This window comes from Lotus japonicus, chromosome 5, assembly GCF_012489685.1.
Source record: "Lotus japonicus ecotype B-129 chromosome 5, LjGifu_v1.2".
Lineage (NCBI taxonomy): Eukaryota > Viridiplantae > Streptophyta > Magnoliopsida > Fabales > Fabaceae > Lotus > Lotus japonicus.
Genome location: NC_080045.1, coordinates 18574945 through 18647033, shown reverse-complemented (window position 1 = coordinate 18647033; position 72089 = coordinate 18574945). Strand labels below are relative to the sequence as shown.

The following is a 72089-nucleotide window of genomic DNA, read 5'->3' as shown; positions in this document are numbered from 1 at the left end:
AGAGAAAAGCATGCTTACATAGCATGGTAAATAACTAGCAACTTAACTCAAGTTAGATGACAACTCATCATATCAATCATGAAATCGAATCATATATTTAACAGAATCAAACGATATGGTTTTAAAACAGATATCAAAAACTTAATAACATAAAATAACTCAGGAATCAATAACTTAACAGGATAGATTAATTCAGATAACAATAACTTCAACAGTATAGATGTAGATCAAATTTCAACAAAACCAACAATACAAATCAACTCATATATCAACAAAACCCACAATATAAATCAAATCAGATATCGTCCAGCCAACAATATTAACCAACCCAGTTATCAATAGAACCAACAATAAAATCAACTCGGATATCAATAACCTCAACAATATCAATCAAACAATAACGTCTCGCAAGACGGGACAATCACGTGGGACAAACCCACCTCATCGCCACTTAGCCTCTCAAAAGACGGGACAATCACGCGGGACAAACCCACCTCATCGCCACTTTATAACGTCTCGACAGACGGGACAATCCCGTGGGACAAACCCACCTCATCGCCACTTTAACGTCTCAAAAGACGGGACAATCGCGTGGGACAAATCCACCTCATTGCCACTTTATAACGCCTCGACAGACGGGACAATCCCGTGGGACAAACCCACCTCATCGCCACTTTAGCGTCTCAAAAGACGGGACAATCATGCGGGACAAACCCACCTCATAGCCACTTTATAACGTCTCGGCAGACGGGATAATCCCGTGGGACAAACCCACCTCATCGCCACTTCAAGCAAACCAAAACATCTCATCCAACTCAGTGGTCACTCAAACAACAATCTCAAATTCAATAATCAAATCAACATAATCACATGTTATTCATATTATCAACAAACATATGTCTCATTAAAATGCATACTAACTCAGCTCACTATTTCAACATAACAACAATCAAGGTATCAACAATAACCATGTCTTATCCACTAGAAAGTAGTAATGACAGAAACCAGTAAACGGCCGAAGCCTCTCAGAAAACGGAGACACACGTCTCAATAAGTTTACTCGGCCGAAGCCTCCAGAAAACATTTGGCACAAGCCTCAGAAACCGTCAACATAAGCAAGCATACAATATTTCAATGAACGCCAATCCAATTAAACATCTTCATCTCAAGCGCATGCAGTGCGAATAAATCATGCAAGACTCAAGGACACTCTAAAACTGAGTTACCCTTACCTTCGTGAGTAGACGTTGTGCATGGAAGTTGCGAACGTAGAACAAGGAAACACAATCATCAACGCAAGCCCTACTAGAAGCAATCAATCTAATAACACTAATCGAAATCGTAAAGAAAGCTTTTAAAGCTTCAGAGTTCACATTTGGGCACGAATGGACAACGGAGACTTCGTTCGCTAAAACGAGCATAACTCGAGCTACAGAACTCGGAATGACACGAAACCAACGCCAAAATTTCGACAATTGAAAGAGCTACGCAATGGCTTAGATCATACAGACCCAAAAATTATTTTTGGACACAGTACCCTAACACACAAGTTTCGGCCACTCTCAAAAATAGGGTTTCCGAACTTTTTCTTCGATCTAATTTAATTCCTAGGTATTCTTAGGCGATATCTAGGCCAGGGAAACTCTCAGAAAAATTATCGGATCGAAAACTAGAACAGGGGTATTTTGGTCAAGATTTTTAGCTCGGAAACTCAAAGTCGGAATTTTGAAAAATAAATTGGATGAGGTCGATACCCACGATGTTTATGACAACTAATCCTACTGGCACTAAGCTCAGTAGAGAGTTTTCGAACCAAAAAGCAAGGCTTTCTCATAAAAATGGGTATTTCTACATAATTTGATCTCTGCGGAGATTCGGCGAGATTCAGCGGAAAACAACTGGATATTCATGTTCTTGGGCATGCAGGGAATAAGTTTAGACAGAGAAATCAAGTTATTTGGACAGTTTTACAAAAAACTCAAAACTTTGAGCACAGAAAGACATAGAGAAAAGCGACAGAATTTACGATCAGAGGTAAGGAAAAGCATCAGTACCTCAAGGCCTACGTATAGCAACTGTCAGTGCGACGATCAGTCAAGGTTTGCAAAAAAACTCTTCTCCCTCTTCTCCTCAAGCTCACCCACGGCCAAAGCATGGAAAAAGATGAAAATATTTCAAATTTTGGCTATTTATAGATTGGTCAAAAACGCGGCAAAACAAATACTTCCCGCTTCCGATTTTTCCTATGCAATACTCCGTGAATTCTGAGTGGGTTTCCGATGTCAAGTTTCCAGAACTTGAATCAAGGTTTTGGAATAAATGAAACGATCCAAAAAGCGGTATGAAATAATTCAACCCGGAAAACTACTTTTTGCAGCGAATGTCAGATGCAGAAACTTCCTTCTGAAGAAAGATTGGAAACATTGAAAGAAATGAGAGTACGCGTGTGGAATCTTCGTTTGAAGCTCCGAATAGAAAAAGTCTCCATCGACATTTTACTTTAAGGTTCTTGAGCTATCAGGGATTCAGTTTCGGCAAACTTCCGAGAATTGAAATTGGTCGTTCGTACAGTCCAGGGTTTCGTGTCGAAACACTTGTCAAGGAAAGGAATAAGAGAAATTCTTATATTCCTCTGAATATTTTTGAATATCGTTTCTACAGTGCTTTAAGAGCAGATTAGTCATTTACTAACGTTTTTGCCCCAAGGCGGAAGTGAATAAGACTCGTGCTATAACCTATAGAGACTATAGAACTATTCTTAGTCATTCCCTGAACTTTCTTTCTCATAATACTAATCCAAACATCAAACATAAGTCAAGTTCCTCTCACACTTATACAGAATCCTATGCGTGAGGTGGAAATTAATTAATTTATTTTAATTCTAAAATCCTGGGTCTTACACACCAAGTCTATACTAGGGCGAGGAAGGGTTTCCTGGATGACTGTTTGATAATTGCCCAATCGCCCCGTACTGGCCAATTTTGCTAGCACGTCCGCCCTTTCATTTTGACTTCTTGGAATATGTTCTATCCTGACCTTCTCTATTTCCATCATTAGCCTGTGCACCACTTCCAAGTATTTGGAAAGTTGTGGATCCTTTAACTGATACTCTCCGTTTACCTGTTTAACAACCAGCTGTGAGTCGCCTTTGATGAACAATTTCCGAACGCCTAATTCAATGGCGAGCCTTAAACCGGCGATTAGTGCCACGTATTCTGATTGGTTGTTGCTTGCCTTAAACTCGAATTTCAGAGATTGTTCGATGACCATCTTGTCCGGGCTTTCAATAGTTATTCCTGCCCCACTTCCTGTATCATTGGAGGATCCATCAACAGACATGACCCACTCTCCCTGAGTTTTCTCGCCTTCCGTGGGTGTTAATTCCGCCACGAAGTCAATCAAGCTTTGGATTGTAACTTGCCCCCTTGGCTCATACTGTATATCATATTCGGACAACTCGACTGACCAGCTGACCAGTCGCCCTGACAGATCAGGTTTCTGGAGCACTTGTCGTAAGGGAACGTCAGTTTTAACTTTGATTTGGAAACTTTGGAAGTATGGCCTAAGACGTCTCGCCGTTTTTAGAATTTCCAAAGCCGCCTTCTCGATTTTTTGGTATTGCAATTCAGCACCTTGCAGAGTATGACTTACAAAATAGATAACCTTCTGCTTTTTCCCCTCTTCTTGAAGCAATACCGTACTGACCGCCCTATCTGTAACTGCCAAGTAGAGCGTCAAGGGAACGCCTGGCGTGGGTTTGGATAGCACTGGTAATGTTGCTAATGATTCTTTCAATTTAGTAAAAGCTTGATCACACGCCTCAGTCCATTGAAACGTCGAATTCTTTTTCAAACAAGTGAAGAACGGAGCTGCTTTAACGTCTGTCATTGGCAAGAAGCGTGCTAAGGTTAGGCATGGCATCGGGTAGGGTCGTGTGCGGGTTTCACCCTGCCCAAACCCGAACCCGAAATGACAAACCCGAACCCAAACAAGTTTCGGGTACACGCTCACACCCACACCCGCACCCGATGGGTTTCGGGTTTCCACACCCGAACCCAAAACCCGTTGAGAACATGTACAGTTTATTTTTTTAACCAACATGTACAACTCAATAAACTACATTTTGGAAAAGAAAAAAAGCTAATAAGTAATTGTTCTCATTTCCCACCCTTGGTTCATAAATGGGCATGCAACAAAGTTAACAATGACTAATATAGGACTTGGATAATTGGGTATGAGTAAGATAGCAATGACCCAAAACCGACAAGTGATGGTTCACAACAAAGTTTATGAACTTTTACAATTAAAAGTAGATACCTAAGGTTCAATACCAAATAGCAACGCAATTCATGGTTCACAAACATCTCAATTACATTAAAAACCCACAAGTCAAATGGAAAGGGAATTAAACTCAATAATCAACAATTCAAAGTCTTCAACAACAAGCACAAATTCAACATAAAAATACCCAAAGAACATCTCTCAATGGCTTAATCCAACTATCCAAGGTTAAAACAACAATCTTCAACAACATCCTCTTCCAAATTAAAACAGCAGCAAGTCAGCAAATCACAAACATAGACACCTGTTGTATTCACGTTAAGCTCATTAGTAATTGTTTAAAAAAATATTAAAATAAATTTTTTTAATTAAAGTTAACCACAATACTAACCATATTTTGCATCAAAGCATAGATGCAACAACTATTCATCTTGAGTATAGCCTTCCATTAGTTCAGCTGTAATAAGAAATGAAGCATTAAATAAAACATTAAAGCTTAAAATATTTAAAGCAAATGAAGTATTAAATACCTTCGTCATCGGAATTCATTTCATTTAATACAGTAGCATATTCTTGTGCAGCACTAGAAGTCAAATTACCTATAAATATCTCACATAGAATACCGAAGAATGATTAGTTGACAATATATAAACATTATTCTATATTAAATATGATATTGAATTAATAGCTTGAAACTTTACCATCATTCTCAATAGACCATAGCCAACTCCTAGCACACATCAAGGCCTCTACAGTTGTCCAATTAAGTCGACTACGATGAGGGCTCAATATTCGACCACTAGTGCTGAATGCTGATTCAGAAGCTACTGAAGTGATAGGAATAGCTAACACATCTCTTGCAATTTTTTCAAGTGTTGGATACATGTTTCCATTTACCTTCCGCCAATTTAGAATGTCAAAATCTGGATAAGTTTTAATAACTTTCTCACCCAAATAATGATCCAACTCAGTTTTGGGAGTTGAATAATCACTTTCTTCCGTCTCAATATACTGTTCATATTCTTCATCACCATGGCTAACATTACCATCATTTCTACTAATCAATGGAGATCTTTCACTAGAATTTCCAAGATGCTGATAATCATGAAGCAGATCATAACACAATTTTCGGATTCTTTCAACTTGTGCATTTGAGTCTTGTGCATACAACTTTCCAAATTGGAACTTAAGCAATGACATCTTGTACCTAGGATCCAGAACTGTAGCAACTCCCATAATATCATGAATCACACTCCAATAAATGTCAAATTTTACCATCATATTTGTTGCCATTTGCTTAATCAATTGATTGGAGGACTTCTTCCATGCAGTAATTCCCAACTTAATCTTACAAATCTTAGTAAAATAAATATTGGCAGTTGGATATTGCGTACCTGAAATCATGTCAGTTATTTCATTAAAAAGCTCTAAGCACCCACAAATCTTAGAAAAATAAATGTTGGCAATTGGATATTGCGTACCTGAAATCATGTCAGTTATTTCATTAAACAACTCTAGGCACCCACAAACATCTTTTGCAAATTTCCATTGTGAATCACTTGGCAAACAATCGTATAGAGAATCACGTTGACTTAGTCGAATAAATACATCCTTGTATGGAATAGCAATCTCAAGCATCTTAAAAGTTGAGTTCCACCTGGTTGGACAATCTAAAGCTAAACTTTTAGTGCAAGTAATTCTCAATTGTCTAGCTGTTTCTTCAAATCTTTCCTTCCTTTTTGGTGTACCACTCCAATACACTACACTATCCCGAATATTTTCCACCCCCTCTTTCACCACTTGTAGCCCGTCCTTAACAATTAAGTTTAGGATGTGCGCACAACAACGCATATGAAGCAAAGACTCATCCCTTATCAAAGAGTCCAACCGCAACTTATCCTTAACAAGGCTAATCATTTTATCATTTGTGTTGCAGTTATCCAAAGTAATGGTAGACAATTTTGAGTCAATATTCCAGTCCATCAAGCAATCAACAAGTACTTTACAAAGTCTCTCAGCAGTGTGAGGGGCTGGAACATAAATGAACCTACAATAACAATATTAACAATTTATCAACTTATCATAAAAAACAAAAAATAGAATAAAGTTAAAATCTAAACCTCAAAATTCGACTTTGTAAAGTCCAAGTGCCATCAATGTAGTGAGTTGTGACCGCCATATACCCCCTTTTTTGGTTGCTTGCAGTCCACATATCTGTGGTAATGGCAACTCTTCCCGTATGACTGTCTAACATCTTCATAGCACATGTTCTCTCAATATCATAGACTTTCAAAACCTCCTTCTTGATAGTGTTTCGAGAAGGAACTTGAAATAATGGTTGGAGAGAACCCAATACTTTCCTAAAACCAATATGATCCACTATTGATAGTGGATAATCAAGCATGATTATTGCATTTGCAATCAACTTCTTTGTATTTTCAGGATCATAATTTCCAAATCCTATCTCTTGCAGTCTTGCTTACCTTGTACAGTTTTAGGCATGATGAATGTTTGCCCTTTGTTATGGCTTCTCGTCTTAACCGCTCTTTCAACACACTTATTCAAATGGGTGTGCAAGTGATTTGTTCCATTCTTTGAATTGCCACTAAGCTTTTTATTACAATACATGCATTTCGCCTTGACTTCCCCGTTCTTCTCAATAATCCTTTCAAATTCATCCCACACCTTGCTTCTGTGCCTCTTTGGTGGAGGTTCTAGTGCTATATCCGTATTACCATCTTCAGTTGTAGGATTAGAGGATCCTTCCAAAATTGGTTGACATGCACTTTCACTAGTAGGATTAGAGGACCCTTCCATATTTGTGTTCACTTCCTCCATTTTTTCCTATAACATAAATGCCAGAATCAGCAAAGATTAATTAAGATTGGCAAAATCTACACAATATAAAATAAGTTCCAAAAAATGCTCATGTTGCATGCCCATTAGTTTTGACCATAATGAGAATGCTATAAATGCATATGAAGCAAGTGATAATTCAATTTTGTCTCCTCTCAAAAAGTGGGGAATTAGAGGCCAAACATTTCATTGCCACTGTGATACCTAGATTTGCAGCTACACAGAACTAGATACACAAAAAACAACAGCTAGCTAAAAGATAATTGAGTTAGTGATTCATTTAGATAATATATATATAAAATCATACATTAAAATCATATTAATAACAAAAGATGGAAGGTACTTGGGGGATGGATGCCAAAACCAGTTTCACTGTAAAGTTAGCTATGCATTCAACCAGCTACGCCTTTCATACTTGTCCAAAAAGATTGTTAGTTAGTATTGATGTGTGACAAGAAGCAGTAATTTCATCAAACACCTGGCATGCATGCGCTGGCGCAAACGCAAACACACATAGACTCACTTGTTTTACACGATTTCCTCAACAATCAAGCGAAGCGATGCATAGAAATGAAAGCAAACACAGCGAGTGAGAGATTAAGCATGAAATTAAGGTTAAGAAGGTTTGTTTTGGTTTGATTTTACCTGCTTCAGTGGGCAACAAACGATGCCACGTTCGGTTCTCCCACACAATCAACTCAATTCCAGTCTCTTCTTCCTCCTTGTCGTTCTTCGATTCTGCTTTGTCACACAATGGAAAACTCAAAATTCAAAATCGGAATACTCATATACAGAGATGAGTGAGAAAGAGAACCAGTACGAGAGTGAGGCGAGGGTTGTGGTGTTCCACGAAAAACCCACAAATATTCATCTCATCCCACTTCAATTTGCAGCTACCATACACGAAAAACCCAAGGAAAAGAAACAAAAAAATAAACAGGGGAAGCAAAAACTCAATACCTTCGTCGATGTGAGGTGCAGCCGGAGAAGAAATGAGCAGCAAGAGAAGAAAGGAAGAACGAAGGAGCAACCGGAGAAGAAAGGATGAAGGAAGGAGTAGCCGGAGAAGAAAGGAACCTTGGAGCTTGAATTGGAAACACAACGGGATTGAATCTTGGAGCCTTGGACTGAAAACCTAATTCATTTCCTAACTAATATATATATAAGGCTATTTATGTAAATTGAGGCATATAATCGGGTTTCGGGTGGGGTTCGGGTGCGGGTTTAACCAAACCCAAACCCGAACCCGAACATAGGTATTTTAATCGGGTAAAACCCGAACCCGAACCCAAACCCAGTCAACTCGGGTTTCACCCGTCAAACCGGGTCGGGTCGGATCGGGTACCCGCGGGTTCGGGCCCCACTGCCATGCCTAGCTAAGGCAGCCATGCGTCCTGTTAACCGTTGTACCTCCTTGACACTTATTGGACTTTTCATCTCCAAGATTGCCTTGCCTTTATCTGGATTTACCTCTATCCCTCTTGATGTTATCATGAATCCCATAAATTTTCCTCGTCTGATTAGTCATGAACGTCGTACTTTCCTCGTCTGAAGGATGCATCATGATTTGATTATACCTAGAATATGCATCCATGAGACTTAAAAGTTCATTTCCAGGAGTCCCATCCACCAATTTATCAACATTGGGAAGAGGGTACGAATCTTTAGGACACACTTTGTTCAGGCTTGTGTAATCCGTACACATTCTCCACTTCCCATTAGCTTTCTTGACCATCACTACGTTGGCGAGCCAGGTTGGGTGCTGTACTTCGCGAATGAATTGGGCCTTGATTAACTTTTCAGTTTCTACTTGCGCCGCCTTGTGTTTTTTCATCACTCATCCTTCGCCTTGGCTGGATGACTGGTTTCGCTCCTGACCGTATAGCCAGTTTATGAGTGATCACATTGGGGTCAATCCCTGGTACGTCATTAATTGTCCAAGCAAAGAGATCTAGATTATCGCCCAAAATGGTGACCAACCTATCTTCCTGTTCTTTTGTCAAACTGCTGCCAATTTTTAAAACCTTATCCTTGACTTGCGCTGATTTAGTTTCTTCCAAAGGTTGTGGGCGGAAATCATCAGCGTCATCCCTTGGGTCCAAAGTAAACCCTTCCTGTGGAAACATTTCTGTGATACGGTGGCTTTCTTTGGCGACCTTTCGCCCGTAGAGCGCCATACTTCTTAGGTAACATTCTCTTGCTGCATTCTGATCCACGCGGAGGATGCCAATCTTCCCGTTGCAGGCTGGGTACTTAATAGTTAAATGAGCGGTTGAAATCACAGTGCATAGCTTGTTAAGAGTGTCCCACCCCAAAAGTACATTGTAATTAGCTCTACACGCCAATACTAGGTATTTGACCTGAAATTTCTTAACAAATTCCCCTTCACCAAAGGCTGTTGGTATTTCCACGTATCCTCGTACATTGACACGATCTCCTGCGAATCCCACCAGGGTTCATTTATATGGTTTCAAATCTGACTCCTTTAGCCCCAGGCGATCAAAGACATCACCATAAATGATGTCTGCCGAAGATCCCTGATCTAAGAACACTTTCTTCGTCATGTAATTGTTAACTCTGATTGTTACAACAATCGGGTCATTGTCATGATGAATCACTTGTGCAAAATCTTGAGGGGTGAATGTGATTGGAGAGTGATTCAACCAACATTCGCCTTCGTATGCTTCGTGCACGGAGTGTACTGCCGCCACATAACGCTTTTCTAGCCTTGCTAGAAATCGCGCCTCCTCCAAACTCTCATGCAATGGATGAGCATTCTCCTACAGGGTCGCCCAACTCTTCTACCACCTCCTTTCCTTTTCCTTTGTCCGCTTGAGTTACCTTGGCGGCCTCTGGCGTTGCTGCATCTTTAACAAAATTTGCCAGATGTCCAGCCTTAATTAGCCTGCCAATCTCCCGCCGCAAGTTCCAACAATTATCCGAGGTATGACCCAGCGTTTTGTGGTACTCACACCATCTGTTTGTGTCCACATTAGTTGGTGGTCGCCGAGGTGGCGGCGGATATTGCACAATATTTGTCTGTCCTACTGCCCTCAATATGGCACTTAGGGGGGCATTCAGTTTGGTAAGTGGTACCGTATTTGGCGATGCAACATGTTGACTAACCGGAGCTGTGGTGGTGCCTTGAGGATTTCTATGCCATGTATTCTGGAATCCAGGTTTGGAGTTTTGATATGGGCCAAGCCTTGGTGTGCGTGGAGTTTGAGCTAGCCTTGTATCCTTTCCAGCCTTGGGTTTGTCCTGCGCAACTCCGCCGGGCTGGACGTTTTTCCGTCCCTCCTCCCTTTCTTGCTTTTTCTGATCGTCTTGCTCAATTAAGAAGAATTTCTGAACTCGAGCGCGAAGATCCATCATGTCACGCGCTGGTCGTCTTGTTAAATCTCGATTCAAATCTCCCGCCCTAAGGCCATTTTTGAAAGACGCCAAACATAGATCCGGGTTATCCTCCTCCAGTTGAACAGCCATCTTGCTGAAGCGCGCCATGTAGGTCTTTAGCTTCTCTCCTGGCTGCTGATGTATGCTGATGAGATCAAACATAGTTGCTTTTGTAGTTTTGTTGGCGGAGAATTGAGTTAAGAACTTAGTGGACAAGTCCGTAAAATTGTCAATTGAGAAAGGCGGTTGTCTAATGAACCACTGCATCACCATTCCCTTGAATGTTGATGGCAACAGTCTGCACTTCACCTCGTCCGTCGCCCCACCAATAACCATTTTGGTGTTAAAGTACCTCAAATGCTCCATGGGATCAGAATCGCCCGAGAAGGCATCTAATGTCATTGTTTGCAAATGTTTTGGTATGTCCACCTTTGTGATGACGGGAACAAAAGGTTGAAATTCAACGACATCCTCAGCTTCGAGACGTTGTCCCTGCTTAAAATCTTGCCTTTGTGTTAAATATTCCACCTGGGCTTATAACTGTTCATTCTGGTTTTGTACCTTTTGCAAGGTGTCCAGCATTTGCTTCAAAGCCACGGGTGTGATACCTGTTATCACCTCCTGCGCTTTCCTCGGAGCACTGTTCTTAAGATCGTCTAAGTTTATGTACTCAGGCGGCGTTGATCGTCGCCTGACACCTGGATCTGATTTGGCTATTAGATCTGAGAGCTTGCCCGGAGCTAGTTTTACCAGCGACGTGGGTGACTGCGCCACCGAGTGAACACCATCCGATGAAGCCTCCTACTCTTGTTCTTGAAGTACTGTACGATTGTTGTCTCGACCGCCGCCGCGTCCGCCCTGACAACCACCACCTCTCCGGCGATGGTCACGGCGACCCACACCGCACGAACGAGTTTCCATGAATCGTAACTCTCACCTTCTACGTCACTTGTAAATCTAGGTTAGAGCCACAGACGGCGCCAATGTTGCGTTCTAAGGTAAGCTTAAGTAAGAAAGGTACAAAAAACAAACCCTAGCAGAGCACTAAAATAGCAAAGATGTAATAAAAGGGAATATTCTCATTAATTGTCAAAAAGTTCCTGGTACAAGGTGATGACCTTCCCTTTTATAGAGGGTATGATCATGACATGGACTTTTCCTACATTTGGGCCTGACAACCAGGGCCCAAATCCCTACGCACATAGGACAAGTCTAAGTGAATCTTCCAGCTGGCTTGCGGGTCCACTTAAAGGGGGCGAGAATCCTCGGTATTTCGCCAGTTCCCGCCATGTCTTCCTTCGTCCAACTGATTGCTTGTTTTGGGCGGGCATGGAGGTCTTTATGTGCCGCCCAGTCCAAATAATATATCTGAAATATTAAAAAATCTTGCAAATATTATTATAAATTCATAAAAAGTTATAAAAAATACTAAATATGTTATAATACTAAATAGCATGAAAATGACACAAAAAGTTATATCAAATAGCATTAAATAATATCGCATAAATGACATATAACCAAATATCATGAAAACATAAAACTTCATTACCAAATGACATGAAACAATCTAACATAAATTAAATAGTACCTAAAAAGTGAAAAACAACACTAAATGGCATGTCATGACACTTAGAACTTAGATGTCTCCAACATGCCAAATAATATATATATAGACATGTAACAAATAACTACAAACAAATACTCTAAGTTCAAATATGACAAATAACTATAAATACTTAAGTCTCAAAGTTTCAAAAAGTCATCACTCCAACACTAGCACTCCAAGTATGAGTAAAATTATAAAAAAATTATTATTATATGTATGGACTATGGGTTGAGTTGGATGGATTTGAACTGAATCCGAAATCCGATCCGAACTTGGTTGGGTTGTAGTAAAATCCATTAGATTAACCTGATTACCCGATCCAACCCGCATTTTCTATTGATCGAATTGGGTTGGACGAGTTCATTGGATCTATCCGATCCATGTTCACCCTTATCATTTACACAAGATCGGGCCATTTCACTCTTTTCTCCAATTTAGGCGGAAAGTTTTTCTTGGTGGGACCCACTAAATAACATTCTTTCCCTCACCTTTCTTTCCAAACCATGTAGGGAAGATGCATTAGTTATTGTGTTTTCTTTCCACTCCTTTCCCTCCCCCTCAAACCAAACTCACCGTAAATCGGAAAAGACCAAAAAGAAAAGAAAAAAAATAGGATTTTTGTCATTATAAAAATCCCTATCAGAGAAAGGGGGCAGGGTTATATATGGGAATTGGGTTTAACACCCCAGCCCTTAGGCTTCCCGCCCCACTTAAAGTGGGGAAATTACCGGAAACCCTCAGGATTAATATCGGTAAATGATTTTCCGATACGTATCGGTTTATCATTTACCGATTCGTATTGATATAACAGCATCAGATAGGTTTTGAAACATAATTTTCAAAACCCATTTCCCTCCCCAAATCACTCCCTCTTCAAATCTCTCCCAAACTTGCGTTCGGTCCCATCATCATCAAAGCTTCCTCAAAGCTCCGGAACTCCCATTCCATTACATTCAAAAGGTAAGTTCCATTTTTATTGATTCTCTCACATTGATTGATGATTAGAGGTAGTTGATGGATTATTAGGTGAATGTTGAACACTAGGGTAGTTGATTATTGATTAGAGGTAGGTTTTATTGACTGAAATGGCATGAAACGGTCATAGGCACGAGTGGGTCGTTTCCAGTTCTGGTTTCTGGGTTACTGTAAAATCGGAAAAACATTTTCCGATTCTGTAATGGAAAATGTTTTTCCGATTCTGTAATGGGAAAACATTTCCCGATTCTAAACCAGTTTAAGGCAGTTTAAGGCAGTTTTTTTAAGCCAGTTTTTTTTAGTTTTCCTCCATCTATTGGGCTGAATATTTTGTACAAATTTTCAAATATTTTAGTGTCATGACACTGGGAAAGGGTGTTGATGGTATCGGCTTATTAGAACTAGGGAACTTCCTTAATGTTGCATTTTAGTTATCTAGATTGACAAATTAGAAAGGGTGTTGATGCTATATGAGAGATGTTTGTTTCTATATGAGAGATGTTTGTTGCTATATGAGAGATGTTTGTACAAGTTGTAACTGTTAAAGTTGTTCAAGTTGTAATTTGATGTTAAATTTGTTTGCTTTTCATAGGAGAATGAAGGGCGGGAGGAAGAGGTCTCGATCTTCTACAGTCGATGATGCAGAGGATCGCCACGAGCGCTTGCATGCTTCTACGCGGCGCGGCGACCATCGAGCAGCTAGTCAGGCGGTTGAGGCTTCGGCCCCGTCTCCGTCTCCGTCTGCTACTCCGGCCGGGGCTCCGTCTCCGTGTCCGTCTGCTACACCTCCGTCAGGTGGTCCATCTACTACAGCTCCGTCAGGTACTCCGGCTGAGCCTCAGCCTCATCCTACTCCGGTCTCTCCGATGGTTGAGTTACCTCTTGAGGAGACATCTGGCGAGCAGTCTTCTTCGGAGCCCAATGGCGAGGAGTCTGCTTCTGAGACTGCTTCTGAGACTGCTTCTGAGGCCAGTGGTGAGGAGGAGGAGCCTCTTATTCTCCAGGAGGAGATTGATGCTGCTGATGTTGTGCCAGATGTGGTGGCAGAGGGCGGCGCGGATGACGACCTCATCCAGAGGGTGGCACCGTTTCCCGGGGGGCCTGAGGATCTGTCGCTTCTTGCGCATTATCCTGACCACAAGGCTCCTTGGACGTGGCAGGCACTTCTTCGCACAGACCCGCGGTACGTGGACCGTCGGACATTGAGGGTGGCCACTGTTGGGGGGAAGGTATGGAACCTCCCCTGTGATGGCGATTCAGAGGCCCACACAGCTGTGCGACAGCTGCTGCAGCAGACGGGTTTGTATCACCTGCCTTGGTGCGGGTTACCGGAGACAGACCCAGCTGTCGTACTGGCCCTTGTTGAGAGATGGCATGAGGAGACGAGTAGCTTCCACATGCCGTTCGGGGAGATGACTATCACCCTGGACGATGTGTCAGCTATTCTCCATCTTCCCACAGGGTCGAGGTTCTACACTCCGGGCAGAGGGGAGCGAGACGAGGTTGCAGCGCTCTGCGCCCAGCTCCTGGGAGGATCTGTTGCTGCTTATCTGGCTGAGTTTGAGGCGGCGGGTGGCCAGAACATTCGGTTCATTACTTTGAAGACCATGTACACGTCTGCTATGGATGGTATGTCTTAATAATTACTTTATTAAGTTGTATTTATTTTTAGAGTATTATTAATAACTGTTAACTTAATTCATTTCATTGTAGGGGGACGCTATGAGGATGCTGCTAGGATCTGGCTGGTGAACCAGCTTGGTGCCACCCTCTTTGCCAGCAAGAGTGGTGGTTACCACACTACTATCTACTGGATCGGGATGCTTGAGGACCTCGGTCGCGTGTCGGAGTACGCGTGGGGTGCGATTGCGCTGGCTTCGTTGTACGAACAGCTGAGTCGTGCTTCCCGCAGGAAGACAGCGCAGATCGGTGGGTTCACCTCCCTCGTGCTGTCATGGGCGTATGAGTACATATCCAGCAGCGTCATTATCAGGACGGAGGTCCCCGGCTACACACAGGACCAGCCTAGGGCGCAGCGGTGGTCCACGTCTCGGATCGCGCATTCCGGACTCGATGAGAGACGGGTCATGCTCGATGAGCTTACAGTGGATGATATCACATGGACCCCTTTTGAGGACCATCGAGATGTTCGACCGCGGGATCCCAGGGCCCTCTATTCCGGCTACATCCGGACACCTTACGGCCGGTCTGTGAGCCTACATCTACCAGAGCGGGTTATGCGCCAGTTTGGCTTCATACAGGACATCCCTCGACACCCCTCTGAGATCCAGACGACGGGGTCCCTTGCTGAGACCGCAGATGCTGCCTATGCTGAGTTTGAGCCGCACCTCCGCTCTCAGGGGATACCTGCTACATATCCGGGAGAGGCGGTGGAGGGTTACATGAGGTGGTATAGCAGAGTGTCACATGTGTTCATCATCCCTGAGGATAGGAGGGAGGAGCTTAGTGTCGTGGTAAGTTTGGATTCTAAACTTGTATATTATTTTTATTCATTCAATTGTGATTTTTGTTAATGAAATTATTTTTGTATATTATTTTTATGCAGTCTGCCATACGTAGGGGTGTGGAGTTGTTGGAGCAGTCCCTGGAGGTGCCAGGTGCTTATGCTCCAGGGACACAGCCCCGGATCCTCACGGAGAGGGCGCTCGATCTCTTTCGACGGAGTTCCTTCGTTGGTACCCAGGGAGTTGCCTTTTCTGCTATTCGAGGAGCCGCAGCTGCGGGAGGCAGAGCTCGTGGAGGCAGAGCTCGTGGAGGCAGACCCCGTGGAGGCGGAGCTCGTGGAGGCAGAGCTCGTGGAGAGGGTGATCCTGGAGAGGGTGTTCGTGGAGGTCGAGCTCGTGGACCCAGAGGTCGCAGGGGGCGGGGTCGGGGAGAGTGATTTTATTACACTTGTTATGTGGGATCCATTATTATGTATATGTTAGGACTTTTTATGTTATGTTATGACTCTTTCCTCGTTTTATTTGCATGTGTTATATTTTTAGTCTTAATATTATGACTCTTATAATGAAAAAAACAGAAACAACGACAACATATAAATAATTCAAAGCATGTAGTAATCCATGACAATAAGTTAAACGGTTACACAACCAAATTAAACATAAGCAACACCGAAAACAAAATTATTCCTCTGTGATATCGATGAAGTCATGGGGTCCGCAATCTTTTGGGAATACCTTCACTAGGTTGGGCAATGTTATATTAAGATAACAAACAGTTCCTCTAGGTGCAAACACAGCAACCTGCAAGTGAAATGTATACTTTAATTAAACCATGCTTAACTGTCCAAAAAATGAAGCAAGTTTCATGTTTAGGTTTCAGACCTTTTGGAGAACGAGAACAGATCCAACAGTTATGTCATTCGCAAATTCACTGTGAGTAAATGCCTTGCGGTGGATGCTAGCATCAACGGCACCCGTGGGGTCCTAAATTTTTGAAATCGTTTGAGAAGTAAATTAGAACGGTTAGTCAAGGGGGACAAAAAACAAGGCCTTACAAAACCCAAACTCAAGACATACCTTGAGGGTAACTAACTACTTAAACTAACAACTAACTACTTAAACTAACTATAAATAAAGTACCAAAGCTAACAACACTTACCAGAAGTTAAAAGCTTTCCCTTGGTGGTGGTGGTGTTGGTGGTGGTGGTGGTGGAAATGTGGAGATGGTGGTGGTGGTGGGAAGGTGAAATGTGAGGGAGGAGTGGAGTAATGGAGAATAAGGTAGTTTAGGCGAGTTATGGGGGGCTGGTGGGGGGTTGTTGGAGGGAGGAGTAATGGTGGAGGGGTTGGTGGAGGGAGGAGTAATGGTGAAAAGGTGATCAAACTTACAGATTACAAATCGGTAAATGATATACCGATACAATATTAGAATCGGTTAATTATTAACCGATATTGTTCTTCGTGTTCTGGGTAATGGGATGAAGGTGTTCATACTGAGGAACAATAACGGTAAATCATTTACCGATTGGTATTTTGACATCGGCAAATCATTTACCGATGGGTAGTTTTGGAATAAAAAAAAAATGCTGGGGCGCGTAGCCTAAAGGGTGGGGTGCCAAACCCAAATCCCGTTATATATTCACACACGCACATACCTTCCCTTCTATGCAAATACCAAAAAACAACAAATAGTACTAACTCCTTGTTCTCTCGCTCTCAAAACCTCTCTAATTCCTCTCACTCTTCCCTTGTTTGGCTTCATCCTTTTCGAAAACAACACCACATCACAGACAAATGGAAGATACTAAATCAAGGTTCAAGAGGATCTGCGTCTACTGTGGAAGCAGTTCTGGGAACAAAGCTAGTTACCAAGAAGCTGCTGTCGAACTAGGCAAGGAGATGGTAAAATTTACAGTTCTAACCCAAACTTTGCTTCCTCTTTAAAACACACACACACACACACTGGTTTTTATTTTTCTAACCATAATATCACTCTCATGAAGCCAGTTATCTCTTGAAGAGGGTTTTTTTAATCAACCAAAACACACACACACACACACACACTGGCTTTTATCAAATTCTTTGTAAAATTTCAGTCCAAAAACACGCCTTGAATCTCAATCGTTCTCTTATTTGCACTTCTTTGTACATTTTCTCTAGGAAGCATCTTTTTCACCTCCTTATAATTTTAGTCTTGATTTATATATATACCACTCAACAACAGTACAGACACCTCATTTTTTCTTGGTCTCTCACTTCTTTTTTGATCATATTTGATATTCATTACTCTTCTCTTTTCATCGTTTCTCTTTTCTCTTTGATACACCTAAGAGTGGTATGAATCATTTTATTTTGAACCCGGCCCCATTTTACCCATTTTCCCAGCTATTCATTTAACTTTATCACTCTGAAATTCCATCTTCCTTCATTTTTCTTAGTGTTCCCTCCTCATTCTTGTTATTGAAAATGGTTTTCTTCCTATTTCTTTTTTTGGGTTTTAATCCATTAAACAATGTCTTAAAACTCAACGGTAGGTTATGATTGTTGAGGAATGAGAAGATCGTTTTAAACAAATTTCATAGCTGGAACCTGGCTGTTGGTTGAGCAGGTTTCTTGCATGATCTAAGGGGAGAGATTAGTGTGCTTTATTTTTTAACAACATTCAAACAAATAATTTTCTATATTTTGGGGGAATTTAATTTGTAATAATAAAAAGAATATTCCAGCAACAAATGCTGTTTTCTAGGAAAACAAACTAGAACGTGCAATCTCCGTATCATTACACTATGAAGCGTGCTCCCTAGCCTTTAGCATTCCCCACAAGCTTCCATGATCATAGAGCTTCCATGATTTTTCCCTATGGCCGAGGGTTAATTTTAACCCCCAAAATTATAGTAATAGTTTTCAATATGGACCAATCTTTACCATTGACCAATCCACGGAATCAATCAATATTATAGCAATATGTTAAAGAATTAATTATCCGAAGTGCTTAAGCAGCATCAAACTCTAGATCACTTGATTATAAAACTCTAATATCACGTTAAATAACTAATTATCTCAAACCCGAACTAGTAAGAGTCATATTAATAGTTTTGCAACATTATCTCTAACATAATAAAATATAACAAATTAGTTTATTTAATGTTTTTGTAGTTTGTTGGTTTGGTTTTGCTTGCATGATTAGTTTATTGACATTTGTCAATTTGTTTTGGTTCTCGATGTGTTTTTTTGAAGGTGGAGAGAAGGATTGATTTGGTCTATGGAGGTGGTAGCGTGGGGCTGATGGGTCTTGTTTCTCAGGCAGTTCATGATGGTGGACGCCATGTTCTTGGGTTTGTTCTCTATCTCTCTCCAACCCATTCCCTGTCTATGTCTATGTCTGGAGATAGACCAAGTTAATCATTTTACTTGATTGCTAGAAGTGGGTTATATCCTTCATTTTTGTTTCCTTCTGACCCATGCTTGTTTCCCTGTTCCCCAATAAATGAGTTCACTATAGGGCATCATTGGGGATAACGATGTTGGAAATGTGGGACTTTTTTATTTTATTTTCAATTTATCAAAGCTTTCAAATGTAGAATGAATAAGTGGGAGTGAATGCTAAATTTTATGGTAACGTGGGGAAGTTAATTTCTAAAAGAAAGAAGTACTTCTCGTAGCTTCTGGTTGTATTAAATGTTGGTCAAGTTAAACCATAGTCACATTTAGGGAGTTGCAATGATATTCTCTTCCTCTAGTGACTAAATTGCCTGATGCCTATGCTTTTGAGACGAAATTGAGCATTCAGTTAAAAAGTGAAAAGTGAGAAGTCATCATTTTCTCAAGGTTCAGGATGAAATTTGAAACATAATCCGGCCAAGTTTAATCAAATTACCTAAATTGTGTGACTGTGTGAAGGTAGGGATTCCGTGGTGCATTTAGGATGTGATTAAAATATGAGTTTACTGTTTACCCTCGTTAATGTGACTTTCTGTCCCATTGCAGAGTTTAATAAGGAGAGAAGAAAAATTATTGTGTTTAACCTTTAGTGGTTGCTAGAAGCTTTTAAAGTAGCTCTTACTCAATAGGATAAAGGTAAATGCCTTTTGGTTGTGTTTTACAGAAAGGGACGGTAGAAAGTTTCAGCACCGGAATTGGAGCCACCGTTGTCTTTTCGTTTTCTTTTTTGTTCCCTTGTGTCCATTTTGAAGACATGCTTAATTTTTCTTTCATGGACTACCTTGTTCCCCATTATTCTGTAGTTGTTTTCTGGTCCCATGCATTTTGTAAATCATTGGGGAAGATCAGATTTGTCTGTGGTTTCATTTTGTTGTATTTTAAAATCATTTTTGGTCTTGTAACGTTTTACTAATGGTGTACAACATTGGCTTGTTTTTGCAGTGTTATCCCAAAAAGTCTCATGCCAAGAGAGGTAATTAAATCACCTTGTCACTTATTAATTTCTATCATTCTGTCTTGAATGTAGTATATCACATGATCAATTTTGTTACACTTCAAAGGTAATGTGTTAATTAAATGTGGTGGAAATTGAATGCAGATAACTGGTGATCCTATTGGTGAAGTGAGAGCTGTATCTGATATGCACCAAAGGAAAGCTGAGATGGCTCGTCAAGCTGATGCCTTCATTGCCCTTCCGGGTATGAAATGCATATGTGGAACTAGTACTAATTAATGTGCGCGATTCTATGGGGTCCACCTATGAACCATGTTTTTACTTACTAAACATTGTTTATAATATGTTTTTTATGTGCTAAACTTAATTAGCATTGAAATCTTTTTTAAATTTGAGAAACAAATTTTTCCTGATAGACTAAGTCAATTAATGTGTTATTTTTCATCATCAGGTGGATATGGAACTCTTGAAGAATTGCTGGAAATCATTACATGGGCTCAGCTTGGGATCCACAGCAAACCGGTAATTAAGAGCTAATCCTCATTTTTAAACTTTGATTAGACAAATTTTATGATGTTGGTTTATAGTTAAGGGTGATACTAATTAATGACGTTGGTTACAAACTATGTCGACCAAAATTGTTGTGATACAACCGTAGACAAAAGTAAGTAACCAAGTGAGATACCTCAAAGGTGGGAATGGAATAAAGTATTTTGATAAACCATAGCTTTATTATTGGAATTCAACAAACAAAAGCTTCACTTGGCTCTTACGGACTCTCTAGAATCAAGTTTCTTGCTACATAATTGTAAAGCATCAACTAATTAAGTCAAATTTCATTTCTTAATCTTTCCCTCTTTTAATTTAATATTCCGACAGCACTTGCCTTAAGCAACTTTGCTTCCACATGATGCATGATATACGTAATCATTTTGTTATAATACCGTTGTTCTCTACGTATCTTTGGTTGTCATGTTACTTAGATATACATATACTATTTTTTATTTGGGTTAACTAATTAGTTAAGCTAGTTAGATTAGATGTTTAATTAGTACTTAGATATGGTTTATCAGCATGGCGAGTATTTAATTAACTCCAGGAAGCTTCGTAATAGAATCGATACATGTGGAGTATTTAATTCTCACATATATATTCACATGATAAGAATAGTCTTGGGTTTTGCTTAGTTAATCGTTGTCACGTTACATTATTTGATGGTTCTCCGTTTGAATGGGAGAAAGATATGCCACTATCAACTAATATATAAAAAGTAATGAAGAACAACACAAAACAAATGCAGTTGTTGGTCAATGATAGACTTCTCGAATGGTATATATATATGTAGCCATTACTAACATTTTTATTATTAGTAGGGAATTTTTCTGGGCCACACATGAATAATGTTTTTATAGTTAACTTTTAGCATAATGGTATTTACACTCTGTGCTCCTTATGTGTTATAATTAATTTGTAAATAAATGTTTTTAATTTGTGAACTAAATTTTTCTTTGATTCATATTAAGACAGTGTTTGGTGGTGAATTTTTTATGATGCAGGTGGGCCTGTTGAATGTGGATGGATTTTACAATTCCCTGTTGTGTTTCATTGACAAGGCCGTTGATGAAGGCTTTATCTCACCAAAAGCACGTCGCATAATCGTGTCAGCACCCACAGCCAAACAATTGGTGAGGGAGCTAGAGGTGCGTGTTCATTTCTCCTCCCTCACTTTATTATGAAAATATAAGAAATGCATATATAGAACAAGGTTTTGTGGCTTAAACGATGTGCCATGAATCCCATGATATTATAATTAGAAGTTATTGAATGCAAGTTGCTTTATTAATCAAGTGGGTCATAACTCATAATGATGATCAAATTCTTTTCAGAGTTTAACAATTATTTTAATATTTTTTGGAAGCAGGAACATGTACCTGAGAAAGATGAAGTTGTATCCAAGTTGGTGTGGGAAGAGAGGCTAAGTTACGTGCCCGAATCAGAAGTTGCATTGTGATCTAAATATTCAATAGTGGAGGATCGATGATGGAGCATAGTTTTTTGGATCTTGATCTTTTTGTTCCATTTTAAATGTGTTTTGGGTACATAATAGTCATATATATGGGCGTAGGAATTGTAGGAAGTCTATAGACTCTTTTCTAATTTTCCACTAATGTTGATGATGCCCTAGTCTTATACTTTAAGGTAAATTATATGGAAAATCTTCAATGAAAGTTATCTTGACATTGCAGTTAAATGTGAATTATTCACGGCAACCCTTTTTGTTTCTTTTTTTTTTTCCCACTTGTTTATTTATTTAAACAGTCCTCAACATTATTCAAATGCTATGCTGGATAAAGCTTCAAAGACTCACTTAAACGAAAAGTGATACATTTATTCGACACAAAGCGGACCATCTAATACAAAATTATATGAGTCGTCATTCACCCGTCTAGGGATGTTCATGGTGAACTGACCCTGTCAAAATTGAGCCTATTATAGTAAAATGGGTCGGTCGAGTTGGAAAAAGATTAATGACGACGGCTCATGAAGTTGAATCCTATTTTAGTGAAATCCACTACCATAAGCCGTCGTCACCCCTCGTCCTCCGCCACTATCACCGTCAGGGGCGGACCCACAGCCAAGTCAGGGGGTTCAGATGAGCCCCCTGAAAAAAAATAAAATTCTACTTACCCCCTTGTATTGTTTTTTTTTAACCCCCTGAGATTTTATATTTGCACCCAGACCCCACTTACTCCTCTCTCTCTCTCTCACACTCACAGACTCACGCTCTCACCCTCTTACTCACGATTCACGCTCTCACCCTCTCACACTCTCACTAGGTCTGGCCGTCATCACGGCACGGCACACCACCACCATGCCACGCCACGCCACGCCACCATCGTCCACCAGTCCAGCCGCCCCTCTGCGGCTCTACCCTAGGTCTGGTTGATTTCCCGAAACTTAAATCTAAGTGTTTTTGTTCTCTCGCCCAACGTACCCATCGCGCCGTTCGCCGCGCCTCTCAGGACTCATCGCTGTGCCGCGCCTCCGAGGCTCCGCCGCGCCATGCCAGACTTCCAGGACCCATCGCTGTGCCTCGTCTTTCCGCGCCTCCTAACACCCACCGGCCACCGCCTTGTGTCGCGCCTCCTGACACCCACCGCCTTGTTGCGCCACTCTCCTCTTTTCACTCAGCTAACGCTCTTCTCTAGCTCACCCGTCCTCTGCTTTCCACGTTTGGCATTGAGAATTGTTTAGTATTCAATTTTCAAAACTCTCAGCTAGTAATCATGGAAGCCCCATTATGAACAAGTGGTTGCTGTTTCAAAATCCCTTACGATTTAAGTTTCGCAATTTATGATCCAATTTTTAATTGTTCTGTTCACAATTTCTGATTTGATTTTTACTTGTTTAATTATCATGCATCTCATACAGTTTTTGCTGCTTTTCAGGCATCATTTGGTGAAGAAACTTTAAGATTTGGTGAAGAGCCCTTTTCCTGTTATTGTAATGAACTTTGTTTCAATTTTGATGTTGTTATAAAAAATTTCTGAGTACTTTCAATATGACGAGTGAATTGTAAAATGGTTGTTGCTTAATTTTACAAGTTAATTTTAGTTTTGTGTACAGCCAATGAATTCTTCCAATGCCCTGCTTTGCTTATCTATTGAATTTTTTTGGAGACAGGATACTACAATTCTGCCAACACCTGTGATTAAACTTCGCTGTTGAACTCTTTGGTTAGCATTGAAATTTATTGATGTTGAATCTGAAACTATAATATTTGCTATATACAGTCCATCATTCAGGAACTATAAGTGACATTCTTGTGGAAGATGGAAAACCTCAGCCCCCATTTGTGATTGAACCATAGAGATTTGAAGTTGAGCTTCCACTTTGTAATCTGATTGAGTTGTATAATTTTTGTTTTTCTTACTCATATCCTTCAGTATTTTGAACTTTCGGTGTTTTACTTTCATGTAAAAGATCCCATAAAACTTGATCATTATATAGTTCCATTGATGCTTTGTATTCCACTATTCATCCCGAGAAAGAGTGTATGTTAGTTCCATTGATGCTTAGTGTTCCTCCTATGTAAAGTGTGTTTATTAGTTACTTACATTGAAAGTGATGTATTCAATAACATTGACTCTAAGCTTGTTGTTCAACGATTTCAGAATATGAAATCGCGTAGAGGACAACTATGATTTGTATAATTTATGATGTATAAACATATTACAGTTGTTTTTAATTATATTTTTATCGATGTGCTCCTTTGAAAAATTTGAACCCCCTGACCCGGGGTCCTGGATCCGCCACTGATCACCGTCCCTTTCGCACACAGACAGATCTAGGTTAGAAGGTATGAGGGCAAATGCCCTCACTTAATTTTGAAAAGAATCATTAAAAAAAAATTGTGTAGTAAAAGTGTGGTTTTAGATGACTTATTTGGTAAAAAAAAGTCCTGACTTGTGTCCCACATTGCTAAATGCCCTCACTTGAATATGAAAAGTTTATAATTTTTAATAACCCCCTTGGTAAAAAATACTCTCATTTGTGTCCTCTTTGATAAAAAATTCTCTCACTTCTAATAGTATATGTTGATTTTTTTACTACGCAATTACATGTATATATTGCCCTCACAACATCAAATTTTTGGATCTGTCACTGCTTTCGCATCTTGGCTGTCATGTTCTATCCCCGTCCGTCCTCCTTCACCACCCTTACCCTCTTCATTGGCCACTTGATCAGACTTTCTCAGCCTCTCCCTCTCCAGTCGCCTCACCTCGGCCGCTCCATTGCTACGTTGCTGCCTCACCTTACCGTCGTGTCTTATGCACTACATTGTACAGGATTTTATGGTGTCTACTATTATGATCTTATATATACTATCAATCATATTGGTGTGTTTAATTCGCTGACTTTTCTCAGTTGTATTTTTTTTAGGTTGCGTCTCTTTGTAGTAGACCTATTAGAATATGTTGGTTAGCCAATGTGAAACTCAAGTTCAAGGGCGATTTGGCCCATGTACGTTTGTAATTTTAAACTTATTTGTTTTGTGGATTATAAATTGCTTATGAATTTGTAATTAGATTGGGGGTTGTACATTAATTTATTTTCCGAGATTGTAAATTGATTTTGTCATATTATGAATACTAATTTGTTTGAGTTCAATTTTCTTAAGTTTCATATTGTGAGGTTGTGGCGGGATTATGAATCTGTATGTATGTAATTTCGAATTGTAATTTCCTTAAATAGTTAGCTTTTGAATTTAATAAGTAATTAATTTTTTAAAATGTTTTTTTCCATTCTAAAAATGGAAATTTTCTTAAATCAAAGAAATGATGCAAAACCATTATCTTTATTCATTGATTTTCCACACACGCAAATTATGTATTTTAAGAATATATGTCGCTCATGCTCTGAAATGATGGAAATTAATATAAAATGTTTGTAAGTATATAAAATTACACAACCTCAATATATATCTTGCATTTCAAAACAGAGACTCGTTCATTATAGGGAAAAATTGTAAATACAGGTAGAATGAAAGATTTGAATCAATCTAAAATAATAATATATAATCATAAACGAAGCAATTGTAAGTATAAATCGTAATTTATTAATAAACCTTGAAAACTAATATGCAAAACATAAATTCAAACACTTTCTGTTTCCTGGTATCGAAAACAAAAATAAATGCCAAAACTAATTTGAAATGTAAAAAGCAGTAGAAAAAGAGAGATGATTTATCATCAATCTTTATTCTTGTTCTACTTGGATAACAAATATGAGAACCATGAACGGAAAGCTTATTTCTCCTCCTTAACAAATATTTATTCTTGTTCTACTTGGATAACAAATTTATCATCACTTTCTATTCATCATATCTTCTCCTTCTTGATAACTTTCAAAAACTTATTTCTCCTCCTTAACAACTTTCAATACATTTTGTTGGCAATCATCAACTACAATTGAAAAAGACAACAACTCAGTATTAGTTAACGGAACCAAATCAGATGTAACAGGTCAATTGAATAGAAAATGCGAAAACATACCTTTTGATATGAGAAGGTTGAAACTTCATACTTGCAGAAAAAGGATGACAAAAACACATTTTGAGTAAGGTTGATTTATAAGAAATGATTTTGAAAATCACATTTAATGGGGGACAACTAAACCAAATTATAGGGAAATCAATGCAATTAATAAATTTGTGAGAATTGTTGTGGCTGTGACACTTGTCAGCCAATGAGAGGGGTGGGATGAGAGTGCATCTTGGAATACCACGTGTCTAATTCTTTTGGATAACATTGTTCTTTTATAAAGTATATAGATTTCTCAACTTAGAATCACTGAAACTATCACAAATTAGTTATACTAAATTTGGATTAACATACCATAATAAGAATTAGATTTTTTTAACTTAAAACTTAGTTATACTAAATTTGGATTAACATACCATAATAAGAATTAGATTTTTTTTAACTTAAAAAAGAATTAGAACTAGAATTAACATAACGTCGTCATGTACAAAATTAGTCACTTTTTTTGTCAAAGGTCAATTAACATATTTTCTGGGCCTAAGGGGCCCATTAAACACTCTAGGGGTCCAAGGGCCCAAAACAAAAGGGAAACGAAAAGAACAATCGAGAACGCTCAGGCCATGCCATGACAGGGTTCATCTCCGGCGACGGAAGAGACGGTGACTTGCACGGTGGCGGCGGGTGCAGAAAACAACGACGTGGCAGGGGAATGCGTGGCGCACGGTGGCCGGAATAACTCTCCCTCGGTGGAGAAACGTGCTACCTGCAGCAGCTACCTACAGTAGCAACAATAACAAAGCGATGAACTCTCATCTATTCAACTGCCAAATAACTAACTAACTAACGGCTAACTGATTAACGTAACTGACAAGCTTACTGAACTAACCGCCTAACTGATTCGATTTTTCTTTTTGGCAGAACAAATTGATGGTCACGCAATTGGTGTGTGCCACTGAATTCAAACTATAAATACGCGTTTTGCTTCCCGCTATTTTCACAAATCACAATCACCAACCGTCAACAATTCATCAGAGAAAGAAAGAATGCAAACACCAGAGCGTAGCAGGAAGAGGCCGAGAGAAGGAGGAGGATCATCTTCAATGGCTGCGGAAGATCAAGAAGGATCATCATCTTCAATGTCTGTGGACGAAGCATCATCATCTTCAATGCCTCCTGTGAGAGTTTTCATAGTGTATGGATTCAATTTTTTCGTTATTTCTTTCTGATTTGTTCATCTGCTGCTGCGTAATTCTCATGCTTACATTGTGTTTGATTATGATTATTAGGTCAGTTTTATTTGTTGCTGAAGTTCTCTCGATTGATGAGGAATTCAAGTTCAAATACTGATTAGGTCTTGATTATTTGTTTCTTTTAAAGATGAAAAAGGATCTAAAAAATTGAAATGATTTCTTGAATGTTCTAAGATGTTTAGTGAATATCTAATGCATCTAATAGTGATTATGGTTATTAGGTTTTCTGGAACATTGATTATTGCTCAAGACCTCTTGATTGATGAGGAATTCAAGTTCAAATACTGATTAGATCTTGACCTCTTGATTATTCGTTTCTGAGGAATAGTGAAAATTGGAAATAATTTCTTGAATGTTCTAAGATGTTTAGGGAATATCTAATGCACCTAATGCTGTAATGTGTCAATTTTTCATTCTATTGTGAGTTCTTGAGCTTGGTTCTGTGATCTTTATTTCACCGATGGAAATTTTTCGATTTCTTTGGCAGGTTTTATCCGATGGATGGTCAAGTGGAGATACTAGCAAGGAGAATACTCGACGGGGTTAATTCTGTACAAGGTGTTGAGGCAAAACTATGGACGGTATGCGTTTGTGTTTTACTTATCACAGTTCCTAGTCCTATGCATTTCTACATCTTTTGCACACAATGCCAAAATAGAAAATGTTGCCAAAATGGCCAGAGAGATTATATACATGTAAAGAAGTAGAAAATTAAATCACAAGTAGGAGCAATCCTTGTAGATCACATCTTGTTAATTAGTTCCCCTGCCAAATGTAGATCTCAATTCATAGAATAGTTCAGTTGTAGAATTTGAACCAGTCCTAAAAAACCAAGGCAACAATCCTTGTTCGTTTTGTAACATATTTGTTTATGCATTACCCATTCCTAGGGATTTCTGTGACAATTTGGACAAGATTTGGATGCTTTACATTTCTAACTATTTGTGTTTTCTTTAAGTTTCCTACAATTTAATTGAGTACTCCTTTTAGTTGCTAGCTCTGTCTTTCTTTTGGGAGAGTAGTATGGAAAGGAAAGGACAATTGCCTATGTATGGACATAGGCAACATATACTAGCCTCAGAACAAAAAACTAGAACAACATATCATCCAACTTAGTCAACCCACTATACTAGCCTCAGATTATAATTTCTCTGATATGATCCTATTATCAATCTTTTTAAAATTGTTAATGAGGCTTTAGTTTAATGGTTTATGGTCTGTTCAACTGATGCCTATACTCTGTTGTTTCAAATCCACCAATACTGGGTGTTTCCAATGCCTTTTCTCTTCTAATAGGTTCATGTGGTTTGTTTTGTTATACTTTGTAGTCTCTGTGGATAGTTACTTCCCAAATTCATCTTTCTTGCTAAATTTTAGTAAACAATTTTTTGACTTCACTGTGGCTATGAGCAGGTACCTGAGCCACTGCCAGCTGAGCTAAGAGCACCAACCAAGAGTGATGTATCAACCATCACTGCAAACGAATTCATAAAGGCTGATTGTGTAATCTTGGGCTTCCCAGCAAGGTTTGGAATGATGGCTTCTCAGTTCAAAGCCTTTCTAGAAACTACTGAATCTGATGCGCAAAAAGGCTTTTTTGCATCCAAGCCTGCTGGCATCTTCTACAGCAGCAATACCCCAGGCAGTGGACAAGAGACTGCAGCGTAAGAACACGGATCAAAATCCTCTCATGTAGAAACTTCACATGACAAGTTCATGTCCAAATTTTGTCTGTTGTTGCGATTCCTTCAATTCATTTAGTTTCTTATTTAAATGACATATTATTAGTACCATAATGTCAACATGACTATGACAGGCTCACTGCTGTAACTCAGCTGGCTCATCTTGGAATGATATTGGTTCCGATTGGATATCCATCGGATATTGACATGTTTCAGGGAGGATCACTCATGGAAATGAAAGGTGGAAGTCCATATGGGACAGGAACTTATACTGGTGTTGATGGCTTTAAACAGCCAACTCCGCGTGAATTGGATTCAGCATTTCGTCAAGGAAAACATACTGCCGAGATCGCAAAGCAGCTCAAGGATTATGGTTTTCAGAGAGTATGTTGAGTTATATTTTTCACTGCATACATGCTTTTACTTTTAGTTATTTTAGAAGCAAATACATGTCTTAACCTCTATTTTTGTGTTGCAGTGTATGGAAGATATCTGGTGATTGATATTTGCTTTACAAGTTTCTTGGTGTTTCTCTCTCATTTATTCGGCCAAGAAATACTTGTTACTGATCCCCTTTCACGAATGTAATGATAGCAGAATGAAAGATTAATCTGCAAGTATGTGTATGCAGTAAACTTCTAATTTCTTGTTACAATACTGTTAGTAGATTAGTTTGTTAGCGTATTGTTAGAAACTGTAGCATTTAGTTACTGAATTAGTTAGTTCAGTAAGTATGAACACTTGTGTGTAAAGAGATGCTATAGTTTGTTATCAGTTTCTTAATTCAACAAGACGAATTCATTTCAGTTCTTGATATCTTCTCTATCTTTAGATTCATAAACAGTTCTTGCATGGTAATGTTGCAGCTCTTAGCTAATGATTGGATCGGGATCATTATCAGCTACTATATTGGTCATATGTAGTAATTTGCAGTCAATTTGTTACTTGGAACAAGCAATGCTTGTTTAATATGGAAAGGGCAACACCTACTTTACTATGCAATATAAACCTTACTACATTTACATTGTTTTCAAATTAGGATTTCTGAAACAGTATAGCAATCACATTTGTAGCTGCATTTACTTGCAATCTGCTATAGTATTGGTAAACACAATTTTAACTGTAATTTGAAACCATTTTTCTTTTATTATACTTATTATATAGTTATTACGGCGAACGACACAAATTGAAAAGGGGAACGAGATGGAGAATTAGAAGTGGGTGGATTTTTTTTAGAATAAGTGAATATCAGGATTCAGTTTCAGAAGACATGAGAAGATGAGATGAGAAGATGAGAAGTTAAGTGGATGGGTTTTTCCAGATGGAGGGAAGCTTTTGGGATTGGAATTACGTTTCAGAAGAGGAGATTAGGAAAAATAGGCTCATGCGTGAATTAAGTGAGTGTGTTAATCTGGTCCATTTATTTAAATCTAATGGCTAAAAATCATTCTCACCATTGAGGGGCTTTCTCATATGAAACATCCCTTATATATATATATATATTCGCTAGTGAAAATAGATCGATTGAAATATAGCCTACATGAGTTTATAGGTACTTATTATGCAAGGACTAATATTTAACATTAACTTCTAGGTAACATAAGTTTATCTGTTAGAAGTACTTATAAAGTAAAATACAAACATTACTTTCAAAAAAAAAGTAAAATACAAACATATGATGTGATATGTTTAATATTTGCTAAAATCAAGAAATGAGAAAATTACAATATATGAAGCGTTGAAATCTAACGTTATTCATTTTAAGTATACCATTTAAAACTTTTTATTTTATTAGTGTTTTCGTAAATTACTAACTCTTAAATCATGTGCTATATATTATATCTTACTTCTTTTGGGTATACGGGTTGGGGATTGGGTTGGAGAAGGGGTGATTTTTCAATTTCAATTAGGGGTGTAATTGGACCGGATTGGTTCGAATTTAGGGTGTTTATATGTCCGAACCAATCAAACATGTTCGGTTTGGATTGGTTCGGATTTCCTAATTTGTTCTTCTAAACCCGATCCAAACCGAACCGATCTCAATTGGATGGGTTCGGATCGGATGGTCGGATTGGGAATAAAAAAATATTATTTAGAAATTTGCACGAAAATTATTCTAAAAATGTGAAAAATTATAAAAATATAGAAAAATCCAACATTTCCAAAGAACAAAACATTCAATAATGACATAATCTATATGATCCAAATAAAACCAACATCTCCAATACAAATATAAATATTAAAACATCTTCAATGCAAATATAAATATTAAATAGGCAATGTAATGGGCTGGAGTATTTGGGCTAAATGTAAATAACAATTCTCAACTCATAGGGTTGGTTCGGATTGATCGGTTTTTAAATCTCAAAATCCGATACCCGAACCGATAGTAATCGGATGCAGTAAAAAAAATACGAACCGAACCGATGATCCAATCCAACCCCACTATAATGTGTTTGGTTCGGATTCACGGATCGGGTTGAATCCGCTTACACCCCTAATTTTGATGGTGCAGTTGTAGTTTACGCTCTCTCTTTTTTTTACTGTAGAATATGAAGAACCCTAGCCAAATTGATTTGGGGTAAAAAAAAAACTGCACTAATCCAACGTGGAATTAAAAAAATGAAATTAGTAAACTTCAATACGTGTAATAAAATAAAAAGTTGTCCCCGTAGGATAACTCAAGTGTAGGAGTTGGGGGACATATGAGTTGGGTAGGGGGAGATCCAGGGATCAATTCTTCGAGGGTGCAATTTATCTTTCCGATGTCACAAAAAAAAAAAACGTCTAAATAACCGATACATCATCAGTCATCTACAAGCTGACATGCCACCTAAGGGTCAACATGATCAAAGGATGAAAGCCAACAAATTTATCATGTTAAGGGGTGAAAACCACCAAAATTTTAATACATGAACTAAAACTAAATTCTTACTAAAGTTCAGGGACTAAAAACTTATTTAACCTTAAATTATATCTTACCAATTTAAAATATCGTAATTCAATCTACTTTTACTCCTTTTTTTTTTATAGCTTGAGATGGACTTTTTCAGTCAGACTTACTTTTATTCTTCTCTTTTAGCTTCTCAATTTATCATATCAAAGAAGTGGTAATTTATCCATTTTGGACGGGAATAATAACGAGCTGGGGCTGAAGTATACTATAATTACAATGGCTTATAAAAAAAAAGTAAGTGCTTATGTTTAGAAACTCATCAAAAACCAAAATAAAACAAAAATTATGGAAAGTTTTTTCTGTCCACCATAATTTTAACTTAAGCGTGGTTTACAAACGAGATTCTAACATAAGGTATGCCTCATCATATGCAAGCATGAGATACCGATGCCATAATCAAAAGAAATAGCATATTAATTAATTAATTAATTAATACATAGTAACACTTCAAAATCCATAACAGCAGCAGCATGCACTTATTACCACACCCTGCGGCTCAAATTTTAAGCACTAGCATTGCATTAAAAACAAGACTCTTTTACAACCCGCCAATTATACAGATGCGCATGACTACTCTTAACTATTATCCTCCCTACACCGCTGAAAAGTATTCTTTGCTAAGTTTAGGGTCTGGTTTCATGGACTTCTCTCCTGGCTTCCATCCAGCAGGGCAAACTTCATCTGGGTTCTCCTGCACATACTGCAAGGCCTGCAACACCAATGCACATCAAGGGGGCAACAAAGTCAGGTAAATCGCAAAAAGGAGAAAGAAACAAGTGATAAAAATTTGATATTGTAAATATTGTTCAGCCTTGATGTTGTCCTAATTAAGTGTATAATTACCTGGAGTGTTCTCTTCGTCTCATCAACACTTCTACCGATTGCCAAGTTGTTAATGGTGGAATGCTGAATCACCCCTTCCTTGTCAATAATGAACAATCCTCTCAATGCAATTCCCTATATCATTAGAGACATATTTAGAGTCATTATGACACAAGAACCAGAAAGTAGGACAAAAGGCAATAGGTTAAATGCCAACGTTTGATCACTTGATGCGGAATAGTAAAGCTATTTCCTAAGCAGAATCCTAAATTTGATGCCATAGAACATTGATACATGAGGATAAACAACAAATAAAAACTTGATTTGATTGGATAATATGTCTGATAACTCGCAAGTTACACAAAGGGGAGACGAAGCCTAAGAAGAAACATGATACACTATAGCATGTTTGTTATCCCATTAACTGAGCTCCAATTGGATGTCATCAAGGAAGCAAAACGTTTATGCTTCTCAGTAAACAGTGTGTGTAATGGATGCAATGTGTACACAAACACACTGTAGATGTTTGCTGTTTTCTTATAATCCAGCATTCCAGCCATGCATAAATAACAAGTTTTCAAAGAAATCTCATGTCAGAACATACCTGATCAGGAATGAGAACACCGTAAGATTTTGATATGGATTTGGTGACATCAGAAACCAAAGGATAGTTCAAGTCACCAAGGCCACCTGACTTTCTATCTGTTTGAACCCATGCAAGGTGCGAGAACTACAATGATAACAACAGCAGACATGAGATCATAAAGAACCTATTAGATTCTATGTGAAGAGACTTATTTTTTAAGGGCACACATCTGCATGGAAGAGTATCCTTGCTGGCTATGCAAAGGTTGTTTGCAAAACTTTATGAATATTATGAATCTCATGTAGATCATCAAAATAATTCATTAAAATTATCTGCATTTGAATGAAGTTTCCATCCAGAGTTCCATTTCCTTTAGTTATGAAGTAACGTGTTTTGCCACGCTCTTATTCAATTCAGCAGGTTTTCAGATAAGAATGAAAACACAGCACACATGGAGTTCTAACTTTTACCTATTATTGTTAAATACTAGTTCATCCCTAGAAAATCAATCCTTAAACACTGAAAGCTATAACAGGCCCAACCCTACACATTTGCTTCATTTTCTTCACTAGCTAACTTACAGCAGGCAGAAGTATGTCATGTGAAGCAAAATATGAAATTATGCACACACACGAACACCATTAAGTGAGTCAACAATAATAAAAATCTTGACCAACATACCACACTGTCAACTGAAACACCCAATATCTCGGTATTTAGCGCCTCAAACTCTGCATGCCGGTCACTGAAAGCAGTGATTTCTGTGGACAACAAAGTGACACACATTTAAGTTTGGGGTTTAAAGGAAGATTAAGTAAACCCACAATTACCTCAACCTAATCATAGTATACCAAAATCTAAACCAACCTGTGGGACAAACAAATGTAAAGTCCAATGGGTAGAAAAAGAGTATCACATATTTCTTCCCAATGTACTCAGACAATTTGACCTGGAATAAATGACAATGCTTTAGCCAAAATATATTACAAAAAAAAACCAATTTGACAAGCTATTTAAAAATCAGTACCTTGATAAATTCCTGATCAAAAACAGCCTCTGCTTCAAAATCTGGTGCTGTATTTCCAACTAATGGAAGCTCACTCTGTTATTGTCAAATTCAAAATGAAAAAAAAAAACTTTAAATACCCAAAATCTTTACAATAACTCTCAGAAGAAATAGATAAATTTAGGGTAGCGAATTTGGAGATCCAATATGAATAGAGGAAATTGGGATGCTTACGGTGGCTCTGACGAGGAATGAGCGGCGAGAGTGTGAGGGGCGAGTGAGGGAAACGCTGGGGAGGGAGAAGGGTTTGGTGGAGAGAGGGTTGAGGGAGTTGGGGATGGAGAGAGAGGTGGTGGGTTTGGGAGAGAAGAGGGGTGTAGGGTTTAGCTTCAGAGAGAAGAGAGAAGCTGCAGAACACGCCATTGACGGTGTTGGAAACAGAGGATACACACTCTCTCACAGTCTCACTCGTTTGTTTGTGGAGAAGAACAAAGGAGGGGGGTTGAAATGAAATGGATTACAAGATAAAATGCTCAAATGAATCTTCCCAGCTTTCTGAATAGCACACACTCTCATTCTGTAGTAATAATTTTTCCTAATTCCTTACTAACAAAAAAATTACCCTCAATAATATAAATAAGAAGGCAAAAAATTTGCTTGGGCCGCGGTGCCGCATTAAAGCTGGTCAAAGCCGACGCTAGGACTCGGGCACGTGCAATGGAACCGTATACTAACAACTTTGTTTCGGCTGCGACTGATGTAAAGTTCATTGTCAAAAGTGGTGTCACGCTTAAGCTGCCGCTGCATACTTTTCAGACGTTGACTCTAAGTTGGTCAGTGAACTTAGCGGCGGCTTTAACCAACGCTAATGATCAATAAGCCAACGCAATGTTGCTTCGGCTCAACCGTCTCAATGTTGCTTCGGCTCAGAAGACTAAATGTTGAAGTAAATTTTTTAGCTCTTTGCGTCGGTTGAACCAACACAAATCGGCCAAATTTAGCTTCAATGTTGTGGTTGACGTTATGTTTGGATGCTAAATGAGCACATTCTGGTAGTGATCAAACGATCACTCGAAGTCTTTCAAAGATATATTTGTTTCCTAACTTTTAAGGTTACACTATGGTCTTTGGGTGGTGAACCTCATCACCATATGTTGATTTTTAGAATTTGCTTTTAGCACATTTTAACTTTTAGCATCTGATGGCTGATGAAGTTAATAGACAAAGTAAAAGATCTTAAGAGTTCGAAAATAATTTTATAACAATGCAACCCTCTTCTTGTGTTATCTATTGTGTTTCAAATACACACACGCAAAATAGAGCGTGAAAATACTCAGTTATCAAACTCATGGGACTAATACGAGAAGTATTAGCATATGGAAATCCCATAAAGTTGAAGTGACCAAAAGTTATTTGAAAGGGGGAACTTTGAAAGTAAAGAAATATTTTTCAAAATAAAAACAAAAGAGAAGGTAAAATGAAATTCAAAGTAAGAAGTCTTAACATTACAATGGAAATTGATTTCAATTCCCAAATTTTAGTCTACATGTTAAGTTTCTTTATTACTAATTCTACTTCTTAAGGGATATGAAGCACACATAGGCTACATAAGGGATATTTCACTATCCATAAACTTGGCTAGTTGGAAGTGTGAAACACCCCCACCAGGGGCGAGCTAAGAACGACTTCTCTACACTCAATTAAATCCCAAATCTGACAATTGGATCTACTAGTCGGGGTCGAATCAGTCACTTTAAATAAAACAAAGTAACATAAGAAGAGGAGTTGAATGGTATTTAAAACTTTTTGCAAACATAATTACTGCGTTAAGCACTTTTGAAAGTCCTTTCTATAAAACTCTGGTGTTAGTAGCAGCAAGAATAAGATAAAAGTAAATAACAAAGAGATAAAGAGACAAGAGAAAGGATGCATGAGACTTTATCACGATTCACCCTTAGTGCTCAGGCTGAGTCTAGTCATTGGCCTCCTACGGAGATTACCCAAGCTTCAACAAGTATCCTACAAACTTTTCCTCTTACAAGTATTATTAAGGAATTCTTCTTTTACAAGTATTCTCAAGGACTTATCTATTTACAAGTATACATTTTACCAAGCCTCTTCAGACTCAACAACTTTTACAATAGGTAAATAGGGTTTTCTACTATGAATTCTCCTTCTACTCTTGTGGTTTTTTTCTAAGTGTTTAAGCTCAAGTTACACCGAGAAAGTATCACAAATGAAAGAATGAAATAATTAAGAAAATAAAAATTTGTTGGAATAACAACACAAGAACTAGTCTTCAAACTTTCTTCAAGGCCTCTTTCTATAGTCCCCTTGTAAAATGTGATTATTGGGGAATTAGTGTTAGGTCTTCTCTTCTCTCTTCACGCTTTAAATGGTCTTCTAGTGAGCATTTCATGCATATGGTCGTTTGTGTACTTCAAAGTTTTCACTATAGCCTAGCTTAGATCTTTGCCGAAAAATGAAATACTAGCTTGGTAGAAAGTGATATACGACTCTTTTCATTTTTGTGCAATGTTTTTGGTTGACCCTTATGAGTAGGCTCTTCATCCAACATAAAGTGAATTGGAGAAAAGCCATTTTTCAAATCCTATGATAGAAGTCACCATCTGTGTCTTACATGTACTTGGTATAGGTCTTAAATTGTACTAGGTTAGATGAAGTGGACCTTCAATGAACTGATCATCTTAAGTCAGATATATTGTTCTTGAGACGAACAAAGATAATAAAAGAAGAGAAAATTGAATTGTATTTATAAATTCTTTTTCTTAAGAATTTGTCTACCTTTATCTATTTAAATCAGCAGATACCAAATGTTAGAATCAGGAAAGAGCTAGTTCTAAAGATCAGCATATGTTGGACAGGTTCTACACCGACAACAACCTTTGAAAAGTAGGCAACATGTGAATTTTTCTTAAGGCCTGAAGTGATCTTTTATAACTTAGGTTCAATATTCCCTATTAGTATATAAAAATAAGTGACAAAGATAAGGGATGGAGAAAATCTCACAAGAATATTTTATACTGGTTCTCTCAACCCTTGGCTACGTCCAATACCCTTCTTAAGGGATCTTACTAGTACTCACCCTAGTCCCTACACCAAGCTAAAATTTGATTTGTCTTGAATGTAGCATCTCCAAGCTCAACTTAAGTATTCTTTCATTAGTCTCTCCAACCTCAATCTAGATACTATTTCTTCAACTTCTCAAATCTAAAACCTTTATCAGAAAAAGGTGTAGATACAAACCTTTACCGGTTCAAAACTAACTCACGCTTGCTACTCTAATAATGAGAATTCATTTTAAAGCTTCGTTGTGGGTAGTTTTACAAAGTTTCCAAATATCATAATATACAATATGAATTCTTGGAAACTCAAGCAAACAGACTAGTAAAAGATTGAAAGACTAAGCTTTATAAAATCTAATGAATAAAATGGTCGGTGGCTCCTCATTCTTCGTTCGTTGCTTATATACCTAGATGAGAGATCCTATTCATTGAAAATATATATATATATATATATATATATATATATATATATGTGTGTGTGTGTGTGTGTTGGAACATCTTGTCTAGCATGAATATATTGGTAATCTTCAGGGATGATGTTGACTTGTACGAAAGGGTGAATAACTCTTTCTCTCTTAACGACTCTATTCGTACAGTCCCTGAAAAGTAGCACACAAAAGCGTACTATTCTTTCTTCATGTACCAAAGAAGAATTTTGTCCTTATTAGAGCCTTTGTCGATCGTAAGTTACCAGTAATTTGTATTCTCGTAAAATGTTCTTCTTTCTTCATGTCTTTAGCAGTCTTCATATGATGGAAAATTCGGAATGCTCCTCGATCAATAGAGTAACATTCACCAAGTGACATCAACATCTTCTAAAATGATCTTCACATTCTAGAACCTTCATCATTTGGATGCGTTCAACCACACATATGACTTTCAACTTCTGAAGTTCATTGACCAATTTTTCTTCTAACACTTCTACATCACATTCTGGAACCTTCATCATTTGGATGTGTTCAACCACACATTTGACTTTCAGCTTCTGAAGTTCCACAACCAATTTTTCTTCTAACACTTCCATAGTTATGACTTCATTGAGGATGATTCTTCTTCAGCATGACTTCCTTCCTTAGAATCCAACTTCGTGTTTCTTGCAAATTATTAGCTTGAACATTCTTTCTTAAGATATATAGTGTTGGCGAAAGTTGTTCTTCCTATTTGATCACCAGTTAATTAGAACTAGATTTGAATTCTTTGATAACATTCCATCTGATCCACTTCCCGGATAATTCTGATCTTCTTGTGATTTTGTTCTTCTGATAATCAGCTTCAACATCTGATCTTGTCTTTTGAAACATATTATGGAGATATATATTATTGGGGATCAGAACACAGAAATGATTGCAGTTGTGGAAACTAAAGAGTGAAGATAGATATTATTAGGGTTTGTGTGTGTAAGGAACAAAATACTACTCATATGCTTTTGTTTTGGCTAAATAGCGACAAAAACAATTGTGGGCTGCCTAGTAACCTTTGTCTAGAAAAATAATAAAAATGATTAAAAAGTTAGTTGTAATAAAAAAATTATTATCAAATTATTTGTAACAAAATATTGTAAGTAATAGTAATTTATACAAAAAAAATATCAATTTAATCATGTTATATATTTTTAATAGGATATAAGATACTATTTCAACAATATATTTGTAAAGTCTACATGAGTTCTCCCTGTAGAAAAACATATGTTCTAATGATGACAAAATGATGAAGACAAGGCACAACTAAGAAGACCAAGACAAAACAATGAGAACAATGATAGACAACAAAGCTTTATGACAAAGAAAAGGTTAACATGAAGACCAAGACAAGACAATGAAGATCAAGACAAAGCTCATTTAGAAGGTCAACTTGAAAAATATGATAAGTGCAAGCAAGAAGCGTAAGAGGTTGAAGAGAAAGGTCAAGAATCAAGGTCAACATAAGCGCTCAAGATTTAACTCAACAAAGGCTAAGGTACAACATCGTCTATATGCTGAACATTCTACAATCCACAAGCATCGTTTGAAGCACCATCTGAAGACCCCAGAAATCTACAAGCATCAATATGCGTCCACAAAAATGACTTGAAGACAATGAAGAACAAACTTGTGCATTCTCATATGATCCAGGTCATATATCAACAAACATCATCACTTAAGCGTTTAACATCTACTATATGCCTAGAAGAACAAAGATGTTGAAGAAAGAATAATGATGCAAAGGAATGTCTATAAGACAATGCCAAGTTCAACAAGCATGATGATCTGACATCGTCTATACGTTCATGGTCTGATCAATTGTAGCATACAAGGAAAGTTCAACATGTGTTAAGACCTTGCATCGTCTCTACAACGAACATCCAACTGTCTAGTCCAAGAAGTCAAAGCTCATAGTTTGGATTGTCCAGAGTTTAAATGTTCCACTACCACAAGGATCCAAGAAGTCATCGTTTGACTTCCACTCTTATGCGAAATGTTTCTATCTCAAGGAGAATCAAAGTCATGAAGACTCAAGTAATCAGAAGATAAACGAGTCTCATGAAGAAACAACTAAAGCAAGCAACTGGAAGCAAGTAACCAAAGAAAAACACTATACTTGCTCACATGTGACTAGTTGAGCATGATACATAGTACAAATCAGAAGTGCAGAGCTGTCACATCTACAAAAGCTATGAAGCATACGTACAAGCCGAAAGAAGAAGCGTCTTGTCAAGCACTGGCTTCAACGGTCAAGAGGCTACTCAAATTCAAAGTAAGCCTGAACATGATAAGTTGAACTCAATCTACCAAGTACATCCTACAACTATCATAGACGATGAAGACTTGCTCAAAAGCATTTATCAACATCACCAAAAGTCTTCATCTTTCTGACACAAATCAGAATATCTTCTATCAAGTACTTGTGGTAAGAACGACTAGTTCAACTCTCTAACATCCACTGCATGCACTCAGTAAGTCTCACACCTCATAACGATCATATATTCAAGACTTAGTAGAAAAAGAGTGTGGCTAATGGGTGCCGATAAAGGTCGTTGATTGGAGAGAACTGATCACAATGACTAAGAAGAGAAGAGCACTGATTGTGGCAATTGTCAAATGAGCCACCAATCAAAGTGATCGAGAGTGAAGAGAAGATAATGAAGTGAGAAAAGAAAGAAGAAGAGAAAATGAGCTAAAGAGTCAAATCTTGAGAGATGAAAAGAAAAGAACAGAATAACATGATCTAAAGAGTCAAATTTAGATATGAAAATAAAAGATTGTGCTATAGAGTCAAACTCATATTGATGAGAAGAAGAAGATGAAGAGAAAGAATGAGAAGATATTGAGTGCACTAGTTAAGGGAGAGTGATTCTCAATTGATATTGAAGTGCATCTTCTACATGGGTTCTCACCAGGTGAATTTGTTCATCAAATCAAGAGCCATGTTGTAAGACCCGTAATTAGAAAGGGAAATAAACTCGGTTAATTTATCGGTTTAGTCCTTTGATGCTTGTTTATGTGACCTTTGGGTGTGCCTCTTTGTGTGATGAATTTCATCTCATGTAAATAATACTTTGATTATTAATATCGAAGTTATTTTCCAAGCGTTTCATTCTTCATTCCTCGGAGAATTCGGCTGCACTTCGGAAAACGGTCGAACCAACGCGTTTTCGCCTAGAGCGCCCTTTTGCCATCGAATCGTTATTTGAGTGTAAAATAAATATTTTCCTTATCATTACGATGATATACGCGTAATTTCAAGAATTTTGACTGTAATATCGTTATAAGGTCAAGAATCTCGCCCGGTAGTGTTTTCGGCTCGAAAACGAGTCGAGTTTGACTCGTAAACGAGCCAATCACGAAATTGGCCAGAAAATATCTGATCTTGGGGTTGAGTGTTCAGATGTTGAGTGTGGAGAGAAAGGCTATTAGGGTAGGCTCATGAACCAAGGCCAAAAAGGTTACACTACTACAGAAATAACATTTTACCACGCCTCAATTGCCACGGTTATAGGCGGAACCGTGGCAAAAACTCAATTACCACGGTTATAAGCGGAACCGTGGTAATAGGGGACAATATTTTATTAATTTTTTTAGGGACTGTGACAATAGAATATTTTTGCCCAATTTTTCACTTTCCCCCGTCGATTTTTTCCTCTCCCTCTCATACTCTCCAATTTTTTTCAAAAGAAAACCCTAAAGCTGTGCAAACCCCCTCCCTCTCCCTCTCCACACTCAATCGACCTGTTCCATATCCGACGAAGCTCCGATCTGTTCTTGCATCCCGAAGCTCTGATCTGTTCCCGTCCCTCTCTCGTTTCCCTGTCATTTCCTTCCACTCTCCATCGACCCGTTCCCTCTCTCCCACTCCAGATCTGCTTCCTCCTTCTCTTCCATCAAAGTTCTTTCCTCACCCAGGCCTTCTCTTCCATCGAAGTCGCAGCGCACCTTGCAACTTCGTCACCCACTCCGACAAAGTCGCCGTTCTCCGTCGAATTCATTGTTCTCTGTCACGTCGGAAACATCTTCAATCTTCCTCATCACAACCTCTCACTCTAATCCTTCTTCTAATTTGGGTTTGTGATTCTTATTTCGGCTCTGGATTTCTATTGTGAAACCCTAATTTTGTTTATCTTCTGTTTGAACTTTTCCCGGAAAAAACACTGGATGATAAAAGAACAAAGGAATTAAATTTAGGGAATAGCGATAACTCTATGAAAAGTTTGAATTTTTGGTCTTCAACGTTTAAGGGTTTTGATTTTTATTTTTATGATATTTGAATCATTTGCAGTTTGAAGCTGAGACACAAACATGGTTGGTGGTGGGAATTTCATCAACAGGGTTGTCTCTTATGTTGTGAATGAATTGGTTGTCGATCGTCTTGCCAACAGGTACTTGATTGTTTTATTTTTATTTTTTATTTTCTAAGACCTATTTTTATTTATGCTTGTGGTTTTTTGAGGGAGTGTGCTTCAAATTTCTAAGTAATTTAGTCTCCCGGACGGTAAGGATTTTGAGAAGTTTGGTGCATGAACATGTTTACACTCATGTTGTATGTCACGCCGTTATCTGTCGCTAGGGTTCTCTGTCGCGCTCTCCCTGCCGTGTCGTGACCGACCTTCATCGATTGTTGAGTCATTTTAGGTATGCATCTTCTTGCTCTATCTCTATAACTTACGCTTACATGTTCTGTTTCTTTATATGTTTATATGCAGATTTGTTATTTGGTTTTCTTAGCCTGCACCACTTACCTCACTGTAAATGTTGGAAATACTGAACCGTAAGATTGCATAGAGAAGTATGAGTTTTGGGTTTAGTCTTTAATTGGTGTTTGTTGTTGTCTGGTGGTTCCATCTAGTTTTCAGGGCTGCTGAAGGTCGCTTTTTCCTGGCTAGCAGATGTAATTATATGGAAGTATGATTTAGTCATCTTGAGAATCAAAGTGTTATGCCATAAGTTTCATTCCTTTCTGATCTCTTATGTCTTACATGTGTTTTATTAATTACAGTTCTCCAAGGGCAAGTTGGGAGTTAAGTTTAAGCCATTTTCAAAGGTACTTCTACATGTGCTTCTATGTGTCTATCCCTGGGTTTCTACATTCATTGTCGTTGCGCTGAGTAGTTCATGGTTAGAAATATTTGTTATTCTTTAGAATATTTTACTGCAATTTAAAACTGTATATAAAAGATCCATCATTCTGAAACTTAAGATTGTCCACACAATTTGTTATGCAAAACTCTTCATATTTTTCATGTTGTTTTAGTGAGTTACACACGCTAAACTTTGAGATACTTATGCCCATGGATTTGATACTTCACTATGTTAAAGTCCTTGTCACGATCTAATTCAAATATATCATAGTTATTTTAAACTAATAAATTTATATTATTATTATTTGCATTTTGGTTTCATTCTTGTCAAATGATACTCATCTACTAATATGTAATTCCGAAGCAAAGGGCATGTAACTAAGCAATCTTACTAGCCCTTTTTTATGCACAGTCCTTGTGGGATTATGTTCCTATGTTTGACTGTCTTGTTATTAACCATGGGGAGTTTATGTTAACTTTATAATTTATATTCTTATCTGCTTTACAGTTTCCTCCCTGTTACAAGGACATCAGTTTGTGGATCAATGGATCATTTACTGAAAAAAATCTGTGAAGTTGTCAGAGGAATAGCCGGGGATCTTGCAGAGGAGGTACATGATACATATTTGATTATTTTAAGCATAATTTTCTCTAGCATATTATATTTCTGTAAGTTCTCAAATTAGCTGCTTTGATGATGTTCAATGGAAACAAAATGCATGATTTGGGACTATGGATAGGGGTGACAATATTCTAAGACGCTGCGGCTTTGGTTTCTTTAAAAATCACACAAGCATCACACCCAAATTACAAACCTACTAGAATAATTCAACCAGAAGCTTAAGTCATCATTTGCCAACAGTATTCTTATCCTGAGTCTCTTATTTGAATAATTAAAACTGGCTTCAAACTTACATTTCAGTATGGTACATTGGTATCTCATAAAGAACTTAGACTAGAAAGTTTTGGGAGTAAGGGCTGTTGTTTAGCAGGAAACTATTTAATATATTTCTTACTGCTATTGCTAGTGTTCTTTCTGTGCTTAATTTAGAGCCAGTTGTGGTAGTAAGATATGGATGCAGCCATGTAGGAAGAGAATATTGTTTTAGTAAAGAATGGGAATGGTTTGGACTTGATTTTATATTAAATAAGACAGGGGTAGTCTCCTCAATGTTAATGTATAATACGGTATAGTGAAGTTAATGTGCATAGTATCTTCCATGTACAATATTAACATACTTCCTCTAGTTGGAGCACCATAGATGTTGCATGCAACAAGTTTGTTAGCTATACATTCAATATGGGTTATCTGAGATGAATAGTAATTACGCCTGCTAGTTGTTTGCTATGCTGCTATTGCTTCTGCCCCTTTATATTGCTATTTCTTTTGAGTTTCTCTTGGATGAGTGTTGTTTCATAGCTTGACCCGAGGAGACCAGGATTTCTATGTTGTTGTGCAGTTTTTGGCTAGGCCAAATTTGACTAAATTATTAATTTTTCCTATTTTTTAGTGTGACTCTAAATTTTGTTACTTTTACCATCATTTTGCAGTACTTCTCTGATTGTCAATTTGGCTTCTACGATGAGGATTAACTAAATGAAATTAAAGAAGAGTGGGCTACATATGTGTAAGAATTTTGCCTAGTGTGGACTGCTATGCTTTGGTGATTTCAAGTAGTGGGGGTGTCTTGGGATGTTGTCAAGCTGCTGTTTTTTCGTCGATAAAAGAGGCGGAAGATGAGTCAACCTCATTGTTGTTTGTTGTTGTTCAAGCTGCATGTTTTGTCATTGTTAATTCATGTTTTTAACTGATGTAGCTTGCTTGGTTTAATTTCTTGAGAGAGTATGTTCTCAACAACAATTAGTATTGTTTTAGACAAATTAGTAAAGTGACATGGGTTTTAGTATTGTTTTGTTATTCTCTTGGCTATAATATGTGAATGTTGTCCTCAACATGAGATTTGATGCAATTTATTTTTCTTGAAAAAGTGTACTGCAATTTATGCCCAGACCAGATCAAATAAAAAAAACAGCATATTGCCACAGTTACGTACTTGACTGTGGCAATAGAGGCCACTTATTGCCACGGTTTGGCAATAAGTGGCCTCTATTGCCACAGTTAAGTGCGTAACCGTGGCAATATGTTGACCCTATTGCCACGGTTACCTTTAAGAACTGTGGTAATAGGAGAATCAATTGTCACGGCTCAAGGGTGAACCGTGGCAATTGAGCAATTGCCACGCACGCTATCGCCACGGTTAAACCGTGGCGAAAGGGCGTGTGGAACCGTGGCCAAAAGCCTTTTCTGTAGTAGTGTTAGTATCATGGTTGCTTTGCCATAAGTAGTGTGCATGAGAAGATAAACCAAAGCCAAAAGTACAATTCAACTTTTCACCTAGGGAAACGTCCATCACCTTATCATAAGGACTTCCTATCAGATTTCTGAACAAAAGTGAAGGAAATGAGAGGATTTTAGAGAGATAAGTGAGAGAGGGTTTAGAGAGAAGGTTCATCATCATTTTCAAAAAAAAAAACCCTAACACAAATCTTCCTCAAACACTCTCAAGAAGTCACATTTACCTCTTCTACTCTTCTCAAAGGAGCTAGCATTCAAGGTGAGGATCATGGTGGTGGCTTCCAAATTCAAAAAGGAGCCATCTTTCTCTTCATCTTTTCTGAAAATCGAGTTGTTGTTGTTGTGTGCTTGTGGTGAGCTTGTGATCCCCTTGGCTTCTTGTTTGTGAAAAGAGTTTTGGAAAAAGGTTGAAGCTTGATGTTAAGGCTTCAATCTGTTGTGTTTTGAACCATAGATTTTGAAAATGGAGAGCCAAGGAAGAAAATTACTCATCATAAAACCTTTTCTTGTTCAAAAGGTTGAATCTTGATGTTTTAATGTTCTCATGAAGTAAAGACTTCAAGAGTAGGTTTTCAAGCTTGTTTCTTAGAAGCCTTGAGGCTAAAAGTTCAGTTTTTAACTTCAAAGATCAATCAAAGTGTTGTTTCAAACTCAAACCTTGAACTCTTAAGACTAAGTTGATTCATGAGAAGTGCTAGACTTAGCTAAGAGTGTGTGAGATTTCTATGTGTTTTTTGTGATTAATGGTTGTGTGCCTTGTGTGTTGTGTGAAGATGAAGAACACCTTGAAGGAAATCAGACTAGAGAAGTTAAGAAGAAAGACAACGATCGAGGTAAGGGCACTTCGGGTCTTGGACTTTAGCGTGCAAAATTGCTTGCTAGGAATTGCATGAGATTTGCATGATGATGATGATGAACATGTTAAGGCCTTGAAAGACTAATGGAAATGAGCTTGATATGATGTATGAACTTTGTAACCATGTTAGGAAACTAAAACGTTAAGACTTGGACAAAAGAAATGAATGAAGTTTGAAATGTTTAGAGGAACCTTGATCTGGCCGAGTAAGCTGGACAGTCTGTATTGTTTTGGGCATAACTCCTTGGTTATGAGTCCAAATGGTGTGAAACCAATTTTATTTGAAAGCTAACTTAAATTTCTTCAATCTGTAAAAGTTTCATGATTTTCGGATTGATAGTTTAATACAGTTTGCAATTTAATTTCACCCATTTTCTGCTGCCGAGTAAGTTGGACAGTCTGTACTGTTTTGGACATATCTCCTTGAGCATGAGTCCAAATGGTGTGAAACCAATTTTATTTGAAAGATAACTTAAAGTACTTCAATCTGTAAAATTTTCATATTTTTTAGATTACTAGTTTAATACAGTTTTCAATTTTAATTCTACCCTTTTATGCTGTTTTGTTGCCTTGAATAATATGCATGATATACATGAAGTTTATGAGTTAAGAAGGCTTGATTAACATGAGAAATTGATTATGAACATGATAATTTAAGGATTTCTTATATGCTTAGATGTTCGAATAACATGAATGTGAATGATGAGATGACTAAATGCCTTGATATTTGAGAACATGAATACTTGTTGAAAACATGACTACTCGTTGAACCTGAAATAATGAACTCTTATGTTATCCATGATTAATCTACGCACTGAATTATGCTCCTATGATGCTTGATGAAGTATGCCTTGATATTTATCGAATGACATGCGTTGTGTGGTCGATGTTGATCATTTGAAAATCGAATGTGGAACCTAAGATGGTTGGGCTACCGTGGCGACGGATAGCTGGTGACACCTATGAGTTGGTGATCCCGACCACTCATGTTGAGGTGTGGTGAAGTCATCATTGAACGACAAAAGACTGTAACTACGATGCAGGACTAATCATGAAGCATAACATTTCATAGACCGAGGGTACCGCATGGGATGGGTACTAGGAAGGGTCATTAGATAAGTGGCAAGTGACTGCATGGGAATGGTCTTTGTCCCGCCTGCCTGGTATGGAGTTGGCGTTTATCCGGATCATGATGAAAAGCATAACATGTAGGCATGAGAACTAACCCTAGGAATGGTGATTGTGATACCTTTCGTGTTGGTGTGGAATGATAACCTTGTTAAACGCTTATAAATACTGAAAATGCATGATTAATTTTTGTATGTGTGCACGTCCTATTTATGGCCTTGTGGTTTAAGAAGTTGACCCTTGCACATTTTCTCTCTTATGAATTTTCTACGACGCCACTCTAAAGGATGAGCAAGAGACCGTTAGATGCAGGAGAGGAGACGTTGTCGAGAAATGGTGTGACGACGAGCTACTGATTCAGGGATTAGTCATGTGGAGATTGCGGGGAGCTCGATGGGCATAAGAGGCTTTCATTTTATATTCCTTTTGGAGTCTATGTTGTGATTATATTCGTTGATGTAACGGTATTTATTATGATGGGTATTATGTATGCATTTGTTAGAGCATGTTTTGGAAAGTATTACAAGGTATTATGTTTCAAAAGAAAAAAAAAAGTACCTGCATCTTTATGATTTCGAAAGTTCATTAGCATTATTAATTTACTTTTGGATCACTAAGTAACCCTTGGAAATCGGGGCGTTACACATGTAGCGAGAGGAAGAACAAGCTCTCTGAAGTTTAGGATCTAGTTATGCAATTTAATATCCTGAAGACCTCAAATGAAGAAGCAAAAGTGAAGATGAAAAGAAGCAAGGCTGAGCTGAATCAACTGCAATATCAATGCCTATGCCAAAAGTGAAGATTGAAGAATGATCTTGATATGAATCTCCGACATCTACTCAACAGCGTGATTGAGTCAATTCAAGAGAGGGATGAGAGCAACTAGATCATATCAGCTCTATCTGATACAACATGACATGAATTGTTCTTGTAATTCTGGTTCACGCACATGACATATGTTATACCAAATGTGTAGGACATCGTGCACAACGTACAACAGATAAATCACAAGTTCAACACAGTATTAAACCAGCAAAACAATAAAGAAGACCACAGAGAATTGGTAACCCAGTTCGGTGCAACATCACCTACATCTGGAGGGTATCAACCCGAGAAAGATAAATAGAGAATCAAGTACACAATGTAACGCCCCGACTTTCAGGGGTCACAAAAAGATTTATAAATAGAGAATCTGTAAGACCCAAGTTTTTAGCTTAGAATAAATTAGTGAAATTTCTTATTCACGAATAAGTTCGATGTAACGTGAAGTAAGAAAACTGGATAAACGTTTATTAAATGGAATAAATGTATGGAGAAGATATTTCACTAGAAGGTTAAGGACAAGATTCGAATCAACGGAACTTATGACGCAAGTATTATTCGTTTACGCCTAGGACAAAAACCCTAGGAAAAGATTAATTTATACCCTTGGAACACTATAGGAATAAATTCCAAAAATCTTCAAGAGGAATATAAGAATTTCTCTTATTCCTTTCCATAACAAGCGTTTCGATATGAAACCCTGGAATGTATGAAGGTTAAATTCCAATACTCGGAAGTTTGCCGAAACTAAATCACTGATAGTTCAAGAAACCTAAAATCAACGGTTGATGAAGACTTTTTATATTCAGAGCTTCAAACGAAGATTCCACACGCGTACACCCATTTCTTTCGATGTTTTCAATCTTTCTTCAGAAGGAAGTTTCTGCATCTGACATTCGCTGCAAAAAGTAGTTTTTCGGGTAAAATAGATTTACATCGACTTTGGATCGTTTGCTTTAATTCCAAGAAACCTCTTTTGAGTTTTGGAATTCTGTCGCCAGAACCTATCTTAGAATTCACAGAGGATGGCACAGGAGAAATCGGAATCGCGAAATTTTCATTTTTCCGCATTTTCCAAAACCTATAAATAGCTTGAAAAATGAAAAAAAAAATCAAAAACATCACAAAACACACACACACGGCCGTGAGCAAGGAGGAGGAGAGGAGGAGAAGTGATTTTTGCCGATTCTTGCCTGATCGTCCCACAGTTCGTTGCTACGCGTAGGCCTCGAGGTACTGATGCTTTTCCTTACCTCTGATCGTAAATTCTGCCGCTTTTCTCTTCTCTATGTCTTTCTGTGCTCAAAGTTTTGAGCTTTTTGTAAAAATGTCCAAATAACTTGATTTCTCTGTCTAAACTTATTCCCTGCGTGCCCCTGAGCATGTTTAGCGGATTACATTTCGCCGAATCTTGTCGAATCGCCGCCGAACTTCAATTATGCTCAAAATACCCATTTCTGACAAAGGTTCCGCTTTTTGAATCAAAAACTATCGACTAAGCTTAGCGTTAGTAGGATTAGTCGTCATAATCGTCGTTGGTGTCGACCCCATCTAATTTGTTTTTCGAAATTCTGATTTTGAGTTTCCGAGCTAAAAATATTGACCAAAATACCCCTGCGACAGTTTTCGACCCGATAATTTTTCTGAGAGTTTCTCTGGCCTAGATATCGCCTAAGAATACCTAGGAATCGATTTAGATCGAAGAAAAAGTTCGGAAACCCTATTTTTGAGAGTGGCCGAAACCTATTTGTTAGGGTACCGTGTCCAAAAATAATTTTTGGGTCTCTATGACCTGAGCCATTGCGTAGCTCTTTCAATTGTCGAAATTTTGGCTCCAGTTTCGTGTCATTCCGAGTTGAAGGTATGAAAAACGGTAGAAAGGGGGGGGTTTGAATAACGTTTTCAGTACAAGACTTCCACCTTAAAGATTTTGGCAAATCTTTCGAGAACTTAAGTGCTAAAGATAAGAGATAGAAAAGCACACAAGGATTTTATCCTGGTTCACTTGATAAATCACTCAAGCTACTCCAGTCCACCCGTTAAGGTGATTTCTTCCTTCTTAGAATGAAGGCAATCCACTAATCAGGTAAGAGTTACAACTGCACTTGAAACCTACAAGTGACTAACAATTACACTGACTTAGCTTACACTAAGATTCACTCTCTTAGTCTTCTCTAGGATCCGATCAACCTTGATCTCCTAAAGGCAAACTATACAACTGTATATGAAGTTCTTGTTTACAAAGAAAGTGCTTCTAAAAAGCTTATAGTAAACACAATGAATTTCAAGATGAAAGAAAGCTTAGAATATTTTGAATATGTCTTGCGCGTGTGTATTGCTTCTACTTAGTTTCTTAGCCGCTTCTTTCAATCTTCAGCCTTTATATATACTCCAAGGATTAGGGTTGAGCGTTGCATGGGAAATGCTACCGTTGGAGGGCAGTTCTGGAAAATCCAGCTTCTGCTGTGGCTGAGAACGTTAGGTAGGTCGTCAGGAAGGTACACTTGCTTTTGTACTTGGATAGCGACTTGACCTTTTAACCTAGGAGACTTCTGATCAGGGGAATACTTCATATTGGAACTTGTGAAGCCGGTTGATCAGAGTCAGAGGGAAAGCACAGATCCTCTGACCATTGTATCTTCTGATTCTGAACTCAGAGGGAAGAACATGGCCTTCAGAGTTTCTTGCTTCTGGACTTCAGAGTTTCCACTATTCAGCTTCTGGATCTTCAGAGTCTTCTACACCATCAGAACATCTGAACCTTCAGTGTTTCTTGGTTATCAGAACTTCTGGATCTTCAGAGCTTCTAGCGACTGAGTCCACATCAGAGTTTGTATAGCTTCAGAACTTCTGAAGCTTTTCCACTGTTCATACTGAACATGGTGAATGCGAAAGCGTTGCTTGGGTCACTCTTTATACACAGTGCTTCTGATTTGTGTGAGATTGAGTTGAGGTCAGAGCCTGTAAATAGCACACTCAGAAAAACACGTTAGAGTACCACAATTGTTCATATCAAAAGGTTAACTTGTAATCATCAAAACATAGAGTTGTACTACTAGATCAAAACTTGATCTTACAATCTCCCCCTTTTTGATGATGACAAAACTAAGATTTTTGATGAACAATTCTTAAACATTAAACTGAATTCACTCAGAGTTTAGAGATATAGAATAATACTTATCCTGATGTGAATAGTTTATCTTGCTCATTCTGAATTCAAGTCACTGCTTGATTCTGAGCTTAGCTCCCCCTGAATCTAATACTTGATGAAAACGTTAGTAAAGTCTAGATTCTGAGCTAAAAAATATAAGAGTTCAGAGTGAGAAGCTTATGACATAGATGAAAAACGAATAATCAGAGCGCATAAGTGATCAGAGTCATGGACAAGGTATCAGAGTCTTGGGTATCAGAGTCAACTTAGAATCACTTCAGAAGAAGTGAAATGTATTCCTTGTATTTGCCCAGTGACACATCTATGGTCATGAAGGTGGAACTCTTAAATTCTCCAAAAGAAAAATAAATCACACTAACACATCTTACACATCAAAAACTGGGTTTACTCCCCCTTTTTGTCATAAGCAAAAAGCTTGGGGTGTGAAAAACTTAGCTTGAAGTACAAGGTACTCCCCCTTAGAGAAGGTCTAAGTTTAAAGAAAATGAAAACGATGTAAGAATCAGAGTTAGGCGAAAATAAATAGAAGAGTTAATGCAAGGGATGAACGTTTACCACCGGTCAAGTGAGTAAATAGAAGGGTCAGTTACCAAGAACTTAACCTCGAGAAACTGTAATAGCATTAACTTTCAGAGAGAAAGTGAAGCCTATAAAAAGCGTTGGAGAGAAAGGTAAGCTTCACACCTCGAATAATTTTCAGTAAGAAAAAAATGGCATCATACAACGTAGCACTAGAAGAGCTGAGGAAGAAGGCCTTTGAAGAGGACTTGTTCCTGAACATCAGGCATCCAGAGGGTGCAACTACCATCGCGGAGCTGACACGGACACTGCTGGAAGAGGACCTGCGTCCAGAGTTGGAGAGAGACCTGAAGGAATTTCTTGCCTTCGTGGAGGAGGTGCAAGAACTCAGCCGGCTTGAACTCAAGCTGCTGGAAGAAAAAGAAATCTTGGAAAAGAAGCTCAGGACTTCAGAAGAGATTCTGGAGAAAGATGAGCTAAAGGTCAGACTCAACAACATCCAGCATGTACTGGAGCGTCTGGAGAAGGATAGGTCAGAGCAGCGCCAGGAGTGCAGAAGAATGAGGAGGGATCCTCCATTCTAGATTATATGATGTAAAGAAATATGATGTAAACATAGAACAATGAATAAAAAAGACTTTTGCAAACATATGTGACATAAGTATATAGATATATATGCATATATAATCACAAACGAACAAAAGAGAATAAATAAATAAAAAGAAACAGAGTTTAACAAAAGGAAAACAAAGTTAACGAAAAAGAAGAAAAAGAAGAGATCCTAAAAACTAAGGTTTGTCAGTGCGTCTCAGAAGTTCCATCATCATTTGCTTCATCTCAATCAGCATGGATTCATGAGTGTCAAGACGTTGTTCCATGATGTCGAGTCTGGATGAGCTTGTCTGAGTAGAGCTGGAAGGAACATTCTGAGCAGCTTGAGGTTCTGGAATGGAAGCAGAAGCAGCAGGAGTAAACACAACTGGTGCAAGTCGCTCTGCCTCAGCCTCAGCTTCAAGACGCTCTGCCTCAAGTCTGGCTTGTTCAGCCTGAGCTGCTGCTTCACGTGCAGCTTCGTCTGCTTGTTCTTTCTTTCTCTTGGCTTCTTCAATAGCTTCAAGAAGCTTATTTCTCTGTTCTAGTTCGTGAAGAGCCACCCTCCTAGCAAGCCTTTGCTTTGCAGCCTCAATGCTCTGACTGCCCTCTGCATGCAGGAGCTGCATCATAATTGGAACTTGAGCCACTAGCCAAGTGGTCAGATTGTTCCACTCATCAGCCACATTTTCAGCATTCTCACTGAGATCAGTCTGACCGTGCACATTGCGGAGCCTCAAAGAGGCTTCATGATAGAAGATATTGATGCACTCAGAGAGAGATGTGGGTTGAAGGTGAGTATAGGGAATTATGGAGAGGTTGGGTTCAGGAGAGGCTGGGTGATTGCTGCTATGGGCTTCAGAGGCACCTTGTGGAGAACCAATGTTAATCATGGGAGCATTGGGTTCAGAGGTTCCAAGGTGAGGGTCTGAAGTTTCAACCAGAGGGTGAGGTGATCTAACCGAGGATTGGTTAGACACTGATTGTTCAGGTTCAGGGTCTGGTTGAATGGGCTCTTGTTGGTCAGGGACAGGGTGAGCTTGTTGAACTAAGGGGTCTGCCTCTTGGATAGGATTGGCCAAGATAGGTTCATCTGGGTCAACTAGACGTTCAGGTCTAGGGCCAGGATATCTCCTAGGGCTTGGACAGGTAAGGTAATACTCTTCCAAGGCAGATACCTTTTCTTTTCTAACCTCCATGAATTTTCTAATTGATTCAGAGGTATTGGAGGGAGGAGAGTCAATAACATTGGTTGGGAAGGATACAGGTGTGAAGGCTGTTGAAGAGTCTGTATCCGTGGTTCTGGCAGCAGGACGTGCTGATGCTCTGAGAGCAGAGTGATCAGACGTTCTGGGTTGTAGTTCTGTTTGGTTGGGCTCGGGTTGGTCTTGGACGATTGGTTCAGAAGATAATGGGTCGTACGGAATGGTAAGGAGAGATGTTGGTTCTTCTGACCTAGAGGTTGGGTTCTGAAGCAAATTCCAGAGAGGTGCTTCAGTAGGAGAAGGTTGAAAGAAGGAAGATCTTGGGGAATGTGGTGGAGAGGTGGTTTGTTCGGCTGGCTGGGATTCAGGAATAGGAGTGAGGGGATTTGAGGAGTGTTGAAGCAAGGCAGAAATAGGGAGTGCATCAAATAAATTCAAATCATCATCAGAAGCAAGTGCAGGCTTACTTGAATGTGCTGATGATCGAGTCACTCTGGCAGGAGGTTCAGTCCTTCTGACCACTGCAGCAGCTGGTTCCACCCGAGTAGGCTTCACCACGATTCGGACCTTCTTCTGCTTCTTCTTTGGAGGACCATCCTCACTATCATCATCATCACCATCATCAGGCTTTCTCTTCGTCTTCTTGACCAGAGGGACATCAGATTCCTCAGAAGATTCGTCCAGAACCATCTTCCTCTGAGCTTTCCTCTTGGGAGGAGAAGGAAACTCTGGAGCTGGTGGTAGTCTGCTGACGAAATCATCAAGGTCAATTTCGAATCCTTGAGCCCTTAGATCTTCAACATAGCATCTGATGGCGTCAGGATTGTCCGCTTGAGTCCACAGAGGGTAGTCATTCAGAGGCATTCTTCTTCCTCTGATCTCAGAAGATGTGTCTTCATGAGCAGGAGCAATCTTCTTCTGGATTAAGCCCATCTTCTTCAAGGAGTTTGCAGTGAAGACATCACTGACAATTGTGCTCAAATCCTCTGTGCAACCAGCATCGATCAAATCTTGCACCAAGTGGCTTTCAATGAGAAAGTCTGAGAGCAGCCTCCCAAAAGGGATGTATTTGATTGCAGACTTGATGGAGGCGGTGGTGCGAGACTTCCGGATGCATTCCTTTAAGTAGGAGAACAGGAAGTAGGGAAGGCAGATCTTCTCCTTGTCTTGAATGAAGAACAGCATCGCCTTCTGGTTGAAGTTGATGTAATCTGGGGAACTGCCCTTCGGTCTCTGATTGATGCAGTTGAGCAGGATCTTGTGCCAGATTCTGAGTTTGGGGTGAAGATCCATCACCTTGTAACTCGTCTTGCCCGGTTTGAAGGTGGTGTACAGGGCCTTGTTGACTTTGTCTTTGGTGATGGGTTTCAGCTTGGATTCCGTCAGTTGGAACCGATACCCATAAGCAGTTTCTGCTCCTAGCAGATTCACGAATGACTTCTCAGTGATAATGATCTTCCTGCCAAGAATGTGAGAGACCACCTGAGTGTCATCGCAGTCTGCGTGCTTCCAGAATTCCTTTACCAATTTCTCATACACCGGTCCTCGAAGTCGATTGAAATAGTTTCCCCAACCTTGAGCTTGGACTTCAGGACGAAGATCAAACCCATTTGCAGCCAGGTTGTCGAGGTTGAATCTCCATTCTGCCAGGACTTGGAGTTCCTCAGGAGCAAATACGCAGTGAACGGCACAGCCCCGTTCTGCAATAGGAACAATCTGCTCTTGAGCTTGAACTTGTTCTTGTGCCGGGTTCTCAGAGCCCCTTTGACCCGTTGCCAAACCAACTTCCATGTGAGGGAACTGAGGTGTATCTGCAGTAGATCTTCTGGTTTGTCTCACCATTTTGAAGAGGTTGAAGGTTTGAGGTAGAAGATGAAGTTTGAAGGATGAAGAGAGATCGAGAGAGAAATCAAGAAAGAGGCGGTTTTGAAAAGCAGAGAGTGCGAGAGTGAAAACCGGAAGTGAACGAGAACGTGTGTGTATAGTGGGTTTTATCAAATAACCGTTGTTGATTCAAAAAGCACTGTAAGATCAACGGTTGAAAATTAAAGATAGATAGTAACAGTAAAATACACAATCACACACAGGAGATAAGCATATCTACACGCAATCATAACAGACTGTCACACGGGCACAAGGAATTATGCATCAGAAATTCTGACACACGTGTTGTTGTCTCAGCTTCAGAGTCAGTACCAGTGGGCACACACACTCTGATTGAGTTACCTTCTGGACTAGACATCTTCTGATCAAGAAGTATCATAGTCAGAGGTTCTGATCCATCTTCACTCTGGACAAAAGTCCATGTTTAGATTTTTCAGAATAAAATTAAATCTATCCTCTGCTAAGGGCTTTGTAAAGATATCTGCCCATTGATGGTCAGTATCAACAAACTTCAGAAGAAGTACGCCCTTCTGCACATAATCTCTAATGAAGTGATACTTTACCTCAATGTGCTTTGCCCTTGAATGCAAGATAGGATTCTTGCTCAACGAGATTGCAGCAGTGTTATCACAATAAATTGGGATATTGCTCTCAAGGATCTGATAATCCTCCAGCTGATGTTTCATCCAGAGCATCTGAGTGCTGCATATTGCTGCTGAGATATATTTTGCCTCTGCAGTTGATAGTGCAATGGTTGATTGCCTCTTGCTTGCCCATGAGACTAGATTGCTTCCCAGAAATTGACAATTTCCAGAAGTACTTTTTCTCTCTGTTCTATCTCCAGCATAATCAGCATCACAATAACCTGAAAGCTTATACTCTGATGTTTTCTTATACATCAAGCCAAGGTTAGTGGTGCCTTTCAGATACCTTAGGATCCTCTTAACAGCAGCTAAGTGGGTTTCCCTTGGATCTGATTGGAAACGAGCACATAAGTGAACACTAAATAATATGTCTGGCCTAGATGCAGTTAAGTATAGAAGTGAACCTATCATTCCACGATAGAGCTTCTGACATACTTTACCACTTTTATCTTCTTTCTCCAAAATGCATGTAGGATGCATTGGAGTCTTGGCCACTGTAGATTCCAGCATATTGAACTTCTTCAGAAGTTCTTTAGTGTACTTGCTCTGATGGATATATGTTCCTTCTGGTGTTTGATCAACTTGTATTCCCAGAAAGTACTTTAATTCTCCCATCATACTCATCTCAAATTCAGCCTGCATCATCTCAGAAAATTCTTTGCATAGAGATTGATTAGCAGAACCAAATATAATATCATCAACATAAATTTGCACAATTAAGATATCATCTTTATAAGTCTTGCAAAAAAGAGTTGTATCTACTTTACCCCTTACAAACTCATTCTCCAGAAGGAATGAGCTAAGTCTCTCATACCATGCTCTGGGAGCTTGCTTCAGACCGTAGAGTGATTTCTTCAATTTGAACACATGGTCTGGTTTCTTTTCATCTTCAAAACCTGGGGGTTGATGAACATAGACTTCCTCTGAGATATAACCATTTAGGAAGGCACTCTTTACGTCCATCTGATGTAGAACTATGTTGTGATTTACTGAGAAGGAGATCAACAGTCTAATTGCCTCCAGTCTTGCTACCGGAGCAAATGTTTCAGTGTAGTCTATTCCTTCCTGCTGGCTGTAGCCTTGAGCAACTAGCCTTGCCTTGTTTCTGACTACTTCTCCTTTCTCATTTAGCTTGTTTCTGAATACCCATTTCGTTCCAATAACATGGACACTCTCAGGCTTCTTCACTAAGCTCCAAACATCGTTCTTGGAGAATTGATTCAGTTCTTCTTCCATGGCCAGAATCCAATCCTTGTCCTGAAGAGCTTCATCTATGGACTGGGGTTCAATTAAGGACACCAATCCTTTCAGACTCAGCAAGGTCTCTTCAGAGGGTCTGAAGGCAGATCTGGTTCTGACTGGTTCATCTTTGTTGCCCAGAATCAATTCCTTAGGGTGAGCTGCAGTGATTCTGCTCTTCTTCAGAGTTTGTGAGTTAGAGGGACCAGCTTCTTCCTCTGGTTCATCTTCCTTTGGCTCAACTTCCTCTGGAGCTTTGCCTTTGTCAGAAACATTAATGCTTAAATCTGCAAACTTTTCAACTAGCTTTGACTGGTCAGAGTCAAGCTTATCATCAAATCTAACATGAATAGATTCTTCAATAGTCTTAGCATCAGTATTATAAAATCTAAAACCTTTAGATCTATCAGAATAACCAAGTAATAGACACTTAGAAGACTTAGCATCAAATTTATGCAATCTATCCTTAGTATTGAGAACATAACAAACACAGCCAAAAGGATGAAAATAAGAAATGTTGGGTTTTATGTTCTTCCACAATTCATAAGGAGTCTTATTCAGAATTGGTCTCACAGAGATTCTGTTCTGAATGTAACATGCTGTATTTACTGCCTCTGCCCAAAAGTGCTTAGCCATGCCAGTTTCTTGGAGCATGGTTCTAGCCATCTCCTGAAGAGTTCTGTTCTTCCTCTCAACAACACCATTTTGTTGAGGAGTTCTGGGACAAGAGAAATCATGTGCAATTCCATAGGAATCAAACAGACTCTCAAACTTGTCATTCTCAAACTCTCCACCATGGTCACTTCTGACACGCACAATCCTACAAGCCTTCTCGTTTTGCACTTGAGCAATGAAGGTAGAGAACACAGCATGAGACTCATCCTTGCGGGTTAGAAACTTTACCCATGTCCAGCGGCTATAGTCATCAACGATAACCATCCCATATCTCTTGCCACCTATAGACTCAGTTTTCACTGGTCCAAAAAGGTCGATATGCAGAAGTTCCAACGGCCTTGAGGTTGAGACAACATTCTTTGCCTTGAAAAGGACTTTTGTGAATTTGCCTTTCTGACATGCTTCACAAAGAGCGTCTGAAGCGAACTTCAGATTGGGTAAGCCCCTGACAAGGTTTAGCTTGCTCAGCTGAGAAATCTTTCTCATACTGGCATGCCCTAACCGTCTATGCCATACCCACTGCTCTTCATTAACAGATAGAAGGCACTTCACATTCTGAGCCTCCAACTCAGATAATCTGATCTTATAAATGTTGTTCTTCCTCTTGCTGTTAAACAGAACAGAGCCATCGATCTGACTTACAGCCCGGCAGGACTTTTGATTGAATATAACATCATAACCCTTGTCAGCTAATTGACTTATAGACAATAAGTTATGTGTTAAGCCGTCTACCAATAAAACATTATCAATGCATGGACTACTATCTACACAAATAGTACCAGTACCAACAATTTTACCCTTTTCATTTCCTCCGAAGCCAACTTCGCCTCCAGGCTTAAGTTTCAGCTCTCGGAACATACGCTTTTCTCCCGTCATGTGACGCGAGCATCCACTGTCCAGATACCATGATTGGTGTTTCAGTGGAGCTATCAAGGATATCTGCAACATAGATGATCTTGTCCTTAGGTACCCACTTTCTGGGTCCTCTTTTGTTAGTTACCCCAGAGGTTCTGATCACCTTGGGTGTCTCAACATAATATTTTAAAGGAATATTTGCATGATATTTAGTCATAGAGAAAGATCCCTTTTTAAGAGGATGTTTAGCAACTTTAGCAGGTACAGGATCAGGCAATATGGTACCAGAGGGAACAAAGCATTCATACAAGGATTTAGCTTTAGACACAGAAGGCTCATTTCTAATTGGTTTAGAATAGCCAATGCCATGCATTCCATTTCTGCTTACGCCATAGATCATTGAAGCCATTAAGCTTCTATCCACGCTTTTAGCTAGGAATCTTTGAAAAGACTTTTCATACTTAGATTCATTTCTACAATCAGAGGCATCACAGGCAACAATTTCTTCTAACTTAGCAATCTGGTTCTTAAGCACAGAGTTAGAATTTACCAAAGCATGATTTTCATTTTTCAAATCAGAAATAATTTTCTCATGTTCAGAAGGAGTCTTAGAGACAGCAGATAAGTTCTTTTTCAACTTTTTATGCTTAGACAATAAAGAGTTATACTTATCCATGATATCAGACAAAGCATGTTTCAGTTCAGAGGTAGAGAAGGAAGCGAATACCTCATTTTCATCGTCTGAGTTAGGATCTCCTTCTGATTCTGAGTCAGAGTCAACAGCTTCCTTTGACTCTGCTCCTTTGTCTTTGACAATGGCCATGAGTCCTTGGACTTCACCATCAGAGTCAACATCCTCTGACTCTGATTCATCGAATGTCACCATCAGACTCTTCTTGGTCTTGAAGTGCTTATTTGGCTTCTTGTCTTTCTTCAACTTTGGACAATCACTTTTGTAGTGCCCAGATTCTTTGCACTCAAAACATGTGACTTCCTTGATTGAAGACTTCTTCTGGCCTGAGGACTCATACTTGCCTTTTGCCTTTCCAGAGCCTTTGAACTTGCTCTGCCTGTGCTTCCAGATGCGGTTGAGTCTCTTGGAGATCAGAGTCAGCTCATCTTCATCAGAATCTTCTGATGCTTCTTCAGATTCTTCTTCTTCAGCTTGAAGAGCCTTTGACTTCTCAACCTTAGCCTTTTCAGATTTGGATTTCAAGGCTATGGACTTTTTCCTCAGATCTTGCATCTCTGAGCGTTTCAGCTCATGGCATTTCAAAATGCTGATGAGTTCTTCTAAACTCATATTCTCAACGTCTCTCGTGAGCTCTATTGAAGTCACCAAAGGCATCCAACTTTCAGGAAGACACCTGATGACCCTTATGACATGATCTTTTGTTGTGTAGCTCTTGTTGAGAGGTCGTATGCCAGCTACAAGCAATTGAAATCTGGAGAACATTTCTTCAATGGACTCATTTGGCTCCATGATGAAGGATTCATACTTTTGGATCAAAGACAATGCCTTTGATTCTTTGACTTTCTTGTTTCCTTCATGAGACATCTTCAGAGAATCAAAAATGCCTTTAGCAAACTCACGATCGGTAATCTTCTGGTACTCCTCATAGGAAATAGCACTTAGAAGAATTGCTCTTGCTTTGTGATGTTGTGAGTACAGCTTCTTTTGTTCTGCAGTCATCTCTGACCTTGGGATCTTCTTGCCATCTGCATCAACTGGACGCTCATAGCCATCCACAATAATATCCCAGAGATCTGCATCGAAACCCAGAAAGAAACTTTCCAGTCTATCTTTCCAATATTCGAACCTTTGACCATCGAACATAGGAGTCTTTGCGTTGTAACCATCTCTTTGAGTTTCACTGGTGGTGGCAGCCATTGTTTTTCACACCGGCCCGGATCACTGAACACTGTTAGGTGTGGTAATCAGAACTTGCGCTCTGATACCAATTGAAGGTATGAAAAACGGTAGAAAGGGGGGGGGTTTGAATAACGTTTTCAGTACAAGACTTCCACCTTAAAGATTTTGGCAAATCTTTCGAGAACTTAAGTGCTAAAGATAAGAGATAGAAAAGCACACAAGGATTTTATCCTGGTTCACTTGATAAATCACTCAAGCTACTCCAGTCCACCCGTTAAGGTGATTTCTTCCTTCTTAGAATGAAGGCAATCCACTAATCAGGTAAGAGTTACAACTGCACTTGAAACCTACAAGTGACTAACAATTACACTGACTTAGCTTACACTAAGATTCACTCTCTTAGTCTTCTCTAGGATCCGATCAACCTTGATCTCCTAAAGGCAAACTATACAACTGTATATGAAGTTCTTGTTTACAAAGAAAGTGCTTCTAAAAAGCTTATAGTAAACACAATGAATTTCAAGATGAAAGAAAGCTTAGAATATTTTGAATATGTCTTGCGCGTGTGTATTGCTTCTACTTAGTTTCTTAGCCGCTTCTTTCAATCTTCAGCCTTTATATATACTCCAAGGATTAGGGTTGAGCGTTGCATGGGAAATGCTACCGTTGGAGGGCAGTTCTGGAAAATCCAGCTTCTGCTGTGGCTGAGAACGTTAGGTAGGTCTTCAGGAAGGTACACTTGCTTTTGTACTTGGATAGCGACTTGACCTTTTAACCTAGGAGACTTCTGATCAGGGGAATACTTCATATTGGAACTTGTGAAGCCGGTTGATCAGAGTCAGAGGGAAAGCACAGATCCTCTGACCATTGTATCTTCTGATTCTGAACTCAGAGGGAAGAACATGGCCTTCAGAGTTTCTTGCTTCTGGACTTCAGAGTTTCCACTATTCAGCTTCTGGATCTTCAGAGTCTTCTACACCATCAGAACATCTGAACCTTCAGTGTTTCTTGGTTATCAGAACTTATGGATCTTCAGAGCTTCTAGCGACTGAGTCCACATCAGAGTTTGTATAGCTTCAGAACTTCTGAAGCTTTTCCACTGTTCATACTGAACATGGTGAATGCGAAAGCGTTGCTTGGGTCACTCTTTATACACAGTGCTTCTGATTTGTGTGAGATTGAGTTGAGGTCAGAGCCTGTAAATAGCACACTCAGAAAAACACGTTAGAGTACCACAATTGTTCATATCAAAAGGTTAACTTGTAATCATCAAAACATAGAGTTGTACTACTAGATCAAAACTTGATCTTACACGAGTTCTGTAGCTCGAGTTATGCTCGTTTTAGCGAACGAAGTCTCCGTTGTCAATTTGTGCTTAAATAGGAACTCTGAAGCTTTAAAAGCTTTCTTAACGATTTCGATTAGTGTTATTAGATCGTGTTGCTCCTAGTGAAGCTTGTGTTGATGATTGTGTTTCCTTGTTCTAGGTTCACAACTTCCATGCCCAACTTCTACTCACGAAGGTAAGGGTAACTCGGTTTTAGAGTGTCTTTGAGTCTTGCATGCTTTTATCGCACTGCATGCGTTTGAGATGAAGATGTTTATATTGATTGGCATTGGATTATGATTATTGTGTTGAACTGGGAAAATGTTTTCTGGAGGCTTCGGCCGAGTGAACTTATTGAGACGTGTGTCTCCGTTTTCTGAGAGGCTTCGGCCGTTTACTGGTTTCTGTCATTGAGTTGAGTTGACGTATGCTTGTTGATATTAAGAGTAACATACGGTTATTCTGTCTTGATTATTGGATTTGAAATTGTTGATATATATTTGTGCATATGCGTTGTTGGATTGTACTGTGTGGCCTTCGTGGCGTTATTAAGTGGCGATCAGGAGGTGTGGTCCTATGATTGTCCCGTCTTGTGAGACGCTAAGTGGCGATGAGGAGGTGTGGTCCTATCATTGTCCCGTCTTGTGAGACGTTATAAGTGGCGATCAGGAGGTGTGGTCCTATGATTGTCCCGTCTTGTGAGACGCTAAGTGGCGATGAGGAGGTGTGGTCCTATCATTGTCCCGTCTTGTGAGACGTTATAAGTGGCGATCAGGAGGTGTGGTCCTATGATTGTCTCGTCTTGTGAGACGCTAAGTGGCGATGAGGAGGTGTGGTCCTATCATTGTCCCGTCTTGTGAGACGTTATAAGTGGCGATCAGGAGGTGTGGTCCTATCATCGTCCCGTCTTTTGATACGTTATTGATTGACTCATATTGTTGGTTTTATTGTCATCTGATATGTTAAGTGGTTGATAGCTGAGTTAATCTATATTGTTGAGGATTGTCGATATCTGATTTGACGTTATATTGATGAAGTTTTTGATATCTGATTCGTTGTTATATTGTTGAGGATTATTGATATCTAATTTGTCGTTATATTGTTGAGGATTATTGATATCCGAATTGAGGTTATATTGTTGAGGATTTTGATGTCTGATTTGATGTTCTATGTTAAGTTGTTGATATATGAGTATAGTTATGTTGCTGGTTTATTTACCATGATAGGTAATTAAATTTGAATAGCATGATTTTCTCTTTCATACATGGTAATTGCATGGAGTTAACCCTTTCTATTTGCTACTTGTTGTTTGGGCGCTTAACGCTATTAGGCGATGAAGAGCCCTCTGGCGATGCTTAGCCATGCTGAGATGGAGGAGGGATAGTAACTGGCGGAGCAAGGATGGAAGAAGCTATATAGTTTCCTCTTAGTGGTTTATGCTTTGAGTCTTCTTCGCTACCTGAAAACTCTGTTACTAAAACCCTGTTTTCGCCACTGTTTAAGTGTGCGTACTTATTTTGGAAACTTGCTTATGATGATGTAAGACACTATTATTATTATGTCGGGAATGGGTTGTTTAATTAAGATCATGATACATATAAACTGTGTTTAGTTGTTTTGAAAGGAAAAAAAAATTATATCGAGTTTTCTTAGGATTATGAAATAGTCCTTAGACATTTGTTAGGTTACTAATGTGACTCCTCAGTTGAGAAATTGGGGCGTTACAGAATCAAGTACACAATGTTTTCAAAAAGGATTTATAAACATGAGTATATTATTTTCTTTTCAAAGTGTTTCTAAAACATATCATGCATACTCTCATCTACAAATAGATTTACATCAAGCCTTGAATAAGGCAAGTACCCAAAGGTAAACCCGAAAGCACCCAACCTACTAAACCTAACCAATAGTACAAAAAATCTATTATGCAATGACACCATAAATCTGACATACTCCCTACGATCTCCACATCGGGGAACCACAGGAAAGCAAGGCAACAAAACCTACTCGAAAAATCAAATATAAATTCCTAAAAATCATTAGGTAAGCTTAAACCAATAACGGTAAGCTCTCTAACCCAAGGCTCTAGCCTTAAACCCGACTCTACTCTTCAAGTCTTTCACAAATCTTCAAGTCCTCATCTCCGACTCGTACAAAGATCAAGCTTCATCGAGGGTTCTCGATCGCCTAATAACATTAAGCGCCCAAACAACAAGTAGCAAATAGAAAAGGTTAACTCGATACAAGGCTTAATCATCATATTAGTCCCTGTCTTTGTGTCGCTGTCTGAACCAAGTCCTTGACCGGAAAAATTTGTGGATTAAATCCCTCTCTTTTAAAAACGTATGGAGCCAGTCCTCGCCGGAGCTCCGAGCTCCGACGAGTGATTATGTAGCGTGCTGACTGTGTGAATAAAGGTGACATGGCACTAATTTTTTTTAATTTACACATAATAATATAATTAACATAATTAAACATATTTCTAATTCTAACCCTAATTTAATTAACTAAATTTAATTCCCCCAAACTTATCCTAATTCCCTCCCCCAAATTAACCCAATTCCCAATTGCCTCAATTGAAATTAGGGTTCATATGTTCTTCCTCTTCTTCTCCTCTCCTTTAACTTCTCCCACCACATCCCAATCTTCATCTTCTTCTCCTCTCCTCTCACTTCTCCCACCACGTCCCAATCTTCTGCCCATAACATTATTGCCCACTTCTTCCTTCTCTATAAAAAGAAACACTTGGAAATTCTTCACCATCCCATTCCACCATGGATTCAAGCTCTGGTGATGAAGTATCGTCGATTTCTCCCCCCGCGCCAAAATCCACAAAGACGGTCGCGTAGAGAGACTCATAGGTTTGCTTGGCTTGTTTCTTCCGCTCTTCCTGGTCCGATCATCAACATCCTCCCTTTCCTCTTCGATATTCTTATGGTTTCAGGGGTGGAGGGAGGAGGAAGCAAGCAAGCCAAATCGAAAAGAAGACGAGGAAGCTTTGTTTCATACCCATACCAAATCTGTCTTCTGCTTCTTCATCTTCTCCTTCGTTCTAGATGGGATTTGTGGGCTCAATTTCTGGGTGAGGGTGGGTTTCTGTGGTTTGTTGCGGGAGAGGCTGGGGATGGGGGTGGGTTTCTGTGGTGGGTTACGGGTGAGGGTGGGGTGGGTTGCGAGTGGGGGTGGGGATGGGGGTGGGTTTCTGTTGCGGGTTGCATGTGAGGGTGGGGTGGGTTGCGATGGGTTCTGGGTGGGGGTGGGTTTTAGGGGTGGTTTGCAGGTGATGGAGGGATGGTTCAGAAGCTTTGTTTTGGAAGAGGTGAGGGAGGGTTGCTGGTGAAACTGGAACTGGAACTGGAACAAGGAACCTGAGGAAGAAGATGAAACTGGAACAGGAAGATCTCCATGGTTGGTTCTGATTTGGGGATTTTGGGATTGATTTTGATTTTGGGTTGATTTTGATTTGGCGTTAATTAGATTTGGTTAATTAAGTTAGGGTTATGATTAGAAATAGTTAATTTATGTTAATTAAACCTTAATTTTTAATTTTTTAGTGCCATGTCACCTTTATTTACACAGTCAGCACGCTACATCATCACTCATCGGAGCTCGGAGCTCCGGTGAGGACTGGCTCCATACGTTTTTAAAAGAGAGGGATTTAATCCACAAAATTTTCCGGTCAGGAACCTGGTTCAGACGACGACACAAAGACAGGGACTAATATGAGAATTAAGCCCTCGATACAATTACCACGTATAAAAGAGAAAAACATGTTATTCAAATTTAAGTGCATAACATGACACATAAGCTAGCAACTTAATTCTAGATAAATGACGACATATATCTAACAACATAAAATTAAATCAGATATCAACAACATAGATTTAATTAGATATCAGCAACATAATAACTTAGATTTAAATTAGATAACAATACCCTCAACAATACAACGTCAAATCAGATATCAACAACCTCAACAACATAACATCAAATCAGATATCCACAACCTGAACAATATAATATCAAAATCAAATATCACAACCTCAACAATATAATTCAAATCAGACAAAATCCAATATATAAGTGCCCCGTAGTACAACTATGTGTTAATACCAAGACAGGTCAAATCAAAAACGGCTCGCAAGACGGACAGTCACTTGGTACGAAAATCATTGATTTGTCACTTAATATGCCATGAAGGTTCCACAGTACGCCACAAAGGCTCCACAAAATGCCACACAGGCTCCACAATATGCCACACATGCCCCACAATACAATCCAACAACGCATATGCACAAACATCAACACAACATATAGCTACTTAGCACATACTTAGTATGTGATCCAGCCCCACATCAACCATGACAACAATCAAAACATCAACAATTCTCAATCCAATAATCAAGTCAAAGTATCAACAATAACCAATGGCCGAAGCCCTAGAAAACGGAGACGCACGTCTCTATTACTTAACAATGGTCGAAGCCTCAGAAAACATTTGGCATCAAGCCTCAGATCAATCAACATAAGCAAGCATACAACATTACGAGAATACCAATATTTCAATCAACGCCAAACAAATTAAACAACTTCATCTCAAACGTAAGTAGTGCGATTAAAGCATGCAAGACTCAAAGACACTCTATAATGAGTTACCCTAACCTTTTATTCTCCTTCCAAGCTCGATATCACAGTCCGATCCAAAGTCAAACTCCCGAACTCAGCAAGTTCCCCGGTGCATCTTCCTCCGTTGTGAAACCTCACAGCTTGTTCCAAAACCTCTTTCCTCAGCTCAACTCGTTCCAAACCTTAAAGAAAAATATCATTTCTTAGTCACTAAGAAACAATACAATCCAATAACACTAAACAAAACCGAAAGAAGCTTTCGAAGCTTCAAAGTTCGACATCTAGGCACGAATGGACATGACCTCTGTTCGCTAAAACGCGCATAACTCCAGCTACAGAACTCGGAATGACACGAAACCAAAGCCAAAATTTCGACAACAGAGAGAGCTACGATATAGCTCAGGCCATACAGACCCAAAAATTATTTTTGGACCCGGTACAACTACAACAGGTCTCGGCCACTACCAAAAATAGGGTTTCCCGAACTTTTTCTTCGAACTAATTTAATTCCTAGGTATTTTAGGCGATATCTAGGCCAGAGAAACTCTCAGAAAAATTTAAGAACTTTAAATGCGAATTAGGGGTATTTTGGTCAAGATTTATTGACTAATTTGGAATAGCGATAAACAAGGCCTTTAGTAACAACTAATATCAAAGGCACTAAGCAAGATTAAGAATTTTTGAATAAAAAAGTAAAGTCTAAGTAAAAATGGGTTTCAGGCTCAGATATTCAAATATATGGCGACTCGGTGAAAATCCGAGCGCACCGGCAGCGATTATAGCATGTTGGGTTAGTGGGGAAGGTATTTGGAAAGAAAAATTGAAGCTATCAGACATTTTTTCATACAACTCAAAACTTTGGGCACGGAAAGACATGAGAAAACCCGACAGAAAGAAGAAACAAAAGTATGATTAAGCATCCTTACCTCTGCACCTACGCGTAGCTTCTAAAATCAGGACGATCGGGCAAGAATCAGAAAAAGCTCTGCACCCCTCTCTTTCTCTCGGCCACTCTTGGGGAAAATGAGAGAATTTCTCAGTTTTCTCCTTTTTATAGGCGAGGCGAAAATCTAAAAAAGTGAGATTTCACGATTCTGATCGTTTTGGTACTTTCATCTGCTGATAAAAATCGAGTATTCAGTGACAGAATGTCGAAACTCAAATCGAGGTTCTTTTAATTGAGGAAAACGTCTCAAAGACAGTGTGGGTTCATTTACGCCTAAAAACTACTTTTTGCAGTCGACGTCGGATCAAGAAACTTCCTTCTGGAAAAAGATCACAAACGTCAAAAGGAATGAGACATCGTAGATGGAAACTTCGTGAGAAGCTTCGAATAGAAAAACTCTTCATTCAAGGTCTTAATTAAAGTCACCGAGAAGTTAAGGTCTAGCTTCGGCGGACTTCCGGGAAGCAAAACCTAACTTGTGTGCTGTCCAGGGTTTTGAATCGGAATACTGGTCATGGGAAAATTACTCGGAGGTCCTTATTCTCCCTTCAATTCTAAAATTCTCTTAAACGGCGCTCTAGGAGCGGATATAGCCTTTTTCGGACACTGTCGACCTTAGTCGGGTGCGAATATGACTCGTGCTATCAATCAAAATGATTATAGTGTCATCCTTAAACATACTCTGAACTTAGTTATCATATAAATAATATTCATGACTCGCAATAGGGTTCGAGTCAGGAGAATAACATAAAATAATATAATATAACCACTCAATCATTTAATATATCAAAAATAAATAAATAGTCTAGTTATTTATTTCGGGGTCTTACACACAAGGTCTTAGATGAACAACCCATGTTCAAGGCTCTTCTTACCTATTCCTACCAGTGGTTTATTACTTAGAACTCCCCCTAAGTATGAGACCCCTCTCACTTTCTCTCACAATCACTGCCACAATGATTGAACTTACAATAAGCAACACAGGTTTGAAGATATTACAACCAAACTAAACAAACCAACTCTAAGCCTTATGATCAACAATGATGGCAGTGTAGTGGTGTACACATAACACAATAAGGACTCACAACACAACCCTAGAAATACAATGATATTCTGATCAATGCACAATCCACCATCGGACAACTAGGGTTAGGCTTCTTAAATAGAAATTCTTCAGCAGCCTTTGATCTTCAATGGGCTTGCACGAAAATAGAATCCACAAAACAAATATGGAACAAATCTTCTTGTCAGAGATTTGATCTCAAACAGATTTTCTTCACATAGTAAAACAATCACCTCAGACTAAATCTGGAACAAATCTTTTTAAACCAGTATCAAATCATCTTATCAAATAAGATTTGAACATAAAAAGATATAATCTTCTACATTTTAAACCAAATCAAATCTTCTTGAGCAGATTTGATTACACTTGATATATTTCCAGATAACACACGAACGCTTCTTCAACAACCCTAGCTTGTTGATCACGTAAAACAGTTCAAAGCTTCTAGAATAAACACGCAACACACAGCAGCTTCGCAGGGACAAATGTTGCATCCACGATGCTGTAACATTTGGTCTCACATCTTGTCACAGACAAATACACCTTAGCTAAAATGTAGACAATTATGATCAAAGGAACAACAGTTCTTAATGTACATTTATATACATCTCGTAAGTGTGTATGGACAACAGCCTCAATTATAATCTTTGCAAATCAATATGCCTGAAGAAGCACGAGAAAATAATTCTTGTTATGCTTGGAGACAGAGGCGGAGCCAGAATTTTTATGGAGCCTGGGCAAGGTTAAGTCAAAGCCTAGCTGGCACATCTGACGTCTGACGTTGTGGTCGCGGTTGCAGATGCTACGGTTGCGGGCATTGCAGCGTGAATAGCCTGTTGCAATGGCTATCGTCGTGAACTTTTTTTCTACTTGGATAAATAGTGGTAAACGTTGACATACTCGAACAGGTGATAACTAAAATATTATTTTTAAATAAATATATAATATATTAAAATAAATTACTATTTTATATTAGTCTAATATTTTTAATATACTTTGTAAAGTAGTAATAATAATATATCCTAATTATATGATCTTTAAACATGCTACCAACATAATTTAAAATGTTAAACTTAGTTTTCTTTTTCTAGTAGAACATGATATTGTAACATAGAACATGATTACACATGGTTTACAATATATATGAACTAAATATTAGTTATTTTTCAAAAACTAAATACGTTTTTTTGTGAATGAGTTATGTATTATATAGAAAGAAGGTAGCAGTACAAGATCAGATACGATCAGAACATAAGACTCAAAAAAATAGGCGTGGAAGCCCTTTAAAATATTTACCCTGTTTTTGTTTTTTCAATTACCCAATTTTAAAATGTTTTAAAAGAAACCACACAATCCACTTTTTTTTTTGTGCTCCTTTGGCCACCAGTCTCCACGGGGGAAAGGGGCCCCACGTGATTAATCTGGCTCGGGATACGGTAGTGATGTCCCTGACCACAAAGGTTTTTATTTTTGACCTCGGAGGGTATCAAACCCGGGCCAGAAGCCTAGGTGAAATCCCTTAAGGAAATGCACATTCACCACTTGTGCCACCCCTTGTGGTTCAACCCACTTTTTTTTGGTACAACACACAACCCACTTTAAAAAATTGACGAGGCCCAAACTCTTTTTTAAGAATAGCATAAATACCAAACCCTAATTATTACCTTTTATTTTACCCTCTGTCATTGTTCATCATCATCAACAGACAATAGTCGTCGACTACTTGTAGGTTAGACTTGTGCCTTTTTCTCCTTCTCCCACTTTCGTCTTTCTCCTTCCTCCTGGTTGCCACCCTCTTGGCTCCGCTAGACCGCCTCAAAATGCCCCTCTCTTTCTCTACTGCCCTTTTTTTTGCCCATGCTGCTCTTATTTTCTTGCCCAAAAAGAGCCCCTCACCCCAAATCAATTTTTTTTGGCCATGGAGCCCGGGCAAGTGCTCAGGCAGGCCGGGGCGGTGGATCCGCCCTTGCTTGAAGAGACATGTACATGAATACTCGTTCTGCTTGAATAGGCAGGGACAAAGAATACCCAACAATGCTTGAAGATGCAGTTTCAAAGAATACTCAACAATGCTTGGAGATGAAGTTGGTAAATAATACTCGTTGTGCCGGGAGAAGGATGTACAAGAATATTCGTTGTGCCTAGAGAGGCACGTACAAAAATACTCGTTAAGTCTGAAGAGACATGTACAATAATACTTGTAATAAAAAGTCATTGATACTTGATAGTGGAAATCTTATAAGTGGTTGCCAAGACCTAGCGTACCCCACATATATAGGGTGAACCATGATAAAAGATGTGTGTGCACTGTCTGTTGCCTATCTCTTTACTTTATCGTTTGCACTATACGTCTTTGGACTAAACGCTCATATGAAGATATCCTTACAACGTCCAACAAAATCTAGCTAATTGCGATCAAATTATATGGACACAATCCAACTCTCCTTATTGTGTCCTCTGATCAAGCCTTCAATATTTATGAATTTATAATTATAATTATTTAATATATATTATATATATTTAAAAAATATTAGTTAATCATCATCGGTTTGACCATGATCTGACCATTGAATCTTAAACTCATGTCTTGACATAACAATGATTGGTTCGGTTCTGAAAATATTGCTTATAACTAACATATTTAACATAATATCTATATAAAAACTAACTATACTTACTAATTTAACCTGTTGAGTGATGATTTGATTGATACTTTACTCATTTAAAAATAGATAAGTAGTATCCGATTTAGTATAAAAAATTGATAAATTTAGCACTTATCACTAATGCGAAAAAAATAAATTATTACTTATTAAATTATAGCAATGACCTCTGAACGGATAATGAGTTAATGCTCCATTTCATTATTGGTAATTCATAACGTTTACTACATCTATCAAATGATTATGCGCTTTGCAACTTTACTTTTCCCTTTCGGGGTTCACATTTTTCCCTCAATGTTTGGCGGGTGCAATTCTTGAATTAGGTATTGGAGAAAACTTATCCTCTTGGCCGTTTGAGTCGGGTGCTTAGTTATCTTTCTTTGACGACTAGTCCCGTCATGTTAAAAAAATAATTATGAAGTAATTGATTAATATTTCCATAAATAATATTGATACATGAAAATATATATTCTAATTAACTAATCAATTAATATTAATTCACACAATTTAAATAAATAGTTTAACATTTGATAAATTTCGGGGCAAAAATCCCTTTGTGTTGTGTCTTTATTTTCCCATGTAAAAAAAAGTTGTATAAGGGTTTTTCTAACATTGACAAATATTGTATACGATAAGAAAATTATTATATTGAAATATTTATCTTTTAGTAACAACTTTTCACTTTTT

General features: G+C 38.6%; 4 protein-coding genes and 1 long non-coding RNA gene across 6 annotated transcripts; 3 read left to right on the top strand and 2 right to left on the bottom strand.

The window, feature by feature from the left end:
- Positions 1 to 9894: 9894 nt before the first annotated feature.
- LOC130719231 (uncharacterized) lies at positions 9895 to 10935 on the bottom strand. Its single transcript, XM_057569863.1, has one exon. It carries the CDS (start codon positions 10933 to 10935, stop codon positions 9895 to 9897), a length of 1041 nt encoding a protein of 346 aa, XP_057425846.1.
- Positions 10936 to 17236: 6301 nt separating this feature from the next.
- LOC130717184 (cytokinin riboside 5'-monophosphate phosphoribohydrolase LOG7) lies at positions 17237 to 22226 on the top strand. Its single transcript, XM_057567323.1, has 7 exons — positions 17237 to 17481; positions 18817 to 18914; positions 19963 to 19993; positions 20120 to 20219; positions 20427 to 20497; positions 21532 to 21675; positions 21897 to 22226. The coding sequence occupies exons 1-7, from the start codon at positions 17374 to 17376 to the stop codon at positions 21984 to 21986; spliced, it is 642 nt and encodes a 213-aa protein (XP_057423306.1). The 5' UTR covers positions 17237 to 17373; the 3' UTR covers positions 21987 to 22226.
- Positions 22227 to 22761: 535 nt separating this feature from the next.
- LOC130717187 (uncharacterized) lies at positions 22762 to 24066 on the top strand. Its single transcript, XR_009012260.1, has 2 exons — positions 22762 to 23455; positions 23770 to 24066. It is a non-coding gene; the product is annotated as an uncharacterized LOC130717187 (long non-coding RNA).
- A 2550-nt stretch (positions 24067 to 26616) lies between these two features.
- On the top strand, positions 26617 to 29757 carry LOC130717183 (NAD(P)H dehydrogenase (quinone) FQR1-like). Of its 2 annotated transcripts, none has more exons than XM_057567322.1 (5): positions 26617 to 27194; positions 27757 to 27850; positions 28683 to 28933; positions 29086 to 29335; positions 29430 to 29757. In XM_057567322.1, the coding sequence occupies exons 2-5, from the start codon at positions 27767 to 27769 to the stop codon at positions 29448 to 29450; spliced, it is 606 nt and encodes a 201-aa protein (XP_057423305.1). In that variant the 5' UTR covers positions 26617 to 27194; positions 27757 to 27766; the 3' UTR covers positions 29451 to 29757. The 2 variants fall into 2 exon arrangements, with proteins under 2 accessions (XP_057423305.1, XP_057423304.1); XM_057567321.1 differs by having other exon boundaries at positions 26617 to 27211.
- A 2543-nt stretch (positions 29758 to 32300) lies between these two features.
- LOC130717182 (2-Cys peroxiredoxin BAS1, chloroplastic-like) lies at positions 32301 to 34860 on the bottom strand. Its single transcript, XM_057567320.1, has 7 exons — positions 34556 to 34860; positions 34343 to 34417; positions 34183 to 34264; positions 33997 to 34076; positions 33334 to 33459; positions 32751 to 32864; positions 32301 to 32616 (listed from the first exon to the last, which is right to left on the bottom strand). Exons 1-7 carry the CDS (start codon positions 34742 to 34744, stop codon positions 32500 to 32502), a joined length of 783 nt encoding a protein of 260 aa, XP_057423303.1. The 5' UTR covers positions 34745 to 34860; the 3' UTR covers positions 32301 to 32499.
- Positions 34861 to 72089: the final 37229 nt, after the last annotated feature.

Coding starts and splice junctions, on each gene's coding strand:
- LOC130719231 (XM_057569863.1), bottom strand. CDS start 10,935: ATGACATTAGATGCCTTCTCGGGCGATTCTGATCCCATGGAGCATTTG.
- LOC130717184 (XM_057567323.1), top strand. CDS start 17,374: ATGGAAGATACTAAATCAAGGTTCAAGAGGATCTGCGTCTACTGTGGA. Junction 17,482..18,816: donor TCGAACTAGGCAAGGAGATG/GTAAAATTTACA, acceptor GTTTTTTTGAAG/GTGGAGAGAAGGATTGATTT. Junction 20,220..20,426: donor TGCCTTCATTGCCCTTCCGG/GTATGAAATGCA, acceptor TTTCATCATCAG/GTGGATATGGAACTCTTGAA.
- LOC130717183 (XM_057567321.1), top strand. CDS start 27,063: ATGCAAACACCAGAGCGTAGCAGGAAGAGGCCGAGAGAAGGAGGAGGA. Junction 27,851..28,682: donor TTGAGGCAAAACTATGGACG/GTATGCGTTTGT, acceptor GGCTATGAGCAG/GTACCTGAGCCACTGCCAGC. Junction 28,934..29,085: donor AGTGGACAAGAGACTGCAGC/GTAAGAACACGG, acceptor TGACTATGACAG/GCTCACTGCTGTAACTCAGC.
- LOC130717182 (XM_057567320.1), bottom strand. CDS start 34,744: ATGGCGTGTTCTGCAGCTTCTCTCTTCTCTCTGAAGCTAAACCCTACA. Junction 33,460..33,996: donor GTGTTTCAGTTGACAGTGTG/GTATGTTGGTCA, acceptor TTATCATTGTAG/TTCTCGCACCTTGCATGGGT. Junction 32,617..32,750: donor AGACGAAGAGAACACTCCAG/GTAATTATACAC, acceptor TTGGTGTTGCAG/GCCTTGCAGTATGTGCAGGA.